The 72,089-nt window shown below is 45.5% G+C and overlaps 1 protein-coding gene across 1 annotated transcript; it reads left to right on the top strand.

Moving 5' to 3' along the window:
- Positions 1-16,282: 16,282 nt before the first annotated feature.
- LOC124012314 (transmembrane protein 170B-like) lies at positions 16,283-44,104 on the top strand. Its single transcript, XM_046325793.1, has 3 exons — positions 16,283-16,662; positions 36,606-36,776; positions 43,929-44,104. Exons 1-3 carry the CDS (start codon positions 16,503-16,505, stop codon positions 44,057-44,059), a joined length of 462 nt encoding a protein of 153 aa, XP_046181749.1. The 5' UTR covers positions 16,283-16,502; the 3' UTR covers positions 44,060-44,104.
- The last annotated feature ends 27,985 nt before the right edge of the window (positions 44,105-72,089 follow it).

Consider the following 72,089-nt stretch of genomic DNA (forward strand, 5'->3'; position numbering starts at 1 on the left):
TTCCCTTTTCCCCATTCTCCTCTTAATGTTTCGCCGACTGGAAGTCCATTTTGTGTAGTAGAGTTTATACAATAAAGTATGTTTTGCTCTGAGTGTGAATATAGTACAGTGCAGCCTTATATGGTAACTGGACTGACAAGGTGTTTGTCTAGACCAGGATTTTCAAAGAGACGTAGCTGTTTAGTACTGGAAACCAGATTAAGACCCTGGGGGGGTCACTATTTTGATTTATTTTCATTTTTATTTGACCTTTATTTAACTAGGCAAGTCAGTTAACTGCCTGTTCAGGGGCAGAACAACAGATTTGGACCTTGTCAGCTCGGGGGTTTGAACTTGAAACCTTCCGGTTACTAGTCCAACGCTCTAACCACTAGGCTACCCTGCCGCCCCCTGCCGACTATTGAACACCAAGATGGCGTATCAGTGCAGACGTGTTTTGTTCATCCTCTCGTGTACTTTTGTATTTTTTGTATTCTTTTGTATATATTTCAATTTTATTTTCAATCTCTTCTCCATTTTAGTTCAATTATACCTTCCGGTAACCTGCCTCAACCAATGTGATACGGAACTGCTATTATTTTTCATTTTTAAACCTTATAGCAAGAACCACCTAGTCATCAGAAGCTAACCAGCTAATTAGCTAGAAGCTATTTAGTCATTGTTAGCCACTGCTAGTGGCCTTTACCTTCTGCACAGATAACAGCCCTTTTTAATTGTTTTGCCTGGATAATACTCGCTAGCCTACCAGTAACGGACTGTCTCTCCACTACAACGCTGGATTCCTTCCTTAATCCCTGGACCATTACTCCTGATCTTCACAGCTAGCTAGCACCCACCGAGTTACCCAGTACCGAAGCTATCCCTGAGGCCCACCTCCCGGCCTACTCAGTTGTTCACCCGGACTCCACCCAAACACGGCTAGAACACACTACTGGATCCAGTAGATCCTTGCTGTAACCTCTGGACACAGGATCACTGCTGCCATCGAGTGGCTATAGTGGCTAACGCCCCTGCCCCGAAGCTAGCACCAGTTAGCCAGGCGCATCTCCCGGCTAGAAAACTAAATTACTACAACTACAATACCTCTTTCGCCATCTGGCTTGGATCCTTTGTCGACACGGCGCCCTGCCGCACCACCACGACAGGTCTGCCTACGAATACCTCATCCACTGTGCCTTCAACTGGCCTCCGTCGGACATCGGAGCAGACACTTCTACTAGCCCCGGGCTACTAACTTTACACGCCGTGTTGCCGACGCCGTGCCCTGCTTGTCCCCAGGCACCCTCATTTGTTAACTTCTGTGATCGAAAAAGCCTTGGTTTCATGGATGTCAATATCAGAAGTCTCCTCCCTAAGTTTGTTTTAGTCACTGCTTTAGCACACTCCACCAACCCTGATGTCCTTGCCGTGTCTGAATCCTGGCTTAGGAAGGCCACCAACAATTCTGAGATTTCCATACCCAACTACAACCTTTTCCGTCAAGATAGAACTGCCAAAGGGGGAGGAGTTGCAATCTACTGCAGAGATAGTCTGCAAAGTTCTGTCATACTTTCCAGGTCTATACCCAAACAGTTTGAACTTCTAATTTTAAAAATGACTCTCTCCAGAAATAAGTCTCTCACTGCTGCCACCTGCTATCGTCCCCCTCCGCTCCCAGCTGTGCCCTGGACACCATTTGTGAAATGATCTCCCCCCATCTAGGTACAACCCTAAATCCGTAAACATGGGCACCCTCATAGACATTATCCTGACCACCTTGCCCTCCAAATACACCTCCGCTGTATTCAATCAGGATCTCAGGATACGCTATGGGTCTGTGGTCAAACAACCACCCCTCATCGCTGTAAAAAACTCCCTAAAACACTTCTGCGAGAAGGCCTTTCTAATCGACCTGGCCCGGGTATCCTGGAAGAATATTGACCTTATCCCATCAGTCAAGGATGCCTGGTCATTCTTTAAAAGTAATTTCCTCACCATCTTAGATAAGCATGCCCCGTTCAAAAATATAGAACTAAGAACAGATATAGCCCTTGGTTCACTCCAGACCTGACTGCCCTTGACCAGCACAAAAACATCCTGTGGCGGACTGCAATAGCATCGAATAGTCCCTACGATACGCAACTGTTCAGGGAAGTCAGGAACCAATACATGCAGTCAGTCAGAAATTTGCATCCTGTAGCTCTAACTCCAAAAGGTTCTGGGACACTAAAGTCCATGGAGAACAAGAGCACCTCCTCCCAGCTGTCCACTGCACTGAGGCTAGGTAAAACGGTCACCACTGATAAATCGATGATAATCAAAAATTTCAATAAGCATTTCTCAACATTTAACATTTACATTTAAGTCATTTAGCATATGCTCTTATCCAGAGCGACTTACAAATTGGTGCATTCACCTTATGACATCCAGTGGAACAGCCACTTTACAATAGTGCATCTAAATCTTTTAAGGGGGGGGGGGTGAGAAGGATTACTTTATCCTATCCTCAACGACTGGCCATGCCTTCCTACTGGCTACTCCAACCCCGGCCAACAGCTCCCCCCGCAGCTACTTGCACCAAGCCTCCCCAGATTCTCCCTCACCCAAATCCAGACAGCAGGAGTTCCGAAAGAGCTGCAAAACCTGGACCCGTACATATCAGCTGGGCTTGACAATCTGGACCTTTCTAAAACTATGCACCACCATTGTTGCAACCCCTATTACCAGCCTGTTCAACCTCTCTTTCGTATCATCTGAGATCCCTAAAGATTGGAAAGCCTCTTCAAAGGGGGTGACACCCTAGACCCAAACTGTTACAGACCTATATCCATCCTGCCCTGCCTATCTATGGTCTTCGAAAGCCAAGTCAACAAACAGATCACTGACCATCTTGAATCCCACCGTACCTTCTCCGCTGTGCAATCCGGTTTCCGAGCCGGTCACGGGTGCACCTCAGCCACGCTCAAGGTACTAAACGATATCATAACCGCCATCCATAAAAGACAGTACTGTGCAGCCGTCTTCATCAACCTGGCCAAGGCTTTCAACTCTGTCAATCACCGTATTCTTATCGGCAGACTCAGTAGCCTCGGTTTTTCTAATGACTGCCTTGCCTGGTTCACCAACTACTTTGCAGACAGAGTTCAGTGTGTTAAATTGGAGCGCATGTTGTCCGGATCTCTGGCAGTCTCTATGGGGGTACCACAGGGTTCAATTCTCGGGCCGAGTCTTTTCTCTGTATATAACAATGATGTCGCTCTTGCTGTGGGCGATTCCCTGATCCACCTCTACGCAGACAACATCATTCTGTATCTTCTGGCCCTTCCTTGGGTACTGTGCTAACTAACATCCAAACGAGCTTCAATGCCATACAACACTCCTTCCGTGGCCTCCAACTGCTCTTAAACGCTAGTAAAACCAAATGCATGCTTTTCAACCATTTGCTGCTCGCACCCGCACGCCCGACTGGCATTACCACCCTGGATGGTTCCGACCTAGAATATGTGCACAACTATAAATACCTAGGTGTCTGGTTAGACTGCAAACTCTCCTTCCAGACTCATATCAAACCTCTCCAATCCAAAATCAATTATGTCGCTCTTGCTGCGGGTGATTCCCTGATCCACCGCTACGCAGACGACACCATTCTCTATACATCTGGCCCTTAGTAAAACCAAATGCATGCTTTTCAACCGTTTGCTGCCCATACCCGCCCACCCGACTAGCATCACTACTCTGGACAGTTCTGACTTAGAATATGTGAACAACTACAAATACCTTGGTGTCTGGCTAGACTGCAAACTCTCCTTCCAGACTCACATTAAACATCTCCAATCCAAAATTAACTCTTGAATCGGCTTCCTGTTTCACAACAAAATGATGTACATGCAGGTCGGGTTATTAAAGTTATTAAAGTGGCTATGCATAGATAATATCAGAGAGTAGCAGCAGCAAATAGTCTGGGTAGCCATTTGATTAGCTGTTCAAGAGTCTTATGGCTTGGGGTAGAAGCTGTTTAGAATCCTCTTGGACCTAGACTTCCTCTGACACCGCCTGGTATAGAGATCCTGGATGGCAGAAAGCTTGGCCCCGGTGATGTACTGGGCCGTTAGCACTACCCTCTGTAGTGCCCTCTGTAGTGTCGGAGGCCAAGCATTTGCCATTACTAGGCAGTGTTGCAACCAGTCAGGATGCTCTCCATTGTACAGCTGTAAAACCTTTTGAGGATCTGAGGACCCATGCCAAATCTTTTCAGCAATGTAGAAAATAATAAAATAAAGAAAAACCCTTAAATGAATAGGTGTGTCCAAACTTTTGACTGGTACTGTATATATTCATATATATTAGTCATTTGTATATATGTGTCCATTGTATATATGTGTTACTATTCATGTTACTATTCACTATGTTACTATTCACTATGTTACTATTCATGTTACTATTCACTATGTTACTATTCACTATGTTACTATTCACTATGTTACTATTCACTATGTTACTATTCACTATGTTACTATTCACTATGTTACTATTCATGTTACTATTCACTATGTTACTATTCACTATGTTACTATTCACTATGTTACTATTCACTATGTTACTATTCATGTTGCTATTCACTATGTTACTATTCATGTTGCTATTCACTATGTTACTATTCACTATGTTACTATTCACTATGTTACTATTCATGTTACTATTCACTATGTTACTTTTCATGTTGCTATTCACTATGTTACTATTCATGTTGCTATTCACTATGTTGCTATTCACTATGTTACTATTCACTATGTTACTACTCACTATGTAACTATTCACTGTGTTACTATTCACTATGTTACTATTCACTATGGTATTACTCATTTTACTATCCACTATGTTACTATTCACTATGTTAAAATTCACTATGTTACTATTCACAATGTTACAATTCACTATGTTACTATTCACCATGTTACACTTCAATATGTTACTATTCATGTTACTCTTCACAACATTACTATTCACCATGTTACTGTTACTATTCATGTTACTATTCATGTTACTATTCACTATGTTTCTATTCATGTAACTATTCACTATGTTACTATTCACTATGTTACTATTCACTATGTTACTATTCACTATGTTTCTATTCATGTTACTATTCACTGTGTTACTATTCATGTTATTATTCACTATGCTACTATTCACTATGTTACTATTCACTATGTTACTATTCACTATGTTACTATTCATGTTACTATTCACTATGTTACTATTCATGTTACTATTCACTATGTTACTATTCATGTTACTATTCACTATGTTACTATTCACTATGTTACTATTCATGTTACTATTCACTATGTTACTATTCATGTTACTATTCACTATGTTACTATTCATGTTACTATTCATGTTACTATTCACTATGTTACTATTCACTATGGTACTATTCATGTTACTGTTCATGTTACTATTCACTATGTTACTATTCATGTTACTATTCATGTTATTATTCACTATGTTACTATTCATGTTACTATTCATGTTACTATTCATGTTACTATTCACTGTGTTACTATTCATGTTACTATTCATGTTACTATTCACTATGTTACTATTCATGTTACTATTCATGTTACTATTCACTATGTTACTATTCACTATGGTACTATTCGTGTTACTGTTCATGTTACTATTCACTATGTTACTATTCATGTTACTATTCATGTTATTATTCACTATGTTACTATTCATGTTACTATTCACTATGTTACTATTCATGTTACTATTCATGTTACTATTCATGTTACTATTCACTGTGTTACTATTCATGTTACTATTCACTATGTTACTATTAATGTTACTATTCATGTTACTATTCATGTTACTATTCACTATGTTACTATTCATGTTACTATTCATGTTACTATTCACTATGTTACTATTCACTATGTTTCTATTCATGTTACTATTCACTATGTTACTATTCACTATGTTTCTATTCATGTTACTATTCACTGTGTTACTATTCATGTTACTATTCACTATGCTACTATTCACTATGTTACTATTCACTATGTTACTATTCATGTTACTATTCATGTTACTATTCATGTTACTATTCACTGTGTTACTATTCATGTTACTATTCACTATGTTACTATTCATGTTGCTATTCATGTTACTATTCATATGTTACTATTCATGTTACTATTCACTATGTTACTATTCATGTTACTATTCACTATGTTACTATTCATGTTGCTATTCATGTTATTATTCACTATGTTACTATTCATGTTACTATTCACTATGTTACTATTCATGTTACTATTCACTATGTTACTATTCATGTTACTATTCATGTTACTATTCACTGACTTACTACATTTACATTTACATTTAAATCATTTACCAGACGCTCTTATCCAGAGCGACTTACATATTCACTATGTTACTATTCATGTTACTATTCATGTTACTATTCACTATGTTACTATTCACTGTGTTACTATTCATGTTACTATTCATGTTACTATTCACTGTGTTACTATTCATGTTACTATTCACTATGTTACTATTAATGTTACTATTCATGTTACTATTAATGTTACTATTCATGTTACTATTCATGTTACTATTCACTATGTTACTATTCATGTTACTATTCATGTTACTATTCATGTTACTATTCACTATATTACTATTCATGTTACTATTCATGTTACTATTCACTGTGTTACTATTCATGTTACTATTCACTATGTTACTATTCACTACGTTACTATTCATGTTAATATTCATGTTACTATTCACTATGTTACTATTTATGTTACTATTCACTATGTTACTATTCATGTTACTGGTCATGTTACTATTCATGTTACTGGTCATGTTACTATTCACTATGTTACTATTCATGTTACTATTCATGTTTCTATTCATGTTACTATTCATGTTACTATTCACTATGTTACTATTCAGGTTACTATTCACTATGTTACTATTCATGTTACTATTCACTATGTTACTATTCATGTTACTATTCCCTGTGTTACTTTTCACTAAGTTAATATTCATTATGTTACTATTCATGTTACTATTCCCTGTGTTACTATTCATGTTACTATTCTCTATGAGGAGGGGGTACAGGTAGTTATTGTGTGCTGAGTCCCTTTTGAACTGGGTAAGTAAGTTTACAAAGGTGGGAGGGACAAGGGCTGTTCTACTACATCATGTGGCCTCTTGTACTACGGTACTGTCCCGTGTAGTGTCATAGTACTGTCTGTTGGCTCTATAGGTGGCCTGTTGTACTACGGCACTGTCCTGTGTAGTGTCATAGTACTGTCTGTTGGCTCTATAGGTGGCCTGTTGTATTACGGCACTGTCCTGTAGTGTCATAGTACTGTCTGTTGGCTCTATAGGTGGCCTGTTGTGGAAAATTAATAGGTACTGTCCCGTGTAGTGTCATAGTACTGTCTGTTGGCTCTATAGGTGGCCTGTTGTGGAAAATTAATAGGAGAGTAGACATGAATAGAGAAAGGGCACCGAAAATACTATGGCTCTATAGAATGACATCAGAGTCCCAACCTGCCTGAAATGACTATGGCTTCATAGAAAATACTTCAGAGTCCCAACCTGCCTGAAATTACTTTGGCTTCATAGAAAACACATCAGAGTCCCAACCTGCCTGAAATGACTTTGGCTTCATAGAAAAGACATCAGAGTCCCAACCTGTCTGAAATGACTATTGCTTCATAGAAAAGACATCAGAGTCCCAACTTGCCTGAAATGACTTTGGCTTCATAGAAAAGACATCAGAGTCCCAACTTGCCTGAAATGACTTTGGCTTCATAGAAAAGACATCAGAGTTCCAACCTGCCTGAAATTAGTATGGCTTCATAGAAAAGACATCAGAGTTCCAACCTGCCTGAAATTACTATGGCTTCATAGAATGACATCAGAGTTCCAACCCGCAGAGCCTTTGTTTAGTCTGACGGTCCAACTGGTGCCAACTTATAGTGATTCACTCAGCCTTAATGTTTTCGTGCATTCAGACATACACTGTAAGAGCCTACTGAGTCTAAATATTAGGACGTCTCACAGACATTATTTCATAGGTACAGTATGTACACACCCACATACTTTACTGTACAAACAGAGCCTATGCGGTCATAGCAGACCTACCTACACATTCACATAAAGAGTAGAGGTGTACTATGAAATGTCTGTGTACTACAAAGTACACACTTACATAAAAAGTTTGTGCTATGACAGTGTGTACTAGGAAATCCACTCATCTACAGACACAGGAAACTCCACTTTGTGGGGGATTTTTGTCAAAGACAGGAAGTGATCTCTGACAAGAATCTATAGAATCTCTATGATCTTATCAGTGAAGAGGCATCATCTACTAGAGTAGCCATAGAGACCAATGAGCTGATTGTGTCCAGACAGACAGTAAAGTGACTCTGTTCCTGCATCCTAAATACTGTGAGATTAAGAAGTTAAACGTGATCACACATACTTGACTATTTCATGCACTACTTTTGACCAATGGGATTAGTCTATGTGGCACCTGGCGAATCTGTAGTACATCCTTCTAGCGCACTGTAGACCTGATAACTGTCACGCCCTGACCTTAGAGAGCCTTTTAATGTCTCTATTTGTTTTGGTCAGGGTGTGATTTGGGGTGGGCATTCTATGTTGTTTTCTATGATTTTGTGTTTCTATGTTTTGAGGGCCTCCAGTCTGGGGCCCGGCGAGGTGCCCAGTCTGGGGCCCACAAAGAGGGTGCCCAGTCTGGGGCCTGCAACGAGGGTGCCCAGTCCGGGGCCTGCAACGAGGGTGCCCAGTCTGGGGCCCACAACGAGGGTGCCCAGTCCGGGGCCTGCAACGAGGGTGCCCAGTCCGGGGCCCGCAACGAGGGTGCCCAGTCTGGGGCGGCAGCGGTGCTTTGATGCACTGTTTACTGACCGACTGTCTCAGTTCTGCTTGGATGCACTGACTGAATGTCTCAGTTCTACTTTGATGCACTGTTTACTGACCGACTGTCTCAGTTCTGCTTTGATGCACTGTTCACTGACCGACTGTCTCAGTTCTGCTTTGATGCACTGACCGACTGTCTCAGTTCTGCTTTGATGCACTGACAGACTGTCTCAGTTCTACTTTGATGCACTGTTTACTGACCGACTGTCTCAGTTCTACTTTGATGCACTGACTGACTGTCTCAGTTCTGCTTTGATGCACTGTTCACTGACCGACTGTCTCAGTTCTGCTTTGATGCACTGACCGACTGTCTCAGTTCTGCTTTGATGCATTGTTCACTGACCGACTGTCTCAGTTCTGCTTTGATGCACTGACCGACTGTCTCAGTTCTGCTTTGATGCACTGACAGACTGTCTCAGTTCTGCTTTGATGCACTGACCGACTGTCAGTTCTGCTTTGATGCACTGTTCACTGACCGACTGTCTCAGTTCTGCTTTGATGCACTGACCGACTGTCTCAGTTCTACTTTGATGCACTGTTCACTGACCGACTGTCTCAGTTCTGCTTTGATGCACTGACTGACTGTCTCAGTTCTGCTTTGATGCACTGTTTACTGACCGACTGTCTCAGTTCTGCTTTGATGCACTGACCGACTGTCTCAGTTCTGCTTTGATGCACTGACCGACTGTCTCAGTTATACTTTGATGCACTGACCGACTGTCTCAGTTCTGCTTTGATGCACTGACCGACTGTCTCAGTTCTGCTTTGATGCACTGACAGACTGTCTCAGTTCTACTTTGATGCACTGTTCACTGACCGACTGTCTCAGTTCTACTTTGATGCACTGACCGACTGTCTCAGTTCTGCTTTGATGCACTGACTGACTGTCTCAGTTCTGCTTTGATGCACTGACCGACTGTCTCAGTTCTGCTTTGATGCATTGTTCACTGACCGACTGTCTCAGTTCTGCTTTGATGCACTGTTCACTGACCGACTGTCTCAGTTCTGCTTTGATGCACTGACCGACTGTCTCAGTTCTGCTTTGATGCACTGACCGACTGTCTCAGTTCTGCTTTGATGCACTGACCGACTGTCTCAGTTCTGCTTTGATGCATTGTTCACTGACCGACTGTCTCAGTTCTGCTTTGATGCACTGTTCACTGACCGACTGTCTCAGTTCTGCTTTGATGCATTGTTCACTGACCGACTGTCTCAGTTCTGCTTTGATGCATTGTTCACTAACCGACTGTCTCAGTTCTGCTTTATTGCACTGTTCACTGACCGACTGTCTCAATTCTGCTTTGATGCACTGACTGACTGTCTCAGTTCTGCTTTGATGCACTGACCGACTGTCTCAGTTCTGCTTTGATGCATTGTTCACTGACCGACTGTCTCAGTTCTGCTTTGATGCACTGTTCACTGACCGACTGTCTCAGTTCTGCTTTGATGTTTTTGGCATCTATGCATCATTGATCTGTATTGTTGATGGTAGCTAACATAGAGGCTGTGAGGCTCTTGACTGGTCTTGTCCTGTAATTTAGATGTTATCTGTTGGCAATTGAGAGAAACACAATATCACATCTAAGGGTATTCAATGGTTCAGTGTCATTTTCTCTAAGCACCACCTGCGTTAAAATGATTCAGTCCACTAACTCACATACAAATCTTTTATTTTCTACATGGACTACTGACATGATAGTGGCTTCGTCCCAAATTGCACCCTACTCCCTATGTATGCTCTGGTGAAAAGTAGTGCACTATATAGGGAATAGGGTGCCATTTGAGATGCTTCTAGTGTCTGTATACACTGCAACTCATGTGGGACACTGTGTCCTCCTCCTGAATCTGCCTTACCCCAGATCCTAGACGCTGATAGGCCGGATACGAGTTACAACTGGATGACTTTGCCTTGGGCTAGCCGGGCTTATTTCGGGAGGATTGAGCCAAAAGGTGGAAACGTTCATGTTTCTGGGAAGTCCTGCCTCTAGCTGGTTTACAATCCCCACATACCTTTAGCCTGGGGCCCCACTCCTTCCTCCTACCACCAATCCCCTTTTTTGTAGGTCTAGCTAGTCTAAATGAAACTGAGTTCCTGCCTCTGTTTTGGGTTTACCAAGTGAACCATTAAATTAGATTACATCAGATGAAATCAAACCTAAGCTGTTGAAATGAATTCTCAAACATTCCTTTGAAGATGTGTGCCATATCAGTCCATTATCATAAAACAATTTGGGTAGTAAAGTAATTCAATTTCGATCTTAAATGGCAGAGGCATAAAGAATGCGATGACCCTTATTCCTTTGACACAGATTGTGATCGACTTTTCAAGGTAATGCCTCCTTGTAAAAATCTCACGTGAACAATTCCCCCAATGATAGACTGACACACGTTGGGACATGAAAAACCTCTCTGTACTCAGATCATTAATTCTATCTGATGCATGCCATACTCTCAGGGTCCTAGCACAACAAGTATAGTAGCTAGGGCTTTGTTTCCTTTCATTGGGGACATCTGAAGCTGGACCTGGGAGTGGAATTAAGGTTCCACACAGTGGATGGATGGTGTCAGCGATGGTGGACTCTTTTTGATGTGACACACAGGAACTGAATCCCGCTAATCAGTACACACATGCAGTATTCCACCAGCCACTGTCACTGAGCTGATCAACTTCTCCACTTTACTGGCGTTTATCTGCCTTATCATTACATATAGGACAGCACATCATAGGTGGTCTTCCCACAGGGTTTTCCCAGTGGATTGCAAGGAGGAACCATTCGCATGCACATTTAAACCAACCGGAAATACACAATACACATCTGTAATGAAGAAACATGTACTGTACCTGTCTAAAACAGAGCCATAGATGTATATTAGATGAAGGGTTTTGATAGAGTGGGGGGGGGGGACAAATAAAGGGCAGGTCATGTGATTTTCCTGGGTCATCCTGGGGCCTAGAGTCTTTGTCAGTGGCTGGTGTGGGTACAGATTCAAGCCAAGCGTTGGCTTCTCTGGAGCAGGTGTTTATTTTCATACAGGAGCCAAAGAGAGTTCAGGTGGTACAGATCTGATTTGCTCCCTTGGTAAGACATAAAGTAGATCACCACATCAAACACGGTTAAACCTCGACCTGGGATTTAGAGTGGGGAACTCATGGACAGCTGCCTTTGGAAATCATCAAAGGCAAGCAGCAGAGTCACATGGCTAGGGAGCCTGCTGTAGCTGGCTAGCTGGCCGTTCTCCACACAAAAGAAACTCCTGACTGAAAGAACTCTGTTTTGCCTTTTCTTCGTGTCCTCTTAGTCTCGTCCCAGGTCTTTTTTTGTTCTGTCTAGGGATTTCCTTTTAAACAATCAACACAGAAGTTGGCAAGACACAACAAACAGATCTAGGACCAGGCCAGTGGCATCATGTCCCCCCCCCCCCGTCACATGAGACAATCAACCAGTTCAATGTGTTGCTTGTTATACCTTTCAATCGATTGATCAGGAAAACAAATTAAAATTAGTGTACAGTAGGGGTACGTCTTGCTTTGATAGAGGAAAGGAGCATCTTGGCTCTGAGTCCCAAATTACACCCTATTTCTGCATAGTGCACTACTTTTGACCAGAGTCCTGTGGGACCTGGTCGAAAGTAGGGCACTATATAGGGAATAGGGTGCCATTTGGGACACCGTGGTTGACTCATCCTGTTCAGAAGGTTGGTTCCAGTTAAGGTAACGTCCTGTGACAGGGATCCTAACCAGATGAAACCTCTGCCGATGACTCACCTGTACAAAGGCCATCTGCCTGGAGTGAAAGGAGAGAGAGAGGAGAGAGAGAGAGAGAGAAGAGAGAGAGAGAGAGAGAGAGAGAGAGAGAGAGAGAGAGAGAGAGAGAGAGAGAGAGAGAGAGAGAGAGAGAGAGAGAGAGAGAGAGAGAGAGAGACCATATATGAATAGGTGAGTGAAAGTGTTTTGGGACAATGTCTCACCTTGCAGATTCAATTACACAGGAAAAACAAAGGGATTCACAATGGAAGAGATCAAAGAGACTTCATATAAAGTGTCCAGAATGCAGGTCTGTACAGCACCCGAGGCTGTGGCTTTTCAGGTTGGACCACAATCCCTGTTTCAGAACCAATCACACCGGATCATTTTTAAACGGGAAAGCTCCCTCTTAATCATTTACAGTGGATAGATTTATTATATTACACATCTATAAGGCTTTTACTCAATGTGAACTCAAATTGTTCAGTGTTCCTAGTTATTGAGAATGTTGCATTGTTGTATAAGCCTACAGTATTTGTTACTGATGTGCTGCAAATGTGCACAAACAAATAAAGACAGCAAAAATAAAGTGTCTAAATGTTTCTTCTAACCTCTTGGTGGAGTCACACAAAAAGCATAAAAGCAAGAATGGGATTGAATTGAAAGAGTGTGGAAAAGTACAGCAGGGACATACAGGAACACTGGAGTAGGTGTCCACCTGGTGGCCAAATATGTCAACAACAGAAGCTCGACAAGGCAAGGGTTCTTTTTCAAAAGGAACGTTTTACATTTTAAACTGGCAGTTGGCCTTTAGGTCGGGACTCATTAAATGTTTCCCTGACATATTTCTACGTGACATTTGTTTTTGTATTCAGCCATGGCTTCGTTAAATCCCATTTTCTAAACAAGAACATGGGCTGGTCGTATTTGATATGCAAATTATCTTACAGATACATTTTTTTCAATCACAAAAACAGAGATGAATTCTTCTGACCTTAATAAATAAACATCAACTTTATAATAATGAAGATGATGAATATTCAATTTTATGATCAACACTGTTAAACCAGGCAAGCACTACAAAGAACCAGTGCATTTGATTTGGACATTTCACAGAGATCATATTAGATCATATGACTGATATCCATTGACGTTTTCACACCGTACAGAGATAGTTGGGTATCATATGTATGCAGGCAGACCGGTGGGAACGAGTCAACGAGCTCTTTCATCCCACTAACCTGACCTAAACTGCCCAGAGGGTGGGTGTGGCTTTACCCCTCTGAATGGCCATCTCTTCATCTACAGACAGTCACACCCCCGCATTACACTATCTAGTCTACACCCCACTTCAATTTACCTTACACAGGACCCTCCATTTCAGTTGACCTAAACACAGGACCCTCCATTTCAGTTGACCTAAACACAGGACCCTCCATTTCAGTTGACCTAAACACAGGACCCTCCATTTCAGTTGACCTAAACACAGGACCCTCCATTTCAGTTGACCTAAACACAGGACCCTCCATTTCAGTTGACCTAAACACAAGACCCTCCATTTCAGTTGACCTAAACACAGGACCCTCCATTTCACTTGACCTAAACACAGGACCCTCCATTTCAGTTGACCTAAACACAGGACCCTCCATTTCAGTTGACCTAAACACAGGACCCTCCATTTCAGTTGACCTAAACACAGGACCCTCCATTTCAGTTGACCTAAACACAGGACCCTCCATTTCAGTTGACCTAAACACAGGACCCCTCCATTTCAGTTGACCTAAACACAGGAACCTCCATTTCAGTTGACCTAAACACAAGACCCTCCATTTCAGTTGACCTAAACACAGGACCCTCCATTTCAGTTGCCCTAAACACAGGACCCTCCATTTCAGTTGACCTAAACACAGGACCCTCCATTTCAGTTGACCTAAACACAGGACCCTCCATTTCAGTTGACCTAAACACAGGACCCTCCATTTCAGTTGACCTAAACACAGGACCCTCCATTTCAGTTGACCTAAACACAGGACCCTCCATTTCAGTTGACCTAAACACAGGACCCTCCATTTCAGTTGACCTAAACACAGGACCCTCCATTTCAGTTGACCTAAACACAGGACCCTCCATTTCAGTTGACCTAAACACAGGACCCTCCATTTCAGTTGACCTAAACACAGGACCCTCCATTTCAGTTGACCTAAACACAGGACCCTCCATTTCAGTTGACCTAAACACAGGACCCCTCCATTTCAGTTGACCTAAACACAGGACCCTCCATTTCAGTTGACCTAAACACAGGACCCCTCCATTTCAGTTGACCTAAACACAGGACCCTCCATTTCAGCTGACCTAAACACAGGACCCTCCATTTCAGTTGACCTAAACACAGGACCCCTCCATTTCAGTTGACCTAAACACAGGACCCTCCATTTCAGTTGACCTAAACACAGGACCCTCCATTTCAGTTGACCTAAACACAGGACCCTCCATTTCAGTTGACCTAAACACAGGACCCTCCATTTCAGTTGACCTAAACACAGGACCCTCCATTTCAGTTGACCTAAACACAGGACCCTCCATTAAAAGTTCATTTGTGGAATTTCTTTCCTTCTTAATGTGTTTGAGTCAATCAGTTGTGTTGTGACAAGGTAGGGGTGTTATACAGAAGATAGCCCTGTTTGGTCAAAGACCAAGTCCATATTATGGCAAGAACAGCTCAAATAAGGAAAGAGAAACAAATAAATGCTTCACAGAGTTCAAGTAACAGACACATCTCAACATCAACTGTTCAGAGGAGATCGTGAATCTGTGAATAATCTAAGTTATTTCATCTTTATTAGTGATACGGTGAAAAGTCTCACCACCATCATGATGTGAAATACAAAACATGCTACGCATGGATCTAATTCCTAAAATGTATTTGTTGAAAGGACCACATAGTGGGCAGAGCTCTATAGCTTGTTCTCGTTCCTTATCGTGTTGTTCAGGTCCCTGATAAATAAACACATAACAAGTAGAGTTGAAGCTTTCAGACTTCTCATCTGCCTTGAAAGAAGAAATCATTGTTTCTGGAATGTTAACTTATACATTTCTTCTCCGATAAATTCCCGAACGATGATCTTAATATTGACTCAGATGATGGTAATAGAGAATAAGATCTGCTGAATATGATATCTCTTATTGATATTGCCCACCTCTACTTTTATCAGGTTTTTAGGATTGACTCAACTGGGAGCAAATCAGCACCATGGACAGTACTGGCAACGATGAGACGTCACAGACAACGCCCTGCAATACAAAAACGCATCATTCTTTTCATAGTAAATATATGCAGGATACTACAGCCAATAGTCCTCTCACTGATTTTCACAATTTTACCGCTCAATTACGCGCACATGTGCCACATGGTTACGCAGGTTTTCAGTGTAAACACTACTGTACTGATTACTCATCTTTTGTTTACCATTCATAAAGGGCTACAATATCATAACGGTAACTCGTAGGTTTAGCGTACACTCCACTTTAACCGGTGACGGCCCCTTTAAGGGTTATGTAGAGAGACGGGCAGATGTAGGACCACACCTCCGTGTGCGCTATGCTCTCTCGCGCTGCCATCCCATCCTCATCATGGCCTCCAAAAATCCGCGGCTGCGTCCGAGAATGAGCACGAAAAGACTAGCCGTTGGCCCTTTCCTTCCCCGCGCGGAAATGAACAACGTCAAGCCGAAACAGAGGCACCGGTAGAGGTGTGCGCGCCGGGGGATAAAGCCTCCGAGCTCATGCCACCCGGGTCTCCTCGATGTCTTCGTCAAAAGCCACGTACAGCCATTTGACAAAGAGGGGTGCGAACCCCGGCCGCGGCGGCGACAAAAACATGAACAGGGATTTTTCTGTCAATCTATCAGTGCAGCAAGTTCTGAGCCTCTGGGTACAAGGCACGACGCTGCAACATTTCACAGGTAGGCTATGTCACATTATTACTGTACAGTGTACAGCCATGTCGTACACTTGGCATCGTTTCAAACGTTGTGTGTAGGGTCTGGCTCGCTTCACCCAATTGCCAGTGTTGTAGGCTACACACATGTAGTGCTGTAGCCCATATCTACTAACCTACTGTAGGCTACGGACATCAGGGCGACATGGACAGCTGTGCGCGTCCATTTGTAAAGGGAGAGCATCTACAGCACGAAATATCTACCGGGAACTGGTAACTGACCAGAGGTGTTTCTCCCCATCTTAGCTACTGTTATATCAATATGTTTTGACCATGACAGTTTACAATCCAGGGTTACTCCAAGCAGTTTAGTCACCTCAACTTGCTAAATTATCACATTATTCATTACAAGATTTAGGGTTTAATGAATGATTTGTTCCAAATACAATGCTTTTAGTTTAGAAATATTTAGGACTAACTTATTCCTTGCCACCCATTCTGAAACTAACTGCAGCTCTTTGTTGAGTGTTGCAGTCATTTCAGTCACTGTAGTAGCTGACATGTAGGGTGTTGAGTCATCCGCATACATAGACACACTGGCTTTACTCAAAGCCAGTGGCATGTCGTTAGTAAGGATTGAAAAAGTAAGGGGCCTAAATAGTTGACCTGGGGAATTTCTGCTTCTATCTTGATTATGTTGGAGAGGCTTCCATTAAATAACACCCTCTGTGTTCTGTTAGACAGGTAACTCTTTATCCAAAACATAGCAGGGAATGTAAAGCCATAACACAAGTTTTTCCAGCAACAGACGGGGTTCGATGGGGCGGCAGGTAGCCTAGTGGTTAGAGTGTTGGACTAGTAACTGTAAAGGTTGCAAGATAGAATCCCCGAGCTGACAAGGTAAAAATCTGTTGTTTTGCCCCTGAACAAGGCAGTTAACCCCACTGTTCCTAGGCTGTCATTGAAAATAAGAATTTGTTCTTAACTGACTTGCTTAGTTAAATGAAGGTAAGAAAATCAATCATTTCAAAAGCTGCACTGAAGTCTATCAAAACAGCCCCAACAATCTTTTTATCTCAGCCAATCATCAGTCATTTATGTAAGTTCTGTGCTAGTTGAATGTCCTTCCCTATATGCTGAAAATCTGTTGTCAATTTGTTTACGGTCCTTCTGTAGCTCAGTTGGTAGAGCATGGCGCTTGTAACGCCAGGGTAGTGGGTTCGATCCCTGGGACCACCCATATGTAGAATGTATGCACACATGACTGTAAGTCGCTTTGGATAAAAGCGTCTGCTAAATGGCATATATTATTATTATATTACTATTAGTATTGTTTCTGGCCAAAGACCATTTTTCCCCCAAAGTTTACAAATGGTTGGTAACAGGCTGATTGTTCGGCTATTTGAGCCAGTAAAGGGGGCTTTACTATTCTTAGGTAGTTGTCTGGGATGTTCTAGAGAGATATGGGTCATCCATATGTGGGTAATGAAGACCTAGTTGTTGTATCCTGTCTATTCTGCACAGTGCACAGCAGTGTTAACTTCTACATTACTTTGAGTTTTTATTGAACGGAAAACAGTCATGATATTGAGAAGCAACATAGTCTAGAAGAGACAACTTGAGTGACAGTGTCACAGATTATGATTAAACGGCTGGCTATGAGTAGTCATTACAATTAGGCCTACTTCTCTCTCTGCCTGCCTTTCTGCCTGTCTGTCTCTCTTGCTCTCTCCTCTTTCTCTCTCTCCTCTCTCTCTGTCTCCCCTTACTCTCTTTCTGCCTCCCACCTCGCTACCTCTCTCTCAAATGAGGCTTTTACATAATGAAATATGATATAATTTTGTTAGTGCTTTGGTCATTGTATTCAGGGTATTTATTTTGAATGGGGGTGGAATGGGGATGGACAACCTCTCCCTCAATGTGATCAAGACAAAGGAGATGATTGTGGACTACGGGAAAAGGAGGACCGAGCACTCCCCCATTCTCATCGACGGGGCTGCAGTGGAGCAAGTTGAGAGCTTCAAGTTCCTAGGTGTCCACATCACCAACAAACTAACATGGTCCAAGCACACCATGACAGTCGTGAAGCGGGCACGACAAAACCTATTCCCCCTCAGCAGACTGAAAAGATTTGGCATGGGTCCTCAGATCCTCAAAAGTTCTACAGCTGCACTATCGAGAGCATCCTGACTGGTTTCATCACTGCCTGGTATGGCAACTGCTCGGCCTCCGACCGCAAGGCACTACAGAGTAGAGGTCGAAAAATTTATGATTTTTCAACGCCGATACTGATTATTGGAGGATCAAAAAAAAAAACGATACCGATTAATTTGCTGATTTTTAAATATATATTTGTAATAATGACAATTACAACAATATTGAATAAACAATAAACACTTTTATTTTTATTTAATATAATACATAAATAAAGTCTATTTAGTCTCAAATAAATAATGAAACATGTTCAATTTGGTTTAAATAATTCAAAAACACAGTGTTGGAGAAGAAAGTAAAAGTGCAATATGTGCCATGTAAAAAAAACTGACGTTTAAATTCCTTGCTCAGAACATGAGAACATATGAAAGCTGGTGGTTCATTATTCCCAGTTCTTCAATATTCCCAAGTAAGAAGTTTTAGGTTATAGTTATTATAGGAATTATGAAGCGTCGACTATTTCTCTCTGTACCATTACTATTTAATACACACTGTACCTTCGACTATTGGATGTTCTTATAGGCACTTTAGTATTGCCAGCCTAATCTCAGGAGTTGATAGGCTTGAAGTCATAAACAGCGCTGTGCTTCAAGCATTGCTAAGAGCTGCTGGCAAAGGCAGGAAAGTGCTGTTTGAATGAATGCTTACAAGCCTGCTGCTGCCTACCACCGCTCAGTCAGACTGCTCTATCAAATCATAGACTTAATTATAACATAACACAAATCAATCAAATATCAAATCATAGACTCCATTCTAATATAACAAACACATAAACACTTTTAATAAGGTCTAATCCAGAAACTAGTATTTAGAAAACAAAACATTTATTCTTTCAGTGAAATACGGAACCGTTCCGTATTTTATCGAATGGGTGGCAACCCTAAATATTGCTGTTACATTGCACAACCTTCAATGTTATGTCATAATTATGTAAAATTCTGGCAAATTAGTTCACAGTTGGTAACGAGCCAGGCGGCCCAAACTGTTGCATATACCCTGACTCTGTGTGCACTGAACGCAAGACACAATTTCCTTAGTTCATATTGCCTGCTAACATGAATTTCTTTTAAAAAATGTACTTCTGTTAAGAAAAGCAATGCGCTTTTGTTAAATCATCACCCGTTTGGCGAAGTTGAAGTAGGCTGGGATTCGATGATAAATTTAACAGGCACCACATTGATTATATGCAACGCAGGACAAGCTAGTGTACCTAGTAATATCATCAAACATATTTTTATAAGATGAGTTGTTTCATGCTAGCTAGCAATTTACCTTGGCTCCTTGCAAGGTCCTTTTGACGCTGCACCCGCGTAACAGGTGGTCTGCCACGCAGTTTCCTCGTGGATTGCAATGTAATCGTCCATAATCGGAGTTAACAAAAGGCCGAAAAAACCCGACCTCTACTACAGAGTGTAGTGCGAACGGCCCAGTACATCACTGGGGCCAAGTTTCCTGCCATCCAGGACCTCTATACCAGATAGTGTCAGAGGAAAGCCCTAAACATGGTCAAAGACTCCAGCCACCGAAGTCATAGACTGTTCTCTCTGCTACCACACGGCAAGCAGTACCAGAGCACCTAGTCATAGACTGTTCTCTCTACTACCACACAGCAAGCAGTACCAGAGCACCTAGTCATAGACTGTTCTCTCTGCTACCACACAGCAAGCAGTACCAGAGCACCTAGTCATAGACTGTTCTCTCTGCTACCACACAGCAAGCAGTACCAGAGCACCTAGTCATAGACTGTTCTCTCTGCTACCACACAGCAAGCAGCACCAGAGCACCTAGTCATAGACTGTTCTCTCTGCTACCACACAGCAAGCAGTACCAGAGCACCTAGTCATAGACTGTTCTCTCTGCTACCACACAGCAAGCAGTACCAGAGCACCTAGTCATAGACTGTTCTCTCTGCTACCACACAGCAAGCAGTACCAGAGCACCTAGTCATAGACTGTTCTCTCTGCTACCACACAGCAAGCAGTACCAGAGCACCTAGTCATAGACTGTTCTCTCTGCTACCACACAGCAAGCAGTACCAGAGCACCTAGTCATAGACTGTTCTCTCTGCTACCACACAGCAAGCAGTACCAGAGCACCTAGTCATAGACTGTTCTCTCTGCTACCACACGGCAAGCAGTACCAGAGCACCTAGTCATAGACTGTTCTCTCTGCTACCACACGGCAAGCAGTACCAGAGCACCTAGTCATAGACTGTTCTCTCTGCTACCACACGGCAAGCAGTACCAGAGCACCTAGTCATAGACTGTTCTCTCTGCTACCACACAGCAAGCAGTACCAGAGCACCTAGTCATAGACTGTTCTCTCTGCTACCACACGGCAAGCAGTACCAGAGCACCTAGTCATAGACTGTTCTCTCTGCTACCACACGGCAAGCAGTACCAGAGCACCTAGTCATAGACTGTTCTCTCTGCTACCACACAGCAAGCAGTACCAGAGCACCTAGTCATAGACTGTTCTCTACTACCACACGGCAAGCAGTACCAGAGCACCTAGTCATAGACTGTTCTCTCTGCTACCACACGGCAAGCAGTACCAGAGCACCTAGTCATAGACTGTTCTCTCTGCTACCACACAGCAAGCAGTACCAGAGCACCTAGTCATAGACTGTTCTCTCTGCTACCACACAGCAAGCAGTACCAGAGCACCTAGTCATAGACTGTTCTCTCTGCTACCACACAGCAAGCAGTACCAGAGCACCTAGTCATAGACTGTTCTCTCTGCTACCACACAGCAAGCAGTACCAGAGCACCTAGTCATAGACTGTTCTCTCTTCTACCACACAGCAAGCAGTACCAGAGCACCTAGTCATAGACTGTTCTCTCCCAAGCTAAGACACAACAGCAATCAAATGCAGTACCAGAGCACCTAGTCATAGACTGTTCATCTATGCTGCTACCACACGGCAAACAGTACCAGAGCACCTAGTCATAGACTGTTCTCTGTACTGCTACCACACGGCAATTGACAGTACCAGAGCACCTAGTCATAGACTGTTCTCCACATTGACTGCTACCACACGTATATAGCAAGCAGTACCAGAGCACCTAGTCATAGACTGTTGACTCTCTGCTACCACACAGCAAGCAGTACCAGAGCACCTAGTCATAGACTGTTCTCTCTGCTACCACACGGCAAGCAGTACCAGAGCACCTAGTCATAGACTGTTCTCTCTGCTACCACACGGCAAGCAGTACCTGAGCTGAGCACCACAGACTCTAGACTGTTCTCCACATCTGCTGGTAACCACACAGCAAGCAGTACCAGAGCACCTAGTCATAGACTGTTCTCTGTACTGGTAACTGCTACCTCACACATTGACTCTGTACTGGTAACAATAGCAGTACCAGAGCACCTAGTCATAGACTCTGTACTGGTAACCTCTGTGCTACCACTCTGTACTGGTAACCAGTACCAGAGCACCTAGTCATAGACTGACTCTGTACTGCTACCACACAGCAAGCAGTACCAGAGCACCTAGTCATAGACTGTGACTCTGCTGGTACCACACCAATTGACTCTGTACAGTACCAGAGCACCTAGTCATGACTGTTCTCTCTGCTACCACACGGCAAGCAGTACCAAAGCACCTCTGTCATAGACTGTTCTAGCTCCACATTGACTCTGTACCACACCTGTATATAGCAAGACTCTGTACCAGAGCACCTAGTCATAGACTGTTCTCTGTACTGCTACCACACGGCATAGCCTCCAGTACCAGAGCACCTAGTCATAGACTGTTCTCCACATCTGCTACCCACGGCAAGCAGTACCAGAGCACCTAGTCATAGACTGTTCTCTCTGCTACCACACGGCAAGCAGTACCAGAGCGCCAAGTCTAGATCCAAGGGGCTTCTTAACAGCTTCTACCCCCAAGCCATAAGACACCTGAACAGCTAATCAAATGGCTACCCGGACTATTCACATTGACCCCCTCACCTCTCCACACCACTGCCACTCTCTGTTGTCATCTATGCATAGTCACTTTAATTAACTCGACCTACACTATAACTACCTCAACTAACCGGTGCCCCACACATTGACTCTGTACTGGTACCCCCTGTATATAGCCTCCACATTGACTCTGTACTGGTACCCCCTGTATATAGCCTCCACATTGACTCTGTACTGGTACCCCCTGTTTATAGCCTCCACATTGACTCTGTACTGGTAACCTCCTGTATATAGCCTCCACATTGACTCTGTACTGGTAACCCTGTATATAGCCTCCACATTGACTCTGTACTGGTACCCCTGTATATAGCCTCCACATTGACTCTGTACTGGTAACCCCTGTATATAGCCTCCACATTGACTCTGTACTGGTAACCCCTGTATATAGCCTCCACATTGACTCTGTACTGGTAACCCCTGTATATAGCCTCCACATTGACTCTGTACTGGTAACCCCTGTATATAGCCTCCACATTGACTCTGTACTGGTAACCCCTGTATATAGCCTCCACATTGACTCTGTACTGGTAACCCCTGTATATAGCCTCCACATTGACTCTGTACTGGTAACCCCTGTATATAGCCTCCACATTGACTCTGTACCAGCACCCCCTGTATATAGCCTCCACATTGACTCTGTACTGGTAACCCCTGTATATAGCCTCCACATTGACTCTGTACCAGTACCCCCTGTATATAGCCTCCACATTGACTCTGTACTGGTACCCCCTGTATATAGCCTCCACATTGACTCTGTACTGGTAACCCCTGTATATAGCCTCCACATTGACTCTGTACCAGCACCCCCTGTATATAGCCTCCACATTGACTCTGTACCGTAATACCCTGTATATCACCTCCACATTGACTCTGTACCGGTACACCTTGTAGATAGCCTCCACATTGACTCTGTACCGGTACACCCCTGTATATAGCCTCCACGTTGACTCTGTACCGGTACACCCCTGCATATATTGTTATTTTTTTACTGCTCCTCTTTAATTACTTGATACTTAAATCTCTTATTCTTATCCATATTTTTTAAAACTGCACAGTTGGTTAGGGGCTCGTAAGTAAGCATTTCACTGTAAGGTCTACCTACACCTGTTGTATTCAGCATTTCACTGTAAGGTCTACCTACACCGGTTGTATTCAGCATTTCACTGTAAGGTCTACTACACCAGTTGTATTCAACGCATGTGCCTAATACAATTTGATTTGATTACAATAGGCCTAACCTAAGAATGAACGGGGCAGTGAAACAGCACGCAGTACAACGTCAAAACAAGATCTCTTGTGACTGAAATTCATTTTTTGCAGTGCAAAGAGGAAGATAGACATATATAGGCATCATGGCTGCCATGGAGATTTATGAGAGCAAGCCCAAGCAGACTTCCTGCTGAGGAACAGGAAGTAAAGACCAGACCTGGCCTGCATCTCATGGCTCCCTGTTACCTTCATATTGCACTGCTTTTGAAAGGATGCCACAGGTGGCCATAATCACGCTGACTCGGCAGGGAAGTGACTCACATGCACACATCTATGGTTAATCACGCTGACTCGGCAGGGAAGTGACTCACATGCACACATCTATGGTTAATCACGCTGACTCGGCAGGGAAGTGACTCACATGCACACATCTATGGTTAATCACGCTGACTTGGCAGGGAAGTGACTCGCATGCACACATCTATGGTTAATCACGCTGACTCGGCAGGGAAGTGACTCGCATGCACACATCTATGGTTAATCACGCTGACTCGGCAGGGAAGTGACTCGCATGCACACATCTATGGTTAATCACGCTGACTCGGCAGGGAAGTGACTCGCATGCACACATCTATGGTTAATCACGCTAAAGGGAAGTGACTCACTCGGCAGGGAAGTGACTCGCATGCACACATCTATGGTTAATCACGCTGACTCGGCAGGGAAGTGACTCGCATGCACACATCTATGGTTAATCACGCTGACTCGGCAGGGAAGTGACTCGCATGCACACATCTATGGTTAATCACGCTGACTCGGCAGGGAAGTGACTCGCATGCACACATCTATGGTTAATCACGCTGACTCGGCAGGGAAGTGACTCGCATGCACACATCTATGGTTAATCACGCTGACTCGGCAGGGAAGTGACTCGCATGCACACATCTATGGTTAATCACGCTGACTCGGCAGGGAAGTGACTCGCATGCACACATCTATGGTTAATCACGCTGACTCGGCAGGGAAGTGACTCGCATGCACACATCTATGGTTAATCACGCTGACTCGGCAGGGAAGTGACTCGCATGCACACATCTATGGTTAATCACGCTGACTCGGCAGGGAAGTGACTCGCATGCACACATCTATGGTTAATCACGCTGACTCGGCAGGGAAGTGACTCGCATGCACACATCTATGGTTAATCACGCTGACTCGGCAGGGAAGTGACTCGCATGCACACAGCTATGGTTAATCACGCTGACTCGGCAGGGAAGTGACTCGCATGCACACAGCTATGGTTAATCACGCTGACTCGGCAGGGAAGTGACTCGCATGCACACATCTATGGTTAATCACGCTGACTCGGCAGGGAAGTGACTCGCATGCACACATCTATGGTTAATCACGCTGACTCTGCAGGGAAGTGACTCGCATGCACACATCTATGGTTAATCACGCTGACTCGGCAGGGAAGTGACTCGCATGCACACATCTATGGTTAATCACGCTGACTCGGCAGGGAAGTGACTCGCATGCACACATCTATGGTTAATCACGCTGACTCGGCAGGGAAGTGACTCGCATGCACACATCTATGGTTAATCACGCTGACTCGGCAGGGAAGTGACTCGCATGCACACATCTATGGTTAATCACGCTGACTCGGCAGGGAAGTGACTCGCATGCACACATCTATGGTTAATCACGCTGACTCGGCAGGGAAGTGACTCACATGCACAAGTATTGCAGAAGTAAAGTTGCTGTAGTGAGGGAACCGAGGAGTGACACCCAGTTTCACATCCCTGGTCAGATGAGAAACAAGATGATGAAGCTTAGAGAAGTTCTGAATGTAGACTCCTCATGTTATGATAGACATCTCCGTTATACTAGTAGTGTCGCCCACAGACAGACTCTATTACTTAAAAAAATGGGGGGGCGTTCCGTGACGTTTGGGTATAATGTCTGTTTTCACGGGATGCAAACCCCATCATTGAGAAGTGTATACAACTAAAGAAACAGTAATGTGTTGTCTCCTGTCCTTCATGAGGTCACCAAATGAAACAAACTCGACATGTCTGTTCCCTTAATTGCCCATGGACCACTCCAACTGTTTGGAATGCAGAAATGCTGTTCAATTATTCAACTTTTTGATGTCAGAGTTTGGCCAAGTGTCTCTGTGTTCCAAAGTCACATTCCAATCTGAATACTACAGAGCCCAGAAGCAGAGTATTTTATGACAGCCATAAAACTGTGGCGGGTAAGGGGGCCCCGGGCAGTCATAACAATCTCTACTATACTCTCATACAGCACAGTCTTTCATATCTGACTAGCCTATAGCAGTGGTGGTATTACTCCGGGATTCCTCTCTCTCCTCCTCTCTCCCCACAAAGCAGGAGATAGGACTATAGCAGTGGGTGAACCCAGCTCCCCTGTGGCCCTCTCGCTCTGTTCTCCTCTATCCCGTTTAGCTCTGTCCCATCGGTCCCTCGGGGCCCCCATACAGCTACAGCTGCCTGGCTGGCTGTGCCTTTTGTAATCAAGGCTCACCGCTTATCAGTGGAATGGGAACATAATGCCTTTCCCGGCAACACGGATCCATAATTAACCATTTATTAAGCATTTTATAAAGTGTGTTTACCATTTATTAAGTAATAATTACTCCCTCATTAATAAACCATTTTTACTAATCATTAATAAAGTATTTTTGCGATCTCTAATCAAAAGTGAGTGCTATTTGTACTTTCTAAGTGTTGAGTGAGCGGTTGAATATGCCATTGGTAGACATTCCAGCAGTACCTAGTGATAAAACCAACACACAACACAGGATGTTTAAGGAACTACATATACATGTCTGAATAACTAGCTTACTAACATTACACATGTGGGAGTCATGTTTAATACATGGTGAGCAAACGGTTTATAAATGCCCTATAGACGGTTTTATAAATGCTTATGAACGGTTTTTATAAATGCCTTATAAACATAAACGGTTTTTATAAATGCCTTATAAACATAAACGGTTTTTATAAATGTCTTATAAACATAAACGGTTTGTATAAGTGCCTTAGAAATGGTTTGTATAAATACCTTATAATAAAGTGTTCCCCCATTCTGTTTAATGCTTGTGTTGACATGCAAGGCCAGCCGGGACCCACCAAATGTTGTAGAAACTGCTGACAGGGGCCCACAGGTCCCTGGTAGGGGATTAGTGGTGTAACGCACATTAATAATCCTACATTCTGCTGACATGGGGGTTGCATGTCTGAAGATGACACAGCACTTGTACTACTACAGACAGCCTTGACTCCTCGACAACCCCTCGTAGCCACACACACACACACACACACACACACACACACACACACACACACACACACACACACACACACACACACACACACACACACACACACACACACACACACGCGCGCTCACGCGCTCACACACACACATTCCCATGCAGAGAGTGGTGCTGCTAAGGATCTGTGTCCCAGTGGCGTGACAGAGCAGTGGTGTGTGGTTGGCCAGCAAATGCTCAGCTAGCGCCATCCTGTGGCCTGTGTGGAATCCTAACGGAGTTGGCTGGTTGTGACATGACTCTCTGGGTCTGGTATGGCCCTTCTCTCTCCTCTCTATCCTTCCATCTCTCTCTCTTTCTGCATCTCTCTCTCTTTCTGCGTCTCTCTTTCTCCCTACCTGTCTCTCTCTCTCTCTCTCTCTCTCTCTCTCTCTCTCTTTTTCTACTCCTCTCTCTACCTCTCCTTCTTTCTCTGCCTCTCTCTCTCTCTCTCTCTCTCTCTCTCTCTCTCTCTCTCTCTCTCTCTCTCTCGCTCTCTCTGCCTCCTGTCTCTTTTTCTCTCTCTTTCTTTCTCTCTTTGACTCTCTGCCTCTGCCTCTCTCTCTAGATCACTCCCTCTCTTTACAGTATCCTGTCCCTGTCTTCCTATGCTGGCCTGCCTCTCCAGTCTGGCCCCACTCCTCTCCATCTCTCTCTCTCTATACCTCTTTATTTCTCTCTCTCTACATCTCTCTAGCTTTCTCATTAAACATTACACTCACAACAGTTTAAACAGATAAATATAGGTTGTATTTACAATGTTATTTGTGCTCCACTGGTTTCACTTTTCTTATGGGAGACTATCAATGTTTGATATGTGGGTCTGTGTGATCTGTGGGAATTATGTATCTCAAATGTGGTCATAAATTTGGCAGGAGGTCAGGAAGTGTAGCTCAGTTTCCACCTCATTTTGTGGGCAGTGTGCATATAGATAGTCTTCTCTCTCTTAACTCCTGCCTATGGGGGCCTTTCTCAATAGCAAGGATGTGCTCACTGAGTCTGTACATAGTCAAGGATTTTCTTAATTTTGGGTCAGTCACAGTGGTCAGGTGTTCTGCCAATGTGTATTCTATGTTTAGGGCCAGACAGCATTTTAGTTTGCTCTGTTTTTTGGTTGATTCTTTCCTGTGTTCCAAATAGTTATCTTTTTTTTGTTTTCTCATAATTTGGCTGAGGCTAAATGTGTTTCTGTCCAAACTAGATGGCTGAGGGGACTTCGGTTCATCCTTCACAACCATAGAGGGCAATGGGTTCAACAACAGATCCTAATGGGGATGTTGAGTTTTATGTTTCTTTTGATGGCGAAGAAGGCCCTTCTTGCCTTGTCTCTCATATCGTTCACAGCCTTGTGGAAGTTACCTGTGGTGTTAATGTTTAAGCTAAGTTAGTTATAATTTGTTGTGTTCACTAGGGCAACAGCATCTAGATATAATTTGTATTATTTGTCTTGACTACTGGACCATTTTTGGAACACCGTTATTTATGTCTTACTGAGATTTACTGTCAGGGCCCAGGTCTGACAGAATCTGTGCAGAAGATCTAGGTGCTGCTGTAGGCCCTCCTTGGTTGTGGACAGAAGCACCAGATCATCATCAAATTGACTTCAGATTCTAGTAGGTTGAGGCCGGGTGCTGCAGACTGTTCTGGTGCCCTCGCCAATTCATTGATATATATGTTGAAGAGGGTGGGGCTCAAGCTGCATCCCTGTCTCACCATATGGCCATGTGGAAAGAAATGTGTGTGATATTTGCCAATTTTAACTGCACACTTGTTGTTTTTGTACATTGATTTTATAATGTCATATGTTTCCCCCCCAATACCACTTTCCATCAATATGTATAGCAGACCCTCATGCCAAATTGAGTCAAAAGCTTTATTGAAATCAACAAAGCATGAGAGGACTTTGCTTTTGTTTTGTTTGTTTTTCATTAAGGGTGTGCAGGGTGTGTACATGGTGTGTCGTATGGTATTTTGGTTATTTGACATTTGCTCAGGAAACTGTTTTCACTGAGGAAATGTTGGAGTCTGCTGTTGATACTGCAGAGGATTGCTGCTCACACATATTCCATAGTAATCAAATTTGTCTCCGCTTTTGTGGATTGGGGTGATCAGGCTATGTTAGAGTTTAAGAAGAGCCCATTTGAATTTGTCGTCTGTATATTTGATTATTTAATTTAGTATACCATCAACACTAGAGGTCGACCGATTATGATTTTTCAACACCGATACCGATTATTGGAGGACCAAAAAAAAGCTGATACCGATTAATCTGCTGATTTGTATTTAATTACAACAATACTAAATGAATACTTATTTTAACTTAATATAATACATCAATAAAAATCAATTTAGCCTCAAATAAATAATGAAACATGTTTAATTTGGTTTAACTTCTTATGGCTGCAATCCCGTTAACGGGAGCGATTTTGACAACAACCAGTCAAAGTGTAGGGCGCCATTTTCAAAAAATAAAAAATAAAATAATTAACATTTCTCAAACATACATGTCTCATACCATTTTAAAGCTATTCTCGTTGTTAATCCCACCAAAGTGTCCGATTTCAAATAGGCATTTTCAGCTAAAGCACTACAAACGATTATGTTAGGTCTCCACCAAACCACATTAAGCACAGCCAATTTCCAGCAAAATATAGCATTCACAAAAAGCAGAAATAGAGAGAAAATTAATCACTAACCCTGAATTATCTTCATCAGATGACATTCATAGGACTTCATGTTACACAATACATGCATGTTTTGTTTGATAAAGTTCATATTTATAAAAAAATATGAGTTTACATTGGCTTATTAGATTCACTAGTTCCAAAAACATCAAGTGATTTTGCATAGCCACATCGTTTCAACAGAAATACTCATCATAAATGTAGATGATAATACATCAAATCAAATCAAATTTTATTTGTCACATACACATGGTTAGCAGATGTTAATGCGAGTGTAGCGAAATGCTTGTGCTTCTAGTTCCGAAAATTCAGTAATAACCAACGAGTAATCTAGCTAACAATTCCAAAACCTTATACACACAAGTGTAAAGGGATAAATAATATGTACATAAAGATATATGAATGAGTGATGGTACAGAGCGGCATAGGCAAGATGCAGTAGATGGTATCGAGTACAGTATATACATATGAGATGAGTATGTAAACAAAGTGGCATAGTTAAAGTGGCTAATGATACATGTATTACATAAAGATGCAGTAGATGATATAGAGTACAGTATATACGTATACATATGAGATGAATAATGTAGGGTATGTAAACATTATATTAAGTAGCATTGTTTAAAGTGGCTAGTGATATATTTTAATAATTTACATCAATTCCCATCATTTCCCATTATTAAAGTGGCTGGAGTTGAGTCAGTGTGTTGGCAGCAGCCACTCAATGTTAGTGGTGGCTGTTTAACAGTCTGATGGCCTTGAGATAGAAGCTGTTTTTCAGTCTCTCGGTCCCAGCTTTGATGCACCTGTACTGACCTCGCCTTCTGGATGATAGCGGGGTGAACAGGCAGTGGCTCGGGTGGTTGTTGTCCTTGATGATCTTTATGGCCTTCCTGTGACATCGGGTGGTGTAGGTGGGCAGGTAGTTTGCCCCCGGTGATGCGTTGTGCAGCCCTCACTACCCTCTGGAGAGCCTTACGGTTGTGGGCGGAGCAGTTGCCGTACCAGGCGGTGATACAGCCCGACAGGATGCTCTTGATTGTGCATCTGTAGAAGTTTGTGAGTGCTTTTGGTGACAAGCTGAATTTCTTCAGCCTCCTGAGGTTGAAGAGGCGCTGCTGCGCCTTCTTCACGATGCTGTCTGTGTGGGTGGACCAATTCAGTTTGTCTGTGATGTGTACGCCGAGGAACTTAAAACTTACTACCCTCTCCACTACTGTTCCATCGATGTGGATAGGGGGGTGTTCCCTCTGCTGTTTCCTGAAGTCCACAATCATCTCCTTAGTTTTTCTTGACACTGAGTGTGAGGTTATTTTCCTGACACCACACTCCGAGGGCCCTCACCTCCTCCCTGTAGGCCGTCTCGTCGTCATTGGTATTCAAGCCTACCACTTTTGTGTCGTCCGCAAACTTGATGATTGAGTTGGAGGCGTGCTTGGCCACGCAGTCGTGGGTGAACAGGGAGTACAGGAGAGGCCTCAGAACGCACCCTTGTGGGGCCCCAGTGTTGAGGATCAGCGGGGTGGAGATGTTGTTACCTACCCTCACCACCTGGGGGCGGCCCGTCATGAAGTCCAGTACCCAGTTGCACAGGGCAGGGTCGAGACCCAGGGTCTCGAGCTTGATGACGAGTATGGAGGGTACTATGGTGTTAAATGCTGAGCTGTAGTCGATGAACAGCATTCTCACATAGGTATTCCTCTTGTCCAGATGGGTTAGGGCAGTGTGCAGTGTGGTTGAGATTGCATCGTCTGTGGACCTATTTGGGCGGTATGCAAATTGGAGTGGGTCTAGAGTGTCAGGTAGGGTGGAGGTGATATGGTCCTTGACTAGTCTCTCAAAGCACTTCATGATGACGGAAGTGAGTGCTACGGGGCGGTAGTCGTTTAGCTCAGTTACCTTAGCTTTCTTGGGAACAGGAACAATGGTGGCCCTCTTGAAGCATGTGGGAACAGCAGACTGGGATAGGGGTCGATTGAATATGTCCGTAAACACACCAGCCAGCTTGTCTGCGCATGCTCTGAGGGCGTGGCTGGGGATGCCGTCTGGGCCTGCAGCCTTGCGAGGGTTAACACGTTTAAATGTTTTACTCATCTCGGCTGCGGTGAAGGAGAGTCCGCATGTTTTGGTTGCGGGCCGTGTCAGTGGCACTGTATTGTCCTCAAAGCGGGCAAAAAAGTTATTTAGTCTGCCTGGGAGCAAGGCATCCTGGTTCGTGACTGGGCTGGTTTTCTTTTTGTAATCCGTGATTGACTGTAGACCCTGCCACATACCTCTTGTGTCTGAGCTGTTGAATTGCGATTCTACTTTGTCTCTATACTGATGCTTAGCTTGTATGATTGCCTTGTGGAGGGAATAGCTACACTGTTTGTAATACAAGTTATACACATGGAATTATAGATATACCTCTCCTTAATGCAACCGCTGGGTCAGATTTTTAAAAAAAGTTTACGGAATAGGCAACCCATGCAATAATGTGAGACGGAGCTCAGAACAGAAGCCAAATTAGCCAAATTTCGAAAACATTTATTATTTCGGTGAAATACGGAACCATTCGGTATTTTATCTAACGGGTGGCATCCCTAAGTTTAAATATTCTTGTTACATTGCACAACCTTCAATGTATGTCATAATTGCGTACAATTCTGGCAAATTAGTTCGCAATGAGCCAGGCTGCCCAAACTGTTGCATATACCCTGACTCTGCGTGCAATGAACGCAAGAGAAATGACACAATTTCACCTGGTTAATATTGCCTAGTAACCTGGATTTCTTTTAGCAAAATATGCAGGTTTAAAAATATATACTTTTGTGTATTGATTTTAAGAAAGGCTTTGGTGTTTATGGTTAGGTACAGTCGTCCAACAATTGTGCTTTTTTCACAAATGCGCTTTTGTTAAATCATCCCCCAATGTTGCATCGATTATATGCAACGCATGACATGCTAAATAAACTAGTAATATCAACAACCATGTGTAGTTAACTAGTGATTATGATTGATTGATTTTGTAAGATAAGTTTAATGCTAGCTAGCAACTTACCTTGGCTTCCACTGCATTCGCGTAGCAGGCAGTCTCCTTGTGAAGTGCAACGAGAGGTAGGTGATTATTGCTATCTTTAATAGCTCATTCTAAGTTTAGTAAATGAACATGTTTTAGCACGTGGTTCTTTGTTATATGGCCAAAAGGTTAGAGAAGTGGTTTATCCATACATCTCAATTTTGGATACATAGCTCATCATGTTGTTGTTTGTTCAGCGCTTTCCGATTCTCCCAGAAGTAATATGATTCTATGGATTCTTCAATCACATTGATCTGTTTTCTGTTATACTGTTCCTTCGTATTCTTGGTGTATTTCTGTATTCTTTTAGTGATTCACCATAGTGAAGGCTTAAGCTCAGGTTTTCTGGTTCTCTGTGTCTCTCTCTCTCTCTTTCTACATCACTCTCCCTCGCTCTACAGTTTCCCGTCCTGACCCTTACCTGCCCTGACATAGATAGGGGCTGTATTGTGTCTTGTCTCAACAGTATGAGCTGACTAAGCTGGCTGATCTCTTGTGACCATAGAAGCCAGGCAGCAGAAAGGGCCCTATGTCACGTCTCTCTCTCTGCCCAGCATGACAGCTGGCAGCTGGATCGAAATCAGAGGCAGAAGGTTGTGGAACAAGGTTAAATGGATATGCTATAGATAACATAGTTCATGTTGACAGCACATTCAGGTCATTGGCACATGTATTAGACATTTAGCAGACAAGCGACTTACAGGAGCAATTAGGGTTAAGTGCCTTACTCGAGGGAACATCGACACGTGTTTTACCTAGTTGGCTCGGGGGTTTTAAGCCAGCGACCTTTCAATTACTGGCGCAACGTTCTAAATTTAACTGTCATTTTCTTTGCAGAGGTGCTCTTTGAAGATGCTAGAACAGTTCACGTTTACTTTCCCTCTGCAAACAAAGTGAGTAATGAATAGAAAAATCAGACAACCCCGTGGTCTAAAAGTTGATCTCTTTACCTAGATGGCCTGAGTGGCGCAGCGGTCCAAGGCACTGCATCTAAGTGCAAGATGTGTCACTGCAGTCCCTGGTTTGAATCAAGGCTGTATCACATCCAGCTGTTTTTGGGAGTCTCACAGGGCAGCGCACAATTGGCCCAGCATTGTTTGGGTTTGGCCAGTGTAGGCTGTCATTGTAAATAAGAATTTGTTCTTAAACTGACTTGCCTAGTAAAATATGTTTGAAGCATTCTGACAAGCAGTCAACACTCTGGCAGTCACAGGGAAAACAGCGGTTTTAATGGAGAGCCCAGTTTTTACGTTCCTACTTTATTTATTTCTCAACTCCTAAATATGCGCGAACGGCCCCATTTTAAACCCAGGGTGTTTAGCATCGGCATGGTTACTGCTCTGAGTGCATAGGGGAGAGTAGGACTAAATGTAACACGGGTCAATTGTAGGGTAACTCGGGGTAAACCCCCCCCCCCACCTCAAAATATTTTTGGGGGGAGAGTGACTCCCCAGCTGCTGTTCTCTGTCTCTCTCAGATATAATAATACAGCTGCTGTTCCTTCTCAGATATAATAATACAGCTGCTGTTCTCTCTCAGATATAATAATACAGCTGCTGTTCTCTCTCAGATATAATAATACAGCTGCTGTTCCCTCTCAGATATAATAATACAGCTGCTGTTCTCTCTCAGATATAATAATACAGCTGCTGTTCTCTCTCAGATATAATAATACAGCTGCTGTTCCCTCTCAGATATAATAATACAGCTGCTGTTCCCTCTCAGATATAATAATACAGCTGCTGTTCTCTCTCAGATATAATAATACAGCTGCTGTTCCTTCTCAGATATAATAATACAGCTGCTGTTCCTTCTCAGATATAATAATACAGCTGCTGTTCCTTCTCAGATATAATAATACAGCTGCTGTTCCCTCTCAGATATAATAATACAGCTGCTGTTCCCTCTCAGATATAATAATACAGCTGCTGTTCCTTCTCAGATATAATAATACAGCTGCTGTTCTCTCTCAGATATAATAATACAGCTGCTGTTCCCTCTCAGATATAATAATACAGCTGCTGTTCTCTCTCAGATATAATAATACAGCTGCTGTTCCCTCTCAGATATAATAATACAGCTGCTGTTCCCTCTCAGATATAATAATACAGCTGCTGTTCTCTCTCAGATATAATAATACAGCTGCTGTTCTCTCTCAGATATAATAATACAGCTGCTGTTCCCTCTCAGATATAATAATACAGCTGCTGTTCTCTCTCAGATATAATAATACAGCTGCTGAGGTTTGACCCGGAACTGCTTCCTGTGGATGTTTGTTACAGCTGATGTTCTTAAATAATAATACAGCTGCTGTTTTATATTTAGATACTAATAAGCTGCATGTACTCTCTAATGCCTTAAAGGGGTGAATAGTTCAATATAATAATACAGCTGCTGTCTTTCCTATAATAATACAGCTTTTTCCATTCAGATATAATAATAGGCTGCTGTTCTCTCACAGATATAACCACTCTGCCCCTGTTCCATTCAGAGACTATATAATAATACAGCTGCTGAGGTTTGACCCAACTCTGCCCCTTTTTGTTCAGAGACTATGTTATGGTAAACCACATCCTCTGTTTTATATTTAGAGTACGGTGAAGGCCATGTACTCTTTATGCCTTAAAGGGGTGAATAGTTCAATTATGCAAGCTCATCTTTCCTATCCACACCTTTTTCCATTCAGAGACTATGTTATGGTAGGCCTGCAGAGCTGTCTCACTAACCACTCTGCCCCTTTTCCATTCAGAGACTATGTTATGGTAGGCCTGCAGAGCTGTCTCACTAACCACTCTGCCCCTTTTCCATTCAGAGACTATGTTATGGTAGGCCTGCAGAGCTGTCTCACTAACCACTCTGCCCCTTTTCCATTCAGAGACTATGTTATGGTAGGCCTGCAGAGCTGTCTCACTAACCACTCTGCCCCTTTTCCATTCAGAGACTATGTTATGGTAGGCCTGCAGAGCTGTCTCACTAACCACTCTGCCCCTTTTCCATTCAGAGACTATGTTATGGTAGGCCTGCAGAGCTGTCTCACTAACCACTCTGCCCCTTTTCCATTCAGAGACTATGTTATGGTAGGCCTGCAGAGCTGTCTCACTAACCACTCTGCCCCTTTTCCATTCAGAGACTATGTTATGGTAGGCCTGCAGAGCTGTCTCACTAACCACTCTGCCCCTTTTCCATTCAGAGACTATGTTATGGTAGGCCTGCAGTGCTGTCTAACTAACCACTGGTCTGTGTTTCCATGTTTTTTATTTAACTAGGCAAGTAAGTTAAGAACAAATTCTTATTTTCAATGACGGCCTAAGAACAGTGGGTTACCTGCCTTGTTCAGGGGCAGAACAACAGGGGCCTTGTCAGCTCAGGGATTCAATCTTGCAACCTTTCGGTTCCCAGTCCAACTCTCTAACCACTAAGCTACCTGCCGCCCATCTCCAGAGCTGTGTCTAACCACTAATCTCTATCTTTCCTCCCTCTCTCTCTCTCAGAGATGTGGTACTGGGTGTTCCTGTGGTGTCTCTTCTCCTCTCTCTTGGTCCACGGGGCGATGGGCCTGCTCATGTTGGTCATGTTGCAGCGCCACAAGAGGGGTCGCCTCATCACCTTGGTCCTGGTCAGTCTGGGTTTCCTGACCTCCCTGGTTGGAGGGGTCATCACCAGTGAGTCATTGGAAGATGTTGAGTGTCTGTCCGTCTATCTGTCCGTCTGTCCGTCTGTCCGTCTGTCCGTCCGTCCGTCCGTCCGTCTGTCTGTCTGTCTGTCTGTCTGTCTGTCTGTCTGTCTGTCTGTCTGTCTGTCTGTCTGTCTGTCTGTCTGTCTGTCTGTCTGTCCGTCTGTCTGTCTGTCTGTCTGTCTGTCTGTCTGTCTGTCTGTCTGTCTGTCTGTCTGTCTGTCTGTCTGTCTGTCTGTCTGTCTGTCTGTCTGTCTGTCTGTCTGTCTGTCTGTCTGTCTGTCTGTCCGTCTGTCTGTCCGTCTGTCCGTCCCTCCCAGCTTATGTATGCCACCCCCCTTGTCTGCCTGCCTGCCTGCATTTTGCCTCTCTGTCACCACCCATTCTGTGTCTGTGTGTCGATAGGTCTGTCTGGCGATAGGTCTGTCTGCCTGCCTGTCTGCATTTTGCCTCTCTGTCACCACCCATTCTGTGTCTGTCTGTCGATAGGTCTGTCTGGCTCCTGCCCTCTGTCTGCCTGCCTGATCTGCATTTTGTCTGTCTGGCTCCTGCCCATTCTGTGTCTGTCTGATCTGCATATCTCTCTGTCTGTCTGGCTCCTGCCCTCTTTCTGTCTATCGATCTGCATATCTCTCTGTCTGTCTGGCTCCTGCCCTCTTTCTGTCTATCGATCTGCATATCTCTCTGTCTGTCTGGCTCCTGCCCTCTTTCTGTCTATCGATCTGCATATCTCTCTGTCTGTCTGGCTCCTGCCCTCTTTCTGTCTATCGATCTGCATATCTCTCCGTCTGTCTGGCTCCTGCCCTCTTTCTGTCTATCGATCTGCATATCTCTCCATCTGTCTGGCTCCTGCCCTCTTTCTGTCTATCGATCTGCATATCTCTCCGTCTGTCTGGCTTTCTATCTAATTGTCCTCTCTACACATGCCCAACATCTTTAGCCCAAATATCATCATTCTGCCTGAAGAGTGTGTAAATAGACCTTAGTATCCTAAATGGCACCCTATTCCCTACCTAGTGCACTACATTTGATCGGGGCCATAGGGCTCTGGTCAAAGCAGTGTGCCTAATACAGATGTTAGATCTTATTTTGACTCAGTTTGCTACAGCAGGAAAATAATCCTGCAGCAACAGGAAATTATCATGTGGATTATAATTCATGTACATTTTTGTAAGGTTGATGCATTTTTCGTATGGGAAAATCAAGTCTGAAATTGCAGTGTGGAAATGACAAACTTCAGAAACCTATTTTTAAACCTCAAATACACTACAGGTAAACAAAAAAAAATCATAAAAGTTATCCTGCATCAGGGTGATCAAATTAAGATCCTACATCTGTAGGTAATAGGGTGCCATTTGGGGCTCTGTTTGTGAGCTACGTGGACTAGGATTGGAGCTCCTGATGACAGGCAAGGATGAAACACTCAATCACAGAGCCAAGCCAAGAGGAGAACAGACCACTTTGTTATTAATATGGAAGCTCGCAGAGAGAGCAAACTATTGACTGTGCATTGTGGGTACGCTTAAAACAGCTAAAAGCAGGTGCCGTGTTGCAGCAGCAACGCCCTGCCAAGAGTGATAGAAGGTGAGGTTATGTAGTGCTCGACCTGCAACAGTCAGACATTGAGCCATTTTATAGGCTAATCTCTTCCGGTGTCCCTCGTCTTGACATCGTTGTTTGTTGTTGACTCAAAATAACATTTGTATCTAAAACAAATGTGTATTTTTATTGAACTCAAGACAGTTGGACTTTTGAGACCCTCTTCAGTTCTGACCGTTTCCATGGCGATGGTCCTAATGACGTATGGTGAGAGAGAGGCGGGACTAACTTGTAGGGAGAGAGAGAGAAAGACTGCGTACTAAATGGTACCCTATTCCCTACATAGTACACTACACTACATACTACACAGCAGGTGGCCTAGTGGGGCGGCAGGTAGCCTAGTGGGGCGGCAGGTAGCCTAGTGGGGCGGCAGGTGGCCTAGTGGCAGGTGGCCTAGTGGGGCGGCAGGTGGCCTAGTGGGGCGGCAGGTAGCCTAGTGGTGCGGCAGGTGGCCTAGTGGGGCGGCAGGTAGCCTAGTGGGGCGGCAGGTAGCCTAGTGGGGCGGCAGGTGGCCTAGTGGGGCAGCAGGTAGCCTAGTGGGGCGGCAGGTAGCCTAGTGGGGCGGCAGGTGGCCTAGTGGGGCGGCAGGTAGCCTAGTGGGGCGGCAGGTAGCCTAGTGGGGCGGCAGGTGGCCTAGTGGGGCGGCAGGTAGCCTAGTGGGGCGGCAGGTGGCCTAGTGGCAGGTGGCCTAGTGGGGCGGCAGGTGGCCTAGTGGGGCGGCAGGTAGCCTAGTGGGGCGGCAGGTGGCCTAGTGGGGCGGCAGGTAGCCTAGTGGGGCGGCAGGTGGCCTAACGGGGCGGCAGGTGGCCTAACGGGGCGGCAGGTGGCCTAACGGGGCGGCAGGTGGCCTAACGGGGCGGCAGGTGGCCTAACGGGGCGGCAGGTGGCCTAACGGGGCGGCAGGTGGCCTAACGGGGCGGCAGGTGGCCTAACGGGGCGGCAGGTGGCCTAACGGGGCGGCAGGTGGCCTAACGGGGCGGCAGGTGGCCTAACGGGGCGGCAGGTGGCCTAACGGGGCGGCAGGTGGCCTAACGGGGCGGGAGGTGGCCTAACGGGGCGGCAGGTGGCCTAACGGGGCGGGAGGTGGCCTAACGGGGCGGGAAGTGGCCTAACGGGGCGGGAAGTGGCCTAACGGGGCGGCAGGTGGCCTAGTGGGGCGGCAGGTGGCCTAGTGGGGCGGCAGGTGGCCTAGTGGGGCGGCAGGTGGCCTAGTGGGGCGGCAGGTGGCCTAGTGGGGCGGCAGGTAGCCTAGTGGGGCGGCAGGTGGCCTAGTGGCAGGTGGCCTAGTGGGGTGGCGGGTGTCCTAGTGGGGCGGCAGGTGGCCTAGTGGGGCGGCAGGTAGCCTAGTGGGGCGGCAGGTAGCCTAGTGGGGCGGCAGGTAGCCTAGTGGGGCGGCAGGTAGCCTAGGGGGCGGCAGGTGGCCTAACGGGGCGGCAGGTGGCCTAGGGGGCGGTAGGTGGCCTAGTGGGGCGGTAGGTGGCCTAGTGGGGCGGCTGGTAGCCTAGTGGCAGGTGGCCTAGTGGGGCGGCAGGTGGCCTAGTGGGGCGGCAGGTGGCCTAGTGGGGCGGCTGGTAGCCTAGTGGCAGGTGGCCTAGTAGGGCTGCAGGTGGCCTAGTAGGGCTGCAGGTGGCCTAGTGGGGCGGCAGGTGGCCTAGTGGGGCGGCAGGTGGCCTAGTGGGGCGGCAGGTGGCCTAGTGGGGCGGCTGGTAGCCTAGTGGCAGGTGGCCTAGTGGGGCGGCAGGTGGCCTAGTGGGGCGGCAGGTGGCCTAGTGCGGCGGCAGGTGGCCTAGTGGGGCGGTAGGTGGCCTAGTGGGGCGGCTGGTAGCCTAGCGGGGCGGCAGGTGGCCTAGCGGGGCGGCAGGTGGCCTAACGGGGCGGCAGGTGGCCTAGTGGGGCGGCAGGTGGCCTAGTGGGGCGGCAGGTGGCCTAGTGGGGCGGCAGGTGGCCTAGTGGGGCGGCAGGTGGCCTAGTGGGGCGACTGTTGGCCTAGTGGGGCGGCAGGTAGCCTAGTGGGGCTGCAGGTATCCTAGTGGCAGGTGGCCTAGCGGGGCGGCAGGTGGCCTAGCGGGGCGGCAGGTGGCCTAGCGGGGCGGCAGGTGGCCTAGCGGGGCGGCAGGTGGCCTAGCGGGGCGGCAGGTGGCCTAGCGGGGCGGCAGGTGGCCTAGAGGGGCGGCAGGTGGCCTAGCGGGGCGGCAGGTGGCCTAGCGGGGCGGCAGGTGGCCTAGCGGGGCGGCAGGTGGCCTAGCGGGGCGGCAGGTGGCCTAGCGGGGCGGCAGGTGGCCTAGTGGGGCGGCAGGTAGCCTAGTGGCAGGTGGCCTAGTGGGGCGGCAGGTGGCCTAGTGGGGCGGCGGGTGGCCTAGTGGGGCGGCGGGTGGCCAAGTGGGGCGGGAGGTGGCCAAGTGGGGCGGGAGGTGGCCAAGTGGGGCGGCAGGTGGCCAAGTGGGGCGGCAGGTAGCCTAGTGGGGCGGCAGGTAGCCTAGTGGGGAGGGAGGTGGCCTAACGGGGCGGCAGTTAGCCTAGTGGGGCGGCAGGTAGCCTAGTGGGGAGGGAGGTGGCCTAGTGGGGTGGCAGGTGGCCTAGTGGCAGGTGGCCTAGTGGGGCGGGAGGTGGCCTAGTTGGGCGGGAGGTGGCCTAGTGGGGCGGCAGGTGGCCTAGTGGCAGGTGGCCTAGTGGGGCGGGAGGTGGCCTAGTTGGGCGGGAGGTGGCCTAGTGGGGCGGCAGGTGGCCTAGTGGGGAGGCAGCTGGCCTAGTGGGGCGGCAGGTGGCCTAGTGGGGCGGCAGGTGGCCTAGTGGGGCGGCAGGTGGCCTAGTGGGGCGACTGTTGGCCTAGTGGGGCGGCAGGTAGCCTAGTGGGGCTGCAGGTATCCTAGTGGCAGGTGGCCTAGTGGGGCCGCAGGTGGCCTAGTGGGGAGGCAGGTAACTTTGTGGGGAGGCAGGTAGCCTAGTGGGGCGGGACGTGGCCTAGTGGGGCGGAAGGTGGCCTAGTGGGGCGGCAGGTAGCCTAGTGGGGCTGCAGGTATCCTAGTGGCAGGTGGCCTAGTGGGGCGGCAGGTAGCCTAGTGGGGAGGCAGGTAGCCTAGTGGGGAGGCAGGTAGCCTAGTGGGGCGGGACGTGGCCTAGTGGGGCGGAAGTTGGCCTAGTGGCAGGGGGCTTAGTGGGGCGGCAGGTAGCCTGGTGGTGTGGCAGGCGGCCTAGTGGGGCGGCAGGTGGCCTAGTGGGGCCGCATGTAGCCTAGTGGGGCGGCAGGTAGCCTAGTGGGGCAGCAGGTAGCCTAGTGGGGCCCTAGTGGGGCGGCAGGTAGCCTAGTGGGGCGGCAGGTAGCCTAGTGGGGCGGCAGGTAGCCTGCAGGCAGGTAGCCTAGTGGGGCGGCAGGTAGCCCAGTGGGGCGGCAGGTAGCCTAGTGGGGCGGCAGGTAGCCTAGTGGGGCGGCAGGTAGCCTAGTGGGGCTGCAGGTAGCCTAGTGGCAGGTGGCCTAGTGGGGATGCAGGTAGCCTAGTGGGGAGGCAGGTAGCTTTGTGGGGAGGCAGGTAGCTTAGTGGGGCGGTAGGTAGCCTAGTGGGGCGGCAGGTAGCCTAGTGGGGCGGGAGGTGGCCTTGTGGGGCGGGAGGTGGCCTTGTGGGGCGGGAGGTGGCCTTGTGGGGCGGGAGGTATCCTAGTGGGGCGGCAGGTGGCCTAGTGGGGCGGCAGGTGGCCTAGTGGGGCGGGAGGTGGCCTAGTGGGGCGGAAGGTGGCCTAGTGGGGCGGAAGGTGGCCTAGTGGGGCGGAAGGTGGCCTAGTGGGGCGGCAGGTGGTCTAGTGGGGCGGCAGGTGGCCTAGTGGGGCGGTAGGTGGCCTAGTGGGGCGGTAGGTGGCCTAGTGGCAGGTGGCCTAGTGGGGCGGCAGGTGGCCTGTGGGGCGGCAGGTGGCCTAGTGGGGCGGGAGGTGGCCTAGTGGGGCGGAAGGTGGCCTAGTGGGGCGGAAGGTGGCCTAGTGGGGCGGCAGGTGGCCTGTGGGGCGGCAGGTGGCCTAGTGGGCCTAGTGGGGCAGGTGGCCTAGTGGGGCGGCAGGTGGCCTAGTGGGGCGGCAGGTAGCCTAGTGGGGCTGCAGGTAGCCTAGTGGCAGGTGGCCTAGTGGGGATGCAGGTAGCCTAGTGGGGAGGCAGGTAGCTTTGTGGGGAGGCAGGTAGCTTAGTGGGGCGGTAGGTAGCCTAGTGGGGCGGCAGGTAGCCTAGTGGGGCGGGAGGTGGCCTTGTGGGGCGGGAGGTGGCCTTGTGGGGCGGGAGGTGGCCTTGTGGGGCGGGAGGTATCCTAGTGGGGCGGCAGGTGGCCTAGTGGGGCGGCAGGTGGCCTCGTGGGGCGGGAGGTGGCCTAGTGGGGCGGAAGGTGGCCTAGTGGGGCGGAAGGTAGCCTAGTGGGGCTGCAGGTAGCCTAGTGGCAGGTGGCCTAGTGGGGATGCAGGTAGCCTAGTGGGGAGGCAGGTAGCTTTGTGGGGAGGCAGGTAGCTTAGTGGGGCGGTGGTAGCCTAGTGGGGCGGCAGGTAGCCTAGTGGGGCGGGAGGTGGCCTAGTGGGGCGGGAGGTGGCCTTGTGGGGCGGGAGGTGGCCTTGTGGGGCGGGAGGTGGCCCTAGTGGGGCGGCAGGTGGCCTAGTGGGGCGGCAGGTGGCCTAGTGGGGCGGGAGGTGGCCTAGTGGGGCGGAAGGTGGCCTAGTGGGGCGGAAGGTGGCCTAGTGGGGCGGAAGGTGGCCTAGTGGCAGGTGGCCTAGTGGGGCGGCAGGTGGCCTAGTGGGGCGGTAGGTGGCCTAGTGGGGCGGTAGGTGGCCTAGTGGCAGGTGGGCTAGTGGGGCGGCAGGTGGCCTAGTGGGGCGGCAGGTGGCCTAGTGGGGCGGGAGGTGGCCTAGTGGGGCGGAAGGTGGCCTAGTGGGGCGGAAGGTGGCCTAGTGGGGCGGCAGGTGGCCTAGTGGGGCGGCAGGTGGCCTAGTGGGGCGGCAGGTGGCCTAGTGGGGCGGGAGGTGGCCTAGTGGGGCGGCAGGTGGCCTAGTGGGGCGGCAGGTGGCCTAGTGGGGCGGCAGGTAGCCTTGTGGGGCGGCAGGTAGCCTAGTGGTTGGAGTGTTGGACCACTAACCGAAAGGTTGCTAGATCGAAACCCTGAGCTGACAAGGTAAAAATCTGTCGTTCTGCCTCTGAACAAACAACCCACTGTTCCTAGGCCGTCATTGTAAATAAGAATTTGTTCTTAACAGTCTTGCCCTAGTTAAATAAAGGATAAATGAAAAAATATATACGGTCAGCTTACAAAGGGACATCTTTTAATGCTTCTTCTAAAACTGTCCATGTGTGAGAGTCTAAAGACACAACATTAGATTCCAGTAGGGAGCTGTAGGGATACGAGGACAGGCTGAGAATAAGGAGTCCTGAGAGTCATTTTCCTTTGTGCTTTTATCAGTACGGAAATGCCATTGAACATTCTGGGGTGCAGTCGACAAGGCTCGACGACTGGTATGTTATGATATGTGTGGTAATACTCATATTAATGACAATCTGTATGTGGGTGTGTCTCTTTCCCAGGTGCGGCGGTGGCGGGGGTGTACAGGGTGGCAGGGAAGGACATGGCCCCCCTCCAGGCCTTGGTGTTTGGAGTGGGCCAGACCACCCTCTCTGTCCTCATTTCCTTCTCACGCATACTGGCCACCCTCTGAAGAGATGACCCTTCCACACAGATGGACAGAGACTCACTGACGGATGGATAGATAGACAGACCCACACACACACACACACACACACACACACACACACACACACACACACACACACACACACACACACACACACACACACACACACACACACACACACACACACACACACACACACACACACACACACACACACACACACACACAGGAGAGGAGGGAGCGACTGGGCACGTGTGGGAGACCATGGTTCACATCCTACCAGTTCCCCTCGCCAGCGACAGATAACAACACAGCCAATGTGTGAACTGTGGTGTCAGTTAACTTCGTGTTGTATTTGGAGGAAAACAAACACAGTAAATTAGCTGAAGACTGTGGTGTCCCAGCAGTTGCAGACATTTAGGGAGGGATGCCGAAGAGATAGTACCCCCCCCCCCCCCCAGTGGCTGTGTTCTGCCACTGCTGCCCTCACTAGATCCCCCTCTGCTGCAGTACGACACGGGACGTCAATGCAGGTCGCAGTTCTCTGTGTTCAAGAAGCACTTCAAAAGGCTCCCCACCAGGTGGCGATGTCCCCAACCTCCGTCAAGTGTCGAGTCAGTCAAACCACATCCTGGACCGAAGGCAATGTCTTGGGTATTTTCCGAATTGTCAGTTCTATGTGCCAATGGCCTCTGGGACTTACCTCCAGGGTTGTCAAGAGAGATGATTTCATGGCCATCTCCACAGACTCTCCTTGAAGGTTTTCTGATGCACTTGTAGTGGGAAAACCACCCACATTTGTTTTTTTACAGTAAAGAAAAACGACAACAACCTGTATTTAATTGTACACTTAATAGCCTATGGTCCTTGAAGTGCCAGGGTATGCTGATGAGGGCCATGGCCAGAACAGAGATGGACCTTTTGGAGACCGATCGTCATTCTGACATGAGAGGATATCAGAGAGGACGCCAGACAGGATGTCAACCCGAACTACCTTTCAGTGTTAAAAACACAACAACCACAAAAGGACTGGTTCTTCTGACTGTGGACATCTTTATGACTGTTCCTTCTTGTAAAGTTCTTTGACTATCGCAGCAGTGTTTCTGTTGACAACATGCTCCTACATGTTTATTTTTTTAGGGGAAACAAAGAAAGAACATGACAAATGGCTTAAGCCTTTCTACTTTCTAAATGTTGCCGATCCCCCTTTGTTTACCTAAAAAAGGTGTCTGAATAGGGAAAGTTGTTCAGGTGCCGTAGTTCAAGGTTACTAAGGAGATAGAACCACTATCTCTGTTTGACCTTTTTGTTAATTCGTGTCTAGACCCGTCCAGGTTGTCCAACATACTCTGAGGCAATAGCAACTCTGGCCATGAAGATTGGCTGGAGAGGGTCAGAGTTGGGGAATCTTTCACTACCTGGTTCTTACAGAGTTTTATGGAGGTAAACTAATGTCTTAACTGAAGTTAAGGGATGCAATGTCCTGGTAGTAGCTGTAGGGCTGCTTGAGAATAGATAAGATAGAGTATCTCTTGGAAGGGTTTCTGTCTCTGTGTTGTGGTGCAGATTTACTGTTAAAGGCACAGTACAGTCAACAATGTCATTTTTCCTGTGTTTTATATATATTTCCACACTATGCGGTTGGAATAATACTGTGAAATTGTGAGAATGATGATCGTGCCCTTTTCGTGTAAGAGCTGTTTGAAAAGGACGCCTGAAATGTTTGCTTGTTTTGGTGGGGTGGAGTTTTGGCCTGCCTGGTGACATCACCAGCTAATAGACCAATAAGAAAGAGTTCCAAAGCTCTTTGTCAATAAGAGCTAGTTTTCAGTTTTCCCCTCTCTACTTCAGACAGTCCTAGCAAAATTTGAGACCGTTTTAATTGAAATTAATATTCAATTGTTACCCAGAAATGATTTAATTTTGAGATAAAAATGTCTACATTGGACATTTCTTAAGGTTTAGAAATTGGAATCCAGCCGCTACTTGGTGGTTAAAGATACAAATGTCTGGACTCTTATAAATCCCACTCCATAGAGAGCCATTTCTATAGAAGGTCAGAGACTCAAACTGCATCCCAAACCACACCCTATGTAGTGCACTACTTTAGACCATAGCCCTATTCCCTATATAGTGCACTACTTTTCACAGAGCCCAACGGGTCCTGGTCAAAAGTATTTCACTATATAATGAATAGCAGGGTGTAGTTTGTTATTTCCTCCTGGTATTGGAGGGTTGCAAGGTCCACTGTTTTTACCTGTTAGTCAGAGAGCTGATAACATACCATCCCCACCAGTCACTTTCATTGGTTGGTAAATTACATTCGACCAATAAAGGGGTCCTCTGCCGCATAATAACTAGAGGTGAACACCACACCAGACACTCGGTGGAATCTAAGGGTTCTTTTTTTTTATGCCAAAGGACATTGTTCTCACATTTTAACTTTATTTATTGTGGATTTCTTACTTTTTTTTTGTTATTATTGCTGAGAAAGTATGTATTGTTTTAATATCAGAACCATTATTTTTGCACAATGGCGTGAGCTGAACAACCGGATTTTAAAATCCCCCAAATCCCTTTGCTTCATTTTGGCCAAATATGAATGTCCAGTGTGACCTGATTGAGTGATTTTTTTTTCATTAGTTATATAATTGACACCACTCACCTTCAGTACCAAGTCATTCCACCAGATGGCACTAGTGTATTGCATTTTATGAGGGACAGTTGCAGCCAGTGTAAATGAGAGAGATGATTTTGTATTGAAGATGCCTGGTGATATTTTTTGTACTTGAATTTTTTTCTTATATTCTTTAACTAATTAATTATTAAGGCTTCCAGACGGTCTGGAAACGTTTCTGTTTGACAAATCTAGTGCATAACTATCAAATCTTTATTTGCCACACGCGCTGAATACAACAAGTGTAGACTTTACCGTGAAAAGCTTTACTTACAAGCCCTTAACCAACAGTGTAGACTTTACCGTGAAAAGCTTTACTTACAAGCCCTTAACCAACAGTGTAGACTTTACCGTGAAAAGCTTTACTTACAAGCCCTTAACCAACAGTGTAGACTTTACCGTGAAAAGCTTACTTACAAGCCCTTAACCAACAGTGTAGACTTTACCGTGAAAAGCTTACTTACAAGCCCTTAACCAACAGTGTAGACTTTACCGTGAAAAGCTTTACTTACAAGCCCTTAACCAACAGTGTAGACTTCACCGTGAAAAGCTTACTTTACAAGCCCTTAACCAACAGTGTAGACTTTACCGTGAAAAGCTTACTTTACAAGCCCTTAACCAACAGTGTAGACTTTACCGTGAAAAGCTTTACTTACAAGCCCTTAACCAACAGTGTAGACTTTACCGTGAAAAGCTTTACTTACAAGCCCTTAACCAACAGTGTAGACTTTACCGTGAAAAGCTTACTTTACAAGCCCTTAACCAACAGTGTAGACTTTACCGTGAAAAGCTTACTTTACAAGCCCTTAACCAACAGTGTAGACTTTACCGTGAAAAGCTTACTTTACAAGCCCTTAACCAACAGTGTAGACTTTACTGTGAAAAGCTTACTTACAAGCCCTTAACCAACAGTGTAGACTTTACCGTGAAAAGCTTACTTTACAAGCCCTTAACCAACAGTGTAGACTTTACCGTGAAAAGCTTACTTTACAAGCCCTTAACCAACAGTGTAGACTTTACCGTGAAAAGCTTACTTTACAAGCCCTTAACCAACAGTGTAGACTTTACAGTGAAAAGCTTACTTTACAAGCCCTTAACCAACAGTGTAGACTTTACCGTGAAAAGCTTACTTACAAGCCCTTAACCAACAGTGTAGACTTTACCGTGAAAAGCTTACTTTACAAGCCCTTAACCAACAGTGTAGACTTTACCGTGAAAACTTACAAGCCCTTAACCAACAGTGTAGACTTTAAGAAAAGCTTACTTTACAAGCCCTTAACCAACAGTGTAGACTTTACTGTGAAAAGCTTACTTACAAGCCCTTAACCAACAGTGTAGACTTTACCGTGAAAAGCTTACTTTACAAGCCCTTAACCAACAGTGTAGACTTTACCGTGAAAAGCTTACTTTACAAGCCCTTAACCAACAGTGTAGACTTTACCGTGAAAAGCTTACTTTACAAGCCCTTAACCAACCGTGTAGACTTTACCGTGAAAAGCTTTACTTACAAGCCCTTAACCAACAGTGTAGACTTTACCGTGAAAAGCTTATTTACAAGCCCTTAACCAACAGTGTAGACTTTACCGTGAAAAGCTTAAAAGCCCTTAACCAACAGTGTAGACTTTACCGTGAAAAGCTAACAAGCCCTTAACCAACTGTGTAGACTTTACCGTGAAAAGCTTACTTTACAAGCCCTTAACCAACAGTGTAGACTTTACTTTACAAGCCCTTAACCAACAGTGTAGACTTTACCGTGAAAAGCTTTACTTACAAGCCCTTAACCAACAGTGTAGACTTTACCGTGAAAAGCTTTAACAAGCCCTTAACCAACAGTGTAGACTTTACCGTGAAAAGCTTTACTTACAAGCCCTTAACCAACAGTGTAGACTTTACCGTGAAAAGCTTTACTTACAAGCCCTTAACCAACAGTGTAGACTTTACCGTGAAAAGCTTACTTTACAAGCCTTAACCAACAGTGTAGACTTTACCGTGAAAAGCTTACTTACAAGCCCTTAACCAACAGTGTAGACTTTACCGTGAAAAGCTTTACTTACAAGCCCTTAACCAACAGTGTAGACTTCACCGTGAAAAGCTTACTTTACAAGCCCTTAACCAACAGTGTAGACTTTACCGTGAAAAGCTTACTTTACAAGCCCTTAACCAACAGTGTAGACTTTACCGTGAAAAGCTTTACTTACAAGCCCTTAACCAACAGTGTAGACTTTACCGTGAAAAGCTTACTTTACAAGCCCTTAACCAACAGTGTAGACTTTACCGTGAAAAGCTTTACTTACAAGCCCTTAACCAACAGTGTAGACTTTACCGCGAAAAGCTTTACTTACAAGCCCTTAACCAACAGTGTAGACTTTACCGTGAAAAGCTTACTTTACAAGCCCTTAACCAACAGTGTAGACTTTACCGTGAAAAGCTTACTTTACAAGCCCTTAACCAACAGTGTAGACTTTACAAAAGCCTTTACAAGCCCTTAACCAACAGTGTAACCAACAGTGTAGACTTTACCGTGAAAAGCTTACTTTACAAGCCCTTAACCAACAGTGTAGACTTTACCGTGAAAAGCTTACTTTACAAGCCCTTAACCAACAGTGTAGACTTTACCGTGAAAAGCTTACTTTACAAGCCCTTAACCAACAGTGTAGACTTTACCGTGAAAAGCTTACTTACAAGCCCTTAACCAACAGTGTAGACTTTACCGTGAAAAGCTTACTTTACAAGCCCTTAACCAACAGTGTAGACTTTACCGTGAAAAGCTTACTTACAAGCCCTTAACCAACAGTGTAGACTTTACCCCTGTGTAAAAGCTTACTTTACAAGCCCTTAACCAACAGTGTGTAGACTTTACCGTGAAAAGCTTACTTTACAAGCCCTTAACCAACAGTGTAGACTTTACCGTGAAAAGCTTACTTTACAAGCCCTTAACCAACAGTGTAGACTTTACCGTGAAAAGCTTACTTACAAGCCCTTAACCAACAGTGTAGACTTTACCGTGAAAAGCTTTACTTACAAGCCCTTAACCAACAGTGTAGACTTTACCGTGAAAAGCTTACTTTACAAGCCCTTAACCAACAGTGTAGACTTTACCGTGAAAAGCTTACTTTACAAGCCCTTAACCAACAGTGTAGACTTTACCGTGAAAAACCAACAGCTTTACTTTACAAGCCCTTAACCAACAGTGTAGACTTTACTGTGAAAAGCTTACTTACAAGCCCTTAACCAACAGTGTAGACTTTACCGTGAAAAGCTTACTTTACAAGCCCTTAACCAACAGTGTAGACTTTACCGTGAAAAGCTTACTTTACAAGCCCTTAACCAACAGTGTAGACTTTACCGTGAAAAGCTTACTTTACAAGCCCTTAACCAACAGTGTAGACTTTACCGTGAAAAGCTTACTTACAAGCCCTTAACCAACAGTGTAGACTTTACCGTGAAAAGCTTACTTTACAAGCCCTTAACCAACAGTGTAGACTTTACAAAAGCTTACTTACAAGCCCTTAACCAACAGTGTAGACTTTACCGTGAAAAGCTTACTTTATAAGCCCTTAACCAACAGTGTAGACTTTACCGTGAAAAGCTTACTTTACAAGCCCTTAACCAACAGTGTAGACTTTACAGTGAAAAGCTTACTTTACAAGCCCTTAACCAACAGTGTAGACTTTACCGTGAAAAGCTTACTTTACAAGCCCTTAACCAACAGTGTAGACTTTACTGTGAAAAGCTTACTTACAAGCCCTTAACCAACAGTGTAGACTTTACCGTGAAAAGCTTACTTACAAGCCCTTAACCAACAGTGTAGACTTTACCGTGAAAAGCTTACTTACAAGCCCTTAACCAACAGTGTAGACTTTACCGTGAAAAGCTTACTTACAAGCCCTTAACCAACAGTGTAGACTTTACCGTGAAAAGCTTACTTACAAGCCCTTAACCAACAGTGTAGACTTTACCGTGAAAAGCTTACTTACAAGCCCTTAACCAACAGTGTAGACTTTACCTTACTTACAAGCCCTTAACCAACAGTGTAGACTTTACCGTGAAAAGCTTACTTACAAGCCCTTAACCAACAGTGTAGACTTTACCGTGAAAAGCTTACTTACAAGCCCTTAACCAACAGTGTAGACTTTACAAAAGCAGCCCTTAACCAACAGTGTAGACTTTACCGTGAAATGCTTACTTTACAAGCCCTTAACCAACAGTGTAGACTTTACCGTGAAAAGCTTACTTACAAGCCCTTAACCAACAGTGTAGACCTTACAGTGAAATGCTGACTTACAAGCCCTTAACCAGCAGTGCAGTTCAAGAAGAAGAAAATATTTACCAAGCAGACTAAAATAAAAAGTAATAATTAAAAGAAACACAGTAAGAAGAACGAGGCTCCGTACAGGGGACACCGGTACTGTGTGCAGGGGTACAGGCTAGTTGAGGTCATCTGTACATGTAGGTGGGGGCGAAGTGACTATACAAAAAGTGCCTTGCGAAAGTATTCGGCCCCCTTGAACTTTGCGACCTTTTGCCACATTTCAGTCTTCAAACATAAAGATATAACACTGTATTTTTTTGTGAAGAATCAACAACAAGTGGGACACAATCATGAAGTGGAACGACATTTATTGGATATTTCAAACTTTTTTAACAAATAAAAAACTGAAAAATTACAAAAGTATTAACTTAACGGGGCTGAATAATTTTGCACACCCAATTTTTCAGTTTTTGATTTTTTTTTAAAGTTTGAAATATCCAATAAATGTCGTTCCACTTCATGATTGTGTCCCACTTGTTGTTGATTCTTCACAAAAAAAATACAGTTTTATATCTTTATGTTTGAAGCCTGAAATGTGGCAAAAGGTCGCAAAGTTCAAGGGGGCCAAATACTTTCGCAATGCACTATAGGTAACAAACAAACAGCGAGTAGCAGCCGTGTACAAGAGAGGGGGGTGTCAATGTAAATTGTCCAGTGGCGATTTTTATGAATTGTTCAGCAGTCTAATGGCTTGGGGGTGGAAGCTGTTGAGGAGCCTTTTGGTCCTAGTCTTGGTATCGCTTGCCGTGCGGTAGCAGAGAAAACAGTCTATCACCTGGGTGACTGGAGTCTGACAATTTTATGGGCTTTCCTCTGACACCACCTATTATATAGGTCCTGGATGGCAGGAAGCTTGGCCCCAGTGATGTACTGGGCTGTTCGCATTACCCTCTGTAGGGCCTTACAGTCAGATGCCGAGCAGTTGCCATATCAGGCGTTGATGAACCCGGTCAGGATGCTCTCGATGGTGCAGCTATTTTTTTATTTATTTTTTATTTCACCTTTATTTAACCAGGTAGGCTAGTTGAGAACAAGTTCTCATTTACAACTGCGACCTGGCCAAGATAAAGCATAGCAGTGTGACACAGACAACAACACAGAGTTACACATGGAGTAAACAATAAACAAGCCAATAACACAATAAACAAGTCAATGATACAGTAGGAAAAAAAAGAAAGTCTATAAACAGTGTGTGTAACAGGTGGATTAACACTGGAGTGATAAATGAGCAAATTATGATGTGCAAGTAGTGATACTGGTGTGCAAAAGAGCAGAAAAGTAAATAAAAACAGTATGGGGATGAGGTAGGTAGATTGGGTGGACTATGTACAGATGCAGCGATTGGTTAGCTGCTCAGATAGCAGATGTTTAAAGTTGGTGAGGGAAATAAAAGTCTCCAGCTTCAGCGATTTTTTTTTTGTTGCAATTCCTTCCAGTCACTGGCAGCAGAGAACTGGAAGGAAAGGCGGCCAAATGAGGTGTTGGTTATGGGGATGATCAATGAGATATACCTGCTGTGATATATAGAACCTTTTGAGGATCTGGGGGCCCATGCCACATTTTTTCAGTCTCCTGAGGGGGAAAGGTGTTGTTGTGACCTCTTCACAACTGTCTTTGTGTGCTTGGACCATGTTAGTTTGTTGGTGATGTGGACACCAAGGAACTGGGATACCTACCCCATAAGTATCACCCTTTCCTTTTCCATACTAGCTCTCTCACAACTCTTCGATTAAAGAAAATACTTGGAAATTGTATCCTTAAAACAAACTATAATGAGCTAACTATAATGAGCTAATTATAATGAGCTAAAAATTCCCCTGATCAACTGAATTTGTAGTGCATTAGTTAGTTATTACACTCATTGAAATCTTTCCTGGTTCTAGTTCAGGAACCAAATTTGACTTATTTCAGATGACTCTACCACAGATAGAACAATGAGACAGATTTTTCACTGGATGTGTAAATGTGAAGCAAACGCTTGGCGTTTCCACTCACTACCAAATATGGTAGTGAGAGGAAGCCCAGTGGCCGGCAGTGGGACACGATAGATCGAGATGGATTTCAGCCGACGTTCTGCAAACGTTCTCATCGATGAAACATGTGTTTTCAATACAGTGTTCTGTTCCCAAAACTAAAATATGTTATGAACAGAGTGGACTGTTTTGTAGACTTTGCCCTTTGAAAAAAATTAAAAAAAGTTTAATCGCGTTGTTTAGAAGGTGCTAGTTATTGCACACGCGCACATCACAGAGTAAAGGCGTTCCCTAACGGAAATATGCAGACGATGCTAAAACACGCCAATAGGATCTCACTAGTTCATGCTTGGCTCTGCCCACCTCATTGCTTGTTCTGCCCACTATGACTCATTTGTTCCCATTAGGCCACAGCCTGTCGTTTCCATCTTGGTTTAGTTCTAAAATCTTTGACTCTACCCTGCTGTCAGAGTGATATGATCTGTATGTTTCTGTTTGTGAGTGAAACTGTGTTTGACAGAGTGTTGATGTTGTACTTGATGTATGTCTGTGTGGTTGTTTGTGTATGTGACTGTTTTAACATGTATTAACTTATTTTCTTACAATCCCTGAAAAGTGTTTTCTCGAGTCTTGGGCATAATGTTGTGTGATGGCAGGTCACTGAGCAATGTCTAATAATAATAATAATGTTGTTTAAAACCTTTTGATGTATTTCATCTACAAGGTGTTCACAACTCGTTTTTCTGCTACCAAACCTCCATGAACTATTCTTAATACTGTTAAATGTCTATGTTTTGTTTCGCCAGGTGAGGACGCGCCATGTATTATTGTGCAGAGTAGACGAAGCCGGGTTGGGCTCAATTCCATTTAAATTCTAGTCAACTCAGAAAGTAAACCAAATTCCTGTTCTAAATATTCTCACATAAAATCATTAAACAGAATTGGCATTTCAGTGTAATTTGTGCGTTGACTGGAATTGAGGAATTGACCCCAACCCTGATATATTCTTCACCAGAGGATGTGTAGCGTGAGCTGTACTGACATACATTGACATTTACATTTGCACCATGGGACAGTATTTTGATACCAATAAGATGGATTTGTCTACTACAAACACTAACCATATTTTGGGACGTTAAAAGGAAAGGTTCACCCATTTTGAATGTTATATTGTTTTGGTGCATCTCTGAGTGATGTTTTATCGATTCCCTGGGTTATTTATTGTTTTCATGTATGTCTGAGTTATTGGCGTTGAAGCAGGCAGAAATCCGTCCGGTGTGACGTAGCACCGTGATGATAAAGTCTCTCTCGCTACACTGGAAGTTAATTGGAATAGGACTTTTAGATCGCCAAAACGTCTATCATACATGTCAGATTTCAGTACTGGCCGATTTCATAACTCAGGAGAATGTCTTCTCTTGAATGAGACATTTTCTGTGATATTCCTACCTCGAGAAATGAGGTTCTAGCACATTTTTTTCCAATTTGTCTGCCTCTTTTAGACCAGGGTGCATTGCGTGGTGCCGTTGAGATGTTATAGAAAGGAGATCGGAATCCACTGAATGGTGGAACGTAATACCGACTCACCCAGCAGATGTCGACCAATCGCATTCAATTTGTCTTGCTGCGTCATGCTGTTTCTAAGCTAATCGTCACTCAATCCCTTCTCAAAGTCAGTGTATATGTCGAGAAACGTGCCTATTTTCCTCGAAAGTACGTAATGTCACGATTCCAAAGCTATATGATACTACAGATAGCAAGTTAATTATATCACATCTCAGAAAAGATTTGTAATGTTGTAATTCTTGTTGACAAAATATGTGATAATGTTGTGTTTTTGAGCGAGCGCCCAATGGACTCCCATTCACTCCTTGAAGGAGAGGGCTCATTGACCTAGCATTGGCAATGTTTCCCATCTCCTGTTTGACTCCACTTTGGGAGGCACTTCGATCTGCAGGTTGAACATGGTGAGATTGTAGACTTCCTAAATTAATAGTGTAGTTTGTTGATGCAATTTTACATCAAACCAGCTACTTTACACGCTGGTATTATCTTTGGTATTATTGTGTGTTGCTACGTTTGCTAGCTACACTCTTAGGAAAAAAGGGTTCCAAACATTTTTGGTTCTAGGTACAACCCTTTTTGGTTCCATGTAGAGCCCTCTGTGGAAAGGGTTCTACATGGAACCCAAAAGGGTTCTACCCGGAACCAAGAATAGTTCTTCAAAGGGTTCTCCTATGAGGACAGCCAAAGAACCCATTTTAGGTTCTAGATATAAAAAAAGGTGCTAACAGTGTAGCTAGCTAGCCAGCCGGCCTATAGAGAGAGCATTGCATTGTGGGTTTTGTAGTTGACAGATTTCCACAACGATTTTCCATGTTGCTACCAACCTTGTTATAATGCCAACATGAAAAATGTGTGTTCACGTATTAGTGTTATTCAACACTGTAAATGAAAGGAATGAATGGTTTTGGGTGGATTTTTCCTTTAATGTAATTGCCATGAATGTACATTTGTTGATTTTGGATGAAGAGGATGAAGAGGAGGATGAGTACATTTTCTGGAGGATGAGTACATTTTCTGCTCACTGTGTGATGATGTCATAGACGTGGGCGGGTAATCCTGTGGAAACTGCAATAACTAAAGGGACATTTTGCAGCTGGTGATCCCCACAGTTTTAAATACCCACAACCCCCATCCGACCGTACGATGCGCTGTCCTATAATCCGTTGTTTTGTATTTCTCATGAGCTTTATAACCAATGCCAACCCCTCAGTCCAGTTCAGTGTTATACAAATGCCACTTACACTCCAAGGACAACTCTGTACCCACTCAGCAACTGTATGCGGAATGAAACTCGGATAATGTGTGTGAATGGATTCGGACAATCCATAGACCATGGTGTGAAAAACAAGTGGCACGTGTAGATAATGTATAATATGTTGTTTTTAAAACTTTTGTACCAGCGAACGGCTGATGTTTCTAACTGTATTTATGTACAAATGTTCTCCTGTACATACTCAGCATTCTATTGAATTAAAATGTTTTGCAGCAAAAATACTGTTGGTTATTCTTTTGACTTATTCCTAAGTGTATGAAATAGACTGTTGCTTGTTCATATGTTCAGCTGAATGATGGTTTTGTTAAAGAAGAGAGTGGTAGTATTATTGGGACTATGATGCTGATGCTTTCTGCCTCTCCTGGTAATCTACCATTCTTCTTTCTAGAAGCCCCTTCTACTATATGACTAGTCTGACCATGTCCTCTCTCCCTCCAGCTCTCACAATATCACCTGTCAACCTTCCCTATCCTCGGTCACTCTTTGGATAGTCCGGGTTTTCCACCCGTAGATGCTTTACAGATGGTCATACTATCAACAAACTATCTGTTGATAAGCAACTGCTTGCTAAAGTTACGGATAGGGTTAGATTAAGAGTTAGGGTAAGGGGATAGGGTTAGATTAAGAGTTAGGGTAAGGGGATAGGGTTAGATTAAGAGTTCAGTTTTGCAGGGCATGTCTTGTCCCAAGGTGAACGGTCCCCAGCTATTCCATTGTTTCCCTCTGCTGGTCTTGTTTGAGTGGAACGATCCTCCGCTCTCCCTCCCTCTCACTCCACTCGGTTAAGGATGAGATTCTCTCTCTGGAGGTTCCTTCAGATGTGGACTCTTTGATTGCTCTATCCGCAGAACGACGGGTAGATCTTCGTCCCGGGCTCGTGGAAGAGAGCTCGCATCAAGGGGGATAGGGTTAGAGGGGATAGGGTTAGATTAAGAGTTAGGGTAAGGGGATAGGGTTAGATTAAGAGTTAGGGTAAGGGGATAGGGTTTAGGGTAAGGGGATAGGGTTAGATTAAGAGTTAGGGTAAGGGGATAGGGTTAGATTAAGAGTTAGGGTAAGGGGGGTTAGATTATTAGGGTAAGGGTTAGATTAAGAGTTAGGGTAAGGGGATAGGGTTAGATTAAGAGTTAGGGTAAGGGGATAGGGTTAGATTAAGAGTTAGGGTAAGGAGATAGGGTTAGATTAAGAGTTAGGGTAAGGGGATAGGGTTAGATTAAGAGTTAGGGTAAGGGGATAGGGTTAGATTAAGAGTTAGGGTAAGATTAAGCGTCACGGTTAGAGCTATCCTCATAGTGTTACCCTTTCCTCTTCCTCTGGACATTACTCTATAAGTATCTTAACTACCTCCTTTTGTCCCTCCATATCTTACCTCTCCACTCTTGCCCCTCTGTCTCTCTCTTTCTCTCTCTGTCTGTCTCCCTCCTCCCCCTTCTTCCTGTCCATATGGACACTGCCCTCAGTCTGCCCATGCTGAAGCCCTACCAGGCTGGCACACCCCGCACACAGATCCATCATAAATCCTCATTGTGTTTCCACATGACTCTGCCATTGTCTCCCATTCATGACTGGCCTCCTGGCAGTGCCCCTATAAAGCTTCCCAGGGGTGACATGCTGGATGTGGAGCCAGGGAAGGATCATCAGAAGAGGGAGCGGCTGGTCTCTCGGGCTGGCGCTGCTACTAGACAAGCCGCACCCCCTGGCGCTGCTACTAGACAAGCCACACCCCTGGTGCTACTAGACCAGCCACACCCTCTGGTGCTACTAGACCAGCCACATCCCCTGGTGCTACTAGACCAGCCACATCCCCTGGTGCTACTAGACCAGCCACATCCCCTGGTGCTACTAGACCAGTGCTACTAGACCAGCCACATCCCCTGGTGCTACTAGACCAGCCACATCCCCTGGTGCTACTAGACCAGCCACATCCCCTGGTGCTACTAGACCAGCCACATCCCCTGGTGCTACTAGACCAGCCACATCCCCTGGTGCTACTAGACCAGCCACATCCCCTGGTGCTACTAGACCAGCCACATCCCCTGGTGCTACTAGACCAGCCACATCCCCTGGTGCTACTAGACCAGCCACATCCCCTGGTGCTACTAGACTAGACCAGCCACATCCCCTGGTGCTACTAGACCAGCCACATCCCCTGGTGCTACTAGACCAGCCACATCCCCTGGTGCTACTAGACCAGCCACATCCCCTGGTGCTACTAGACCAGCCACATCCCCTGGTGCTACTAGACCAGCCACATCCCCTGGTGCTACTAGACCAGCCACATCTGGTGCTACTAGACCAGCCACATCCCCTGGTGCTACTAGACCAGCCACATCCCCTGGTGCTACTAGACCAGCCACATCCCCTGGTGCTACTAGACCAGCCACATCCCCTGGTGCTACTAGACCAGCCACATCCCCTGGTGCTACTAGACCAGCCACATCCCCTGGTGCTACTAGACCAGCCACATCCCCTGGTGCTACTAGACCAGCCACATCCCCTGGTGCTACTAGACCAGCCACATCCCCTGGTGCTACTAGACCAGCCACATCCCCTGGTGCTACTAGCCAGCCACATCCCCTGGTGCTACTAGACCAGCCACATCCCCTGGTGCTACTAGACCAGCCACATCCCCTGGTGCTACTAGACCAGCCACATCCCCTTGGTGCTCCTGTTAGACCAGTCCAACCCCTTGGTGCTCCTGTTAGACCAGTCCAACCCCTTGGTGCTCCTGTTAGACCAGTCCAACCCCTTGGTGCTGCTGCTAGACCAGTCCAATCCCTTGGTGCTCCTGCTAGACCAGTCCAACCCCTTGGTGCTCCTGCTAGACCAGTCCAACCCCTTGGTGCTCCTGTTAGACCAGTCCAACCCCTTGGTGCTCCTGCTAGACCAGTCCAACCCCCTGGTGCTCCTGTTAGACCAGTCCAACCCCTGGTGCTCCTACTAGACCAGTCCAACCCCTTGGTGCTCCTGCTAGACCAGTCCAACCCCTTGGTGCTCCTGCTAGACCAGTCCAACCCCTCGGTGCTCCTGTTAGACCAGTCCAACCCTCGGTGCTCCTGTTAGACCAGTCCAACCCCTTGGTGCTCCTGCTAGACCAGTCCAACCCCCTGGTGCTCCTGTTAGACCAGTCCAACCCCTTGGTGCTCCTGTTAGACCAGTCCAACCCCCTGGTGCTCCTGTTAGACCAGTCCAACCCCTTGGTGCTCCTGTTAGACCAGTCCAACCCCTTGGTGCTCCTGTTAGACCAGTCCAACCCCTTGGTGCTGCTACTAGACCAGTCCAACCCGTTGGTGCTGCTGTACCCTAATTCTAGGTTGGGCAGGAGACCACTTGGGATGGATCCTGGAGCCTTCCAACTATCAGAAGTGCTCTTTAGAGTGAGGCAATAAACAAAGTCTATAAGATGCAATGAGTCTCAGTACTAGAGGCGTCACTACAGACACCATGGTTCGAATCCAGGCTGCATCCCAACCGGCCGTGATTGGGAGTCCAATAGTCCGGCTCTCTATTGGCCCAGCGTCGTCCGGGTTTGGACGGTGTAGGCAGGTCAGTGTAAATAAGAATTTGTTCGTAACTGACTTGCCTAGTTAAATAGATAAAGGTTAAATTGAACAATTGAAATGTAAAAGTAGTTCAACACTACGTGCTCTTAATAATACAGTTAAAGAGCCATTTTTAACCGAGCTGCTGAAAGACATGGTGTGGTCACGCCTGGGTTTGAGGAAGTTTGCTGTTTTGGCTAATATGGTACAGCCCTTCAATGTTCAAGAAGAACCCTCTGTAAAGTGATGGATCATCAGTCAATGAACGGAGCAGAACAATCGCAAAGTTCCTTATCCGATTCTAGTCTCCATATCAGAACAAAAGACCATTTAGAACCTCAGACAATTAGCCTTTCCATTGATATTTGTGTAATGTGTCTTGTTGGTTTCAAAGTAACTTGACTTGAACCCAAAAGCTCAAGGCCTCAGTCTCCTATTACCGTATGTTCTCGTCACCACTGTGCTGTACTACAGTAAGTACTTTATGTCCTGGGGTCATTGTCATCGTTGTTGCCTAAAGTAGGTTGACTGAGGCGTGGGAGCGACAATGCACTCAGTGGAATTGAATCAGTTGCTTTGTGGAATGAAAAAGGCGAAAGTCTCAAGTCTTTGTCATCGTATTTGTGTGAGTGTTTTTGTTATTCTACTCCATACACTTCTGGCTAGGTTTGTGCTTTCCAGTAAACTCAGTTAAAGGGACTGTTTTATAACCTGTTGAGTGGCTGAGAGAAGCTGATAAGAGGTCAGTGGCCCAGTCTGAGGCTTTGTTCCAAACCACTCCCTATATATCCCTATTTTATTTAATGCACTACTTTTGACCTGGGATCTGTTTAAAAGTAGTGCACTAATATTGGGAGAAGGGTGCCATTCGGGATGTAGTCTGAGCACGGATACAGGGAAGGAAATGTTTCATAAGAGCAGAACAGAGCAGAGCGGCGCTGAGCCTATATGATCCATGGAATGTGTGTGTGTGTGTGTGTGTGTGTGTGTGTGTGTGTGTGTGTGTGTGTGTGTGTGTGTGTGTGTGTGTGTGTGTGTGTGTGTGTGTGTGTGTGTGTGTGTGTGTGTGTGTGTGTGTGTGTGTGTGTGTGTGTGTGTGTCAACTTGGTGCCACCCCGTACATCACCTGTCAGTCTGTATTTGATATCCCAAACAGGAAGTCTGTTATGTTGCTTTCCTGTTTTCTGTCTTCCATAGCTTGTTCTGGAATTCGACATGTCACACCACAGGGTTAGGTTCCAAATGGCACCCTATTCCTTATAGTGACTTATGGGCTCTGGTCAAAAGTAGCGCACTATATAGGGAATAGGTTACCATTTGGGAAGAAGGCCAGTTGTCTTTTACGTGGCCCTTGGTACAATCTGCGCCCTTATTTTCCAGGAATGTATTTATCCTTTAACCTGGAAGTGCTCTGGTCATGGCAGGAAGCCACCTCTCTGTGATCTAGTTCAAACACACCACTTTTCTACTGACAGAGGTTTATTATTCTAAGGACTGGTATCTAGCTGTGAGGGACAGTTTCCCCTTAAATACTGATACAGAGATTAATGAACTAATGAACCACCAGGACACATGAAAACACTTACAGGTAGAAAGGGTGATTAGCAAGTCATGTCGTATTTCAAAGGAGAATGGATTTATTCTGCTTGTATGTTTCAGTTTATTCAGGACATACTGTACGCAATTCAGCATCTCAACGTGTGGCTCTTTAGGATATGGGCTACTACTTTATCTGAGACATTCGCTTCCTAGACTACGGTTTTAAGTGTTGTAAATCATCCTATCACCATGGTGACTAAATTAGTCATATCACTGCACTAATCCAAACAGTTTGTTCTATATTCATTCATCATAGGATTTATTATGGCTCCGTAGAGTAGATCAGTCTGCTTCATTAAGTCTTGTGTCTTTTGTCTTATTGCTTCCTCCTCAGGAAATACTCCTGAGTTGAGGAAGAGACAAGGAGTTGCATGCTCGCCTTGACAAAAAAAAAAGACTCATTCCACAATGGCTGGATCCTGACCAAGTCGTATGACCTGGAATATCATCTCAAATGATTGACCTTGTCTCCCCTGGATCATCATCTTTAAGAGATGCAGACAACAGACAACAGACAACTCAGGGTCTGTCTCCTGGACTGGCCAGAGGGTCAGTCGTGACAGCAGCGTCTACAGTCTGGACTGGCCGTAGTCTCTCCAGACAGACCGGTTGCCTCCCACAATGTACCAATGCTGTTGCCCTAGGTCTGGGATTTCTGAAGCTAGATCTGGGATTTCTGAGGCTAGATCTGGGATTTCTGAGGCTAGATCTGGGATTTCTGAGGCTAGATCTGGGATTTCTGAAACTAGGTCTGGGATTTCTGAAGCTAGGTCTGGGATTTCTGAAGCTAAGTGTGGGATTTCTGAAGCTAAGTGTGGGATTTCTGAAGCTAAGTGTGGGATTTCTGAAGCTAGGTCTGGGATTTCTGAAGCTAGGTCTGGGATTTCTGAAGCTAAGTGTGGGATTTCTGAAGCTAGGTCTGGGATTTCTGAAGCTAGGTCTGGGATTTCTGAAGCTAGGTCTGGGATTTCTGAAGCTAGGCCTGGGATTTCTGAAGCTAGGTCTGGCTTAGTCACGGTCACTGAGGGTAGAAAATAATTATATTTCTATGGCTTAGTCATGTGGATGGAGAGAACCCTCTGGTTCGTTTACTGTCCTCTGGCCCACAGCCTGGGTAAGACTAGGCCTGTATCCCATCTGGAAACCTTTTCCCTATGCTGCGTACTAATATGGGTCTTGGTCAAAAGTAGTGCACTTAGGGTTGCAAAGGGAAGGTATATTACTGGAAACCTTTGAAGTTTACCAGTAAAGTATATCATACCAGACATACTGTATAGTGGCCCTTTTGAATAGTTTGTCACAGGTGTCTGTAATCAACTCTGTCCCTCTGTGTGGCCGTATCACATGTAAAATATATGAAATCATTATAATAGATCATCAAACCCGTTAAACATGATCCTAATTATAAAGCATCAACGTAGTGAATACCATTGGCGTTTAATACAAACTTTTATTTATTTGTTGTCAATGTTTTGGCGTTAAAAGTCATTTGTTGGAAGAGTTGCAGAGTTAATTGAAAATAATGCTATTGTTGATTAGATGCTTTTTTCATTAATTAGGCTATTTTCTCTTGAACCGTATGGTCTATCTACTAAAAACTCATGGACAATATAGATACAGATTTTAAAAAGTAATACTATATATGAATATATATTTTTAAAGTTATTAAAGTATAAATTACCAAAGTTACGATAGATTGCCATAGACTTTCTGTTAATTACAAAAATGACTGAAGATTCGGGTAACTTTGGTAAATTACCCATAGCTTTGTAACCCTGAGTGCACTACATAGGGAATAGGGTGCCATTTGGGACGCAAATCTAGTTGTGTCTGACTGGCTCCGGGCCCACTGCTCCGCTGACGGCACAATACACTCCGGGACTGATTTATGGTCTTCTCTCCTCTCATTATATTAATAGACAGTATGAAAAATGACCTACCTCTTCAGCTCCCCATTGTCTAGGGCTTCTTCTCCGACTCCCCCGACTCTATCTCTGAAAGATAAGGCCCTGCTGGGTCATCCTCTGGGGAGGGGTGTATGTGTGTGTGTGTGTGTGTGTGTGTGTGTGTGTGTGTGTGTGTGTGTGTGTGTGTGTGTGTGTGTGTGTGTGTGTGTGTGTGTGTGTGTGTGTGTGTGTGTGTGTGTGTGTGTGTGGGGGGGGGGGTCATTGTCTGGGCCAGTGGCTGTCGCATGTGGGAACACTGCTGCAGGTGTCGACCCACACACCTGGCTTCTGGTTCTGGTACAGGCTAGATATTGAAATGACAATCAGCCACACAAGGCTCTGGGTGAGGGGTTCTTGGTGAGGGGCTCTGGGTGAGGGGGTTCTTGGTGAGGGGCTCTGGGTGAGGGGGTTCTTGGTGAGGGGCTCTGGGTGAGGGGTTCTTGGTGAGGGGCTCTGGGTGAGGGGTTCTTGGTGAGGGGCTCTGGGTGAGGGGCTTTGGTTGAGATGGTTCTGGGTGAGGGAGCCTGATTGACTGCAGCCTGATTGACTGTCATTGGGTGTGGCCAGTCATCATGTGTCTCGCTGAATGAACAGTAGTCTTGTTCTAGATCAGTGTCACTCAATACTTCAGGTTCTGATTGGCAGGCAGGTGTCACTCAATACTTCAGGTTCTGATTGGCAGGCAGGTGTCACTCAATACTTCACTTCTGATTGGCAGGCAGGTGTTACTCAATACTTCACTTCTGATTGGCAGGCAGGTGTCACTCAATACTTCACTTCTGATTGGCAGGCAGGTGTCACTCAATACTTCACTTCTGATTGGCAGGCAGGTGTCACTCAATACTTCAGGTTCTGATTGGCAGGCAGGTGTCACTCAATACTTCACTTCTGATTGGCAGGCAGGTGTCACTCAATACTTCACTTCTGATTGGCAGGCAGGTGTCACTCAATACTTCACTTCTGATTGGCAGGCAGGTGTCACTCAATACTTCACTTCTGATTGGCAGGCAGGTGTCACTCAATACTTCACTTCTGATTGGCAGGCAGGTGTCACTCAATACTTCAGGTTCTGATTGGCAGGCAGGTGTCACTCAGTACTTCACTTCTGATTGGCAGGCAGGTGTTACTCAATACTTCAGGTTCTGATTGGCAGGCAGGTGTCACTCAATACTTCAGGTTCTGATTGGCAGGCAGGTGTCACTCAATACTTCAGGTTCTGATTGGCAGGCAGGTGTCACTCAATACTTCACTTCTGATTGGCAGGCAGGTGTTACTCAATACTTCAGGTTCTGATTGGCAGGCAGGTGTTAGGATTCAGTCTTCATTATCTAACTGAAGCACTCAAAGTGGATAGTATATGATTTAAATTAAAATTGCATTTTGAGACTTTATAAAAACCTGTCAGATTCACACCATACACATAGGTTATACCCGAGGAGAGAAGTCAAAACAACACTATTGTGCACCTGGCTATTTTTAACTGCATCTCAAATGTTTATTCAGTAAACTTCCACCAGGGGGCAGCAGTGTAAGAGTCATTCTCTGTATGTCATCGACTCAGCTCGAGGCCTTGCTGTATTTTCCAGTAGGACTGTATACATAGTGTATGATTCATCTTTACAACCTATCACTCTTTCTCTCAATAAATAGTCAATGAAGGCAGTTCATGATCCACTGTAAACAAGGCATTAACATTAGCTATATGCTGGTGGATAGTCGTGAAGGATGATTGCCACCACAGAACAGTAGACTCACACCACGCATGGTCCAATGGAAGAGGGATTGTGTGCGTTCGATGTGGCACCCTGTCCCCTATATAGTGCACTTTGTTTTGACCTAAGGTCCATAGGGCTCTGGTCAAATGTAGTGCACTATATAGGGAAGTGGGTGTAATTTCAGATTCAGACACAGCCATTGTGTAAGCGAAGGGGAGAGTGTCTGACTGGACACATGTTAGTTAAATAATGAGCAGAAAGAGCAGTGGGGCGTAAAGCGTAGCCCGTTTAATTTATTTAGTATGACTTTGTTTCACACTGACAATCAATGTTTTATTTCCATTTATTTAACTGTTACTCAGGCAAGCCTCATTGAGATAGTGATGTGATTACGAAGAGAGACCGGTGTACCACCATCAAAAAGACATTTGTCTCAGTGTAATTGGACCTGACAGAGCTGTAAAAGTGAGACGGCATCAAGCCGGGTGTTAGACACCAAAAAGTCTCCTGTGTTCCCATAAACCAATGAAATAACAGGATTCCAGGGCCTCCCGGGTGGCACGGTGGTTAAGGGCGCTGTACTGCAGCGCCAGCTGTGCCATCAGAGACTCTGGGTAGTCTGTCGTAACCGGCCGCGACCGGGAGATCCATGGGGCGAAGCACAATTGGCCGAGCGTCGTCCGGGTTAGGGAGGCCTTGGTCGGTAGGGATATCCTTGTCTCATCACGCACCAGCGACTCCTGTGGCGGGCCGGGCGCAGTGCGCGCTAACCAAGGTTGGCAGGTACACGGTGTTTCCTCCGGCACATTGGTGCGGCGGGCTTCCGGGTTGGAGGCGCGCTGTGTTAAGAAGCAGTGCGGCTAGGTTGGGTTGTGTATCGGAGGACGCATGGCTTTTGACCTTCGTCTCTCCCGAGCCTGTTGTAGCGATGAGACAAGATAGTAGCTACTAACAATTGGATACCATGAAATTGGGGAGAAAAAGGGGGTAAAAAAAAATATACAAAAATAACAGGATTCCTCCATTCACGTTCACTGTCCCCGAACTCTTGTTGTGCTTTTTCTCTTTCCACAGAAACATTCTGCCGTTTCTGGATCCAAATTACTTGTGTTGTTTACATGCATCATGCTCATCAATATTGGATGCCATGATAAAAATTCCTCAACAAAATCAGTGTTTTATTCAGTCTACTCTACACTATCCTACTAGGACTGCTATGCAATGCTGTCGCAGAATAGTAAAATACCTCCGGCATGGTTTAGGGGCACGATGGCATTCCACAAGGTACAGTCCCAGGGCCCTTTGAGTTTAACTTATGACAATAGAGAGCCATATCAGGTCTCCACAGACCTGGCAGTCTGAGGCATGCTTTCCTGCCTCAAGCGCCCCAACCCGGGGCCTGACATTTTGAATGAGCCCTGGGTCTTCGCTAACAAACCCAAAGCTGTGATGCCTCAGCAGATTTGGAGCCATGGTTGCCATCGGTATCCTGTTGCTATCAAAACCAACAGGGGAGACTATTAAGCCCAGTTTACGCACCAAACAGCACCCTATTCCCTATTTAGTGCACAACTTTTGATGGGCCCTTGTCAAAAGTAGTGCACTAAATAGGGAATAGGGTACTATATGGAGCACAGCCCCAGGCATTCCTATCAGTCCCCTCAGCTCAGACACTGACCTTTCAGCCAGCACTTGTCCACAGGCAAATGCAGAACATCATTGTTATGCTAGGGTTGGCATGTGTATGCGAGGGGGGGGATTTGTGTGTGTGTGTTTGTGTCTGTGCGTGTGTGTGTGGGGGGGGGGGGATTTGTGTGTGTTTGTCTGTGTGTGTGTGTGGGTGTGGGTGTGCGTGTGTGTGTGTGGGGGGGGGGTGGTTGGCAGGTGTGAGCAGGTTGTACTGTACAGTATCAGAATAACTAAGAACAGAAAGGATGAGTCACACACACACACACGCATGCACACACACACGCGCACACACACATATATGATTGACACGCAGGCCTTCCATTACATAAGCTTGAAGCGTGGGAGGTGGAATGCGAGCCATATTTAATTCATCAATGTGAGATCTAGCAGCAGCTCTCACCATGAGAAAGACAGCACCCCCTTTAACACACACACACCACCCACAACACACACACACACACACCCACACACACACACACACACACCACCCACAACACACACACACCACCCACAACACACACACACACACCACCCACAACAAACACACACCACCCACAACACACACACACCACCCACAACACACACACACCACCCACAACACACACACACCACCCACAACACACACACACCACCCACAACACACACACACACCACCACACAACACACACACACCACCCACAACACACACACCACCCACAACACACACACACCACCCACAACACACACACACACACCACCCACAACACACACACACACACACCACCCACAACACACACACACACCAGCCACAACACACCACACACACACACCACCCACAACACACACACACCACCCACAACACACACACACCACCCACACCACCCACAACACACACACACACACCACCCACAAACACACACACACACACCACCCACAACACACACACACCACCCACAACACACACACACCACCCACAACACACACACACCAGCCACAACACCACACACACACACCACCCACAACACACACACACACACACACACACCACCCACAACACAACACACACACAACACACACACACCACCCACAACACACACACACACACACAGCCACATCACACCACACACACACACCACCCACAACACACACACACACCACCCACAACACAACACACACCACCCACAACACAACACACACACACCACCCACAACACACCCACAACACACACACAGGTCCTCTGGTTGCTATTTCTATGTCAGTCAGAGTTCTAAATTTCAGTCAAAAGACTGAAGATTACATTTTTAGAGGCTCAAATCAAATCAAATCAAATGTATTTGTCACATACACATGGTTAGCAGATGTTAATGCGAGTGTAGCGAAATGCTTGTGCTTCTAGTTCCGACAATGCAGTAATAACCAACGAGTAAGCTAAACTAACAATTCCAAAACTACTACCTTATACACACAAGTGTAAAGAGATAAAGAATATGTACATAAAGATATATGAATGAGTGATGGCTTTGATGTGCTATGAGATTTGGTCCTTGTTTCCAAAATAAAAGTATATTTAATTAATTAAAAATGGCCTTGTGTAGAGGTAGTGATGGATGTTTTATAATTACATAGAAGGATAACCCGTAGAGGGTACTGTTTCTCTAGGAAAGGATTGACACTAACGTTGACCAGCTTCTGAAAGAACAGGGAAACACTGCTTATTATTGCCTGTGCTGGTTTCTTATTGTGTGTTATCTCTCGACACCCAAATGAAAGGTTAGGCCCTGGTTCAACAGTCCAACAGTCCATATTAATCTGGCTATCATAGTAAACAGAAAACACACGATCCAAACCAAGTTGTGTTGATGACAGGAGACCAACAGGAACATCAACAGGAACATCAACAGGAACATCAACAGGAACATCAACAGGAACATCAACAGGAGACATCAACAGGAACATCAACAGGAGACCAACAGGAACATCAACAGGAACATCAACAGGAACATCAACAGGAACATCAACAGGAGACCAACAGGAACATCAACAGGAGACCAACAGGAACATCAACAGGAACATCAACAGGAGACCAACAGGAACATCAACAGGAACATCAACAGGAACATCAACAGGAACATCAACAGGAACATCAACAGGAACATCAACAGGAGACCAACAGGAACATCAACAGGAACATCAACAGACCAACAGGAACATCAACAGGAACATCAACAGGAACATCAACAGGAACATCAACAGGAACATCAACAGGAACATCAACAGGAGACCAACAGGAACATCAACAGGAGACCAACAGGAACATCAACAGGAACATCAACAGGAACATCAACAGGAACATCAACAGGAACATCAACAGGAACATCAACAGGAACATCAACAGGAGACCAACAGGAACATCAACAGGAGACCAACAGGAACATCAACAGGAGACCAACAGGAACATCGTGGTGGGTTGAGAAGCGATGACAGGAGACCAACAGGAACATCGTGGTGGGTTGAGAAGCGATGACAGGAGACCAACAGGAACATGACAGACAGGAGACCAACAGGAACATCGATGACAGGAGACCAACAGGAACATGGAACATCGTTGAGTTGAGAAGAGATGACAGGAGACCAACAGGAACATCGTGGTGAGTTGAGAAGAGATGACAGGAGACCAACAGGAACATGAGTTGAGAAGAGATGACAGGAGACCAACAGGAACATCAACAGGAACATCAACAGGAACATCGTGGTGAGTTGAGAAGAGATGACAGGAGACCAACAGGAACATCAACAGGAACATCAACAGGAACATCGTGGTGAGTTGAGAAGCGATGACAGGAGACCAACAGGAACATCAACAGGAACATCGTGGTGAGTTGAGAAGAGATGACAGGAGACCAACAGGAACATCAACAGGAACATCAACAGGAACATCGTGGTGAGTTGAGAAGCGATGACAGGAGACCAACAGGAACATCAACAGGAACATTGTGGTGAGTTGAGAAGAGATGACAGGAGACCAACAGGAACATCGTGGTGAGTTGAGAAGAGATGACATGAGACCAACAGGAACATCAACAGGAACATCGTGGTGAGTTGAGAAGCGATGACAGGAGACCAACAGGAACATCAACAGGAACATCAACAGGAACATCGGTGAGTTGAGAAGAGATGACAGGAGACCAACAGGAACATCAACAGGAACATCAACAGGAACAACAGGAACATCGTGGTGAGTTGAGAAGAGATGACAGGAGACCAACAGGAACATCAACAGGAACATCGTGGTGAGTTGAGAAGCGATGACAGGAGACCAACAGGAACATCAACAGGAACATCGTGGTGAGTTGAGAAGCGATGACAGGAGACCAACAGGAACATCAACAGGAACATCGTGGTGAGTTGAGAAGAGATGACAGGAGACCAACAGGAACATCGTGGTGAGTTGAGAAGAGATGACAGGAGACCAACAGGAACATCGTGGTGAGTTGAGAAGAGATGACAGGAGACCAACAGGAACATCGTGGTGGGTTGAGAAGAGATGACAGGAGACCAACAGGAACATCAACAGGAACATGGTGAGTTGAGAAGAGATGACAGACAGAGACCAACAGGAACATCGTGGTGAGTTGAGAAGAACAGGAGACCAACAGGATGAACAGGAGACATCAACAGGAACATCAACAGGAACATCAACAGGAACATCAACAGGAACATGGTGAGTTGAGAAGCGATGACAGGAGACCAGGAACAGGAACATCAACAGTGGTGGGTTGAGAAGAGATGACAGACAGGAGACCAACAGGAACATCAACAGGAACATCAACAGGAACATCAACAGGAACATCAACAGGAACATCAGTTGACAGGAACATCAGGAACAGGAACATCGTGGTGAGTTGAGAAGAGATGACAGGAACATTGTGGTGAGTTGAGAAGAGATGACAGGAGACTAACAGGAACATCGTGGTGGGTTGAGAAGAGATGACAGGAGACTAACAGGAACATCAACAGGAACATCAACAGGAACATCAACAGGAACATCGTGGTGAGTTGAGAAGCGATGACAGGAGACTAACAGGAACATCAACAGGAACATCAACAGGAACATCGTGGTGAGTTGAGAAGCGATGACAGGAGACCAACAGGAACATCGTGGTGAGTTGAGAAGCGATGACAGGAGACCAACAGGAACATCAACAGGAACATCAACAGGAACATCAACAGGAGACACCAACAGGAACATCAACAGGAGACCAACAGGAACATCAACAGGAACATCATCAGGAACATCATCAACAGGAAACATCAACATCATCAACAGGAACATCGAGTTGACTAACAGGAACATCGTGGTGAGTTGATGGAACATCAATCAGGAACATCGTGGTGAGTTGAGAAGCGATGACAGGAGTACCAACAGGAAACAGATCAAACATCTGTCCAAAGATCAAAACGTCTGTCCAAAGCAGAAAATAAAAACATGTTAGTGATTTACGACCATTGAGGCCTGTTGCATTCCAGGAGTCAACAAAAGACGTGTTGGCTGGTAGAGGGATAACTAGTTTACATAATATTTCTAGATGTGTTGGCTGGTCGAGGGATAACTAGTTTATATAATATTTCTAGATGTGTTGGCTGGTAGAGGGATAACTAGTTTACATAATATTTCTAGATGTGTTGGCTGGTTGAGGGATAACTAGTTTACCTAATATTTCTAGACATGTTTACATAATATTTCTAGATGTGGTGTTGGCTGGTAGAGGGATAACTAGTTTACATAATATTTCTAGATGTGGTGTTGGCTGGAGGGATAGAGGGATAACTAGTTTACATAATATTTCTAGATGTGGTGTTGGATGTGGTGTTGGCTGGTAGAGGGATAACTAGTTTACATAATATTTCTAGATGTGTTGGCTGGTAGAGGGATAACTAGTTTATATAATATTTCTAGATGTGTTGGCTGGTTGAGGGATAACTAGTTTACATAATATTTCTAGATGTGTTGGCTGGTAGAGGGATAACTAGTTTAGGTGATAACTAGTTTACATAATATTTCTAGATGTGTTGGCTGGTAGAGGGATAACTAGTTTACATAATATTTCTAGATGTGTTGGCTGGTGGATGTGTTGGCTGGTCGAGGGATAACTAGTTTACATAATATTTCTAGACGTGGTGTTGGCTGGTAGAGGGATAGCTAGTTTACATAATATTTCTAGACGTGGTGTTGGCTGGTAGAGGGATAACTAGTTTACATAATATTTCTAGATGTGTTGGCTGGTTGAGGGATAACTAGTTTACATAATATTTCCACAATGATAGAGCACATGTAGTATGTGTGTTTATTCATGGAAAGCCTCTAAACAAGTTGCCACTATCCCAATATTTCATGTTTTTACCAAAAATGCATATCCAGCTATTCATATCATGTGGGAGAAGGATGAGTTTCATTACAATTTGTAGAAATTGCAATAAAGGATGAGGAAATTCAGTGGGTTAATAGAAAATAGTTAATACATACATAGTTAATACATAAATAGTTAATACATAAATAATTAATACATACATAGTTAATACATAAAGAGTCTATGTGCCCTTCGACCCGAGCACATTCTCACACCTAATGGTTTCACTTTCAGGTGGACTTTCCATATGAGACAATACATTTGGTTTCACTTCCTTGTCGCGATCAGGTGACAGTCACCTGATTGTAAAGGACTAGGAACGGAATGGCGGAAGACATTCCCCCCCCCCCCCCTCCCCCTCCACCTCTGACACCA

The sequence above is a fragment of the Oncorhynchus gorbuscha genome, linkage group LG24, assembly GCF_021184085.1.
Source record: "Oncorhynchus gorbuscha isolate QuinsamMale2020 ecotype Even-year linkage group LG24, OgorEven_v1.0, whole genome shotgun sequence".
Taxonomy (NCBI): domain Eukaryota; kingdom Metazoa; phylum Chordata; class Actinopteri; order Salmoniformes; family Salmonidae; genus Oncorhynchus; species Oncorhynchus gorbuscha.

Bases quoted from the DNA above. Each gene is read 5' to 3' on its own strand.
- LOC124012314 (XM_046325793.1), top strand. From the start codon at position 16,503: ATGTCTTCGTCAAAAGCCACGTACAGCCATTTGACAAAGAGGGGTGCG. The intron at 16,663-36,605 runs GTAGGCTATGTC...TCTCTCTCTCAG, and splicing joins GACGCTGCAACATTTCACAG to AGATGTGGTACTGGGTGTTC. The intron at 36,777-43,928 runs GTGAGTCATTGG...TCTCTTTCCCAG, and splicing joins GGTTGGAGGGGTCATCACCA to GTGCGGCGGTGGCGGGGGTG.